Here is a 72089-nt window from a genome sequence, read left to right on the forward strand (position 1 = left end):
GTGAGCCCAGTCACCACGTCAAGCTGATCTCTGTAAACCGGGAACATAACTTGAAATGCCTCTATCTGGGTTAAAAACCTACGTGTTTTGTCAGAACACTTTTGGCCATGACTGTATGGTGTTCAAATGTATACATTCATAGCATAGTGTGTAGAATTTTTACATTTATGCAGTGATTGGTGCCTTTTTGTTATAGGGAATCCCACATATGCTGCTAAGCCACGCCAATTTGTTACTTTTTGTGTATTACTGGAAATTGTTATGTACACGTCTTTTTAATGATTTGTTTTCTAAAAAGTTTACTTTTTTAATTATTTTTATTCATGATTTTAGTCCTGACACATATTTATTTTCAGTTGTTTCTGTTTAAGTATTGCCTTTTGAGAAGTCTAAAGGCCACTTTACACACAGAGATAAATCTTTGGCAGATCTGTGGTTGCAGTGAAATCATGGACATATTGTTCCATTTGTACACAGCCACAAACCTGGCACTGATTGTCCACAATTTCACTGCAACCACAGATCTGCCAAAGATTTATCTTTGTGTGTAAAGTGGCCTTTACTCCCCTCCAGAATCACAAAAATTATAAAGCTCCATAATTATGCATAAAACTAACATTAATAGATAAATATTAGTCAACATACCAAGTAGCAGAATATAATACTGCCTTTTGTCAAAATATTTTTTTTTCTGTTTGCATGCAACTCATGTAAAATGACATAACATTACATGACATAATATTAGCATAACATTATTATAACTTCGGTAACATGGAGGTATTCCTGATATAACAAATCCCACTAGAACCAATAAAGAATACAATAGACTTGATCTTAACAGAGAGGCCATGTGATGTTTGAATTTTTTTTGTAAGACGGTTGCAGGTTTATTTTCAACCATATTACAGGAATGTTGAGCTGAATGGGCCACCTATCCTAGACACAGCAACCCATAATTGACATGACCCTTATCTAGGATGACTTGGATCCTACATTTTGACTAATTGTAAAAAAGGTGTTGGACATATGACTATGACTATACTGGACTATGACCTGATGCAAAGAACCATATTCATCCTCTTACCAACATCATGAAATCTACCACTAATTTTATCTAGATCTTGATGCTACCATGCATCCTTCCTACAGTCCATACCTTGGATGTGCCCCCATCCATCCTTCTTACAGTCCACACCCTGGATGTGCCCCCATCCATCCTTCCTACAGTCAATACCGTGGATGTGGCCCCATCCATCCTGTTACGAATCGGCGGTCCCTGTTGCGCCCAGGCGCCGGCTGCCATTTTTGTCCGTGCCTCGGGTCGTCCACCTGGCAGCTTCTTCCTCCACGTCTAAGTGTGGAGAGGCGGCTAGTGCGCATGCACGCCTCGATTTACCCCAGCCAGAATCTAAGTCCAGTGTTTCACCTCGTGAGCATGCTCAGCCTGATAGTGCCATTTCTGAGGCTAAGTCCTTGGTTCAGGCTACTGAGCATGTTCCTACACTTAGTGCAAAAAGCCTCTTTGCACAGGTACTTGGACATCGGGCCGTGTGTAAGTCCTGTGTTGTGCCTACTGAGCATGCTCAGGCAGATAGTCTTATTTCCGAGACTGTTATTCAGGCTACTGAGCATGCTCAGGCACTTAGTGTATCTGAGGCTAGGTCCGGTAAGGACCTCACTGAGCATGTCCGTGAGCTGGAAAGTCCTGATAAGGCAAAGGGTGTTAGGTTTCCTGATGATGTACCACTCGCAGAGACCCGCCCCTATGATGATCTGGCACCTCACCATTGGTTGTCAGACGAAGACTGGTGAGGTGTTTGGGGCGTGGCTGTCATGAGGTCAGCAATGACATGGCAGTTCCGGATAGGCAGCTGGTGACGTCACTGATGACATGTCCCTCTGCTATTGGACCTTGGTGGTTCCATCCTGGGTTTGGGGCGGACCCAGGTTATAAAAGGGGCTGGAGACAACATGGAGGCGTGCAGTCTTCACTAGAGATGAGCGAACCGGTCGTGGTTCGGCTCGAGTTCGGTTCGTCGAACGGAGGTCCCGTTCGAGTTCGGTTCGTCGAACGTTCGACGAACCGAACTCGAACCGCATAGGAAACAATGGCAGGCATTCACAAACACATAAAAACACCTAGAAAACACTCTCAAAGGTGTCCAAAAGATGACAAACAACTCACAACACAACACAAACACATGGGAAAGTGACAAGGACATATACTAATGCAAAAACAAAAGAGCTGGACAAGGAAAAAGAGGAGGACACACAGATATATGAGTATATACAAGGAAACGTCGATGCCATTATTGTGCAACTTGAGCCCTGCTCATTTTAGGCTTCCAATCTGGATAAATTGCCTGAGCTTGCCACGTACGCCTTGGGGATCTTGTTGTGTCCTGCAACCAGCGTTCCCTCGGAACCTGTCTTCAGTGCTGATGGGGGTCTGCTGGCATATAAGCACACGTGTCTGTCCACTGACAATATGGACATGGCTCTCAGAGGACTTTTCTTCCCCTGGGTCACCCAGGGGAGGCAAAAGGCACGCGTATTTTTGAGAGTGCTTCATGCAAAGCATCTGTTTCATTTTGAACAGGGGGATCAAGTGATGCCAGTCAAGTGGGGTGTGTGTGGCCCAATTAGTGGAAACGAGGGAGACTGTGGTTGGAGTCCCCTCGCTTTTGAAAAAAGAACCAAGATGAACAAGTCATGGCTCTCAGAGGACTTTTCTTCCCCTGGGTCAGCCAGGGGAGGCAAAAGGCACGCGTATTTTTGAGAGTGCTTCATGCAAAGCATCTGTTTCATTTTGAAAAGGGGGATCAAGTGATGCCAGTCAAGTGGGGTGTGTGTGGCCCAATTACTGGAAACGAGGGAGACTGGTTGGAGTCCCCTCGCTTTTGAAAAAAGAACCAAGATGAACAAGTCCTGGCTCTCAGAGGACTTTTCTTCCCCTGGCTCAGCCAGGGGAGGCGAAAGGCACGCGTATTTTTGAGAGTGCCTCATGCAAAGCATCTGTTTCATTTTGAAAAGGGGGATCAAGTGATGCCAGTCAAGTGGGGTGTGTGTGGCCCAATTAGAGGAAACGAGGGAGACTGTGGTTGGAGTTCCCTCGCTGTGATTTATATGATTTTTGAAGGCCATGACATGCCTAAGAGGTTGAGTTTCATCATCTTCAACTTGTTGGCAACAGAAAGGCTGCCTTTACACCCTTTTAAGACCGAGGATTTTCGAGACCTTATGCCCATTGCAGTGCCCCAAGAGCCGATGGCCAGTCGTCACTCCATTTCATAGAAAGGCGTGCCCGCGCTACCACAGTAGGTCGCACACAACCTCACCGATTCCTTGAGAAACTTTGTTTGTGACAGGGTGCATTTCACCACAGATACTTGGACTAGTAAGCATGGACAGGGGAGTTACATGTTGCTGACTGGGCACTGGGTAACTATGGTGAGAGATGGAGAAGGGTTTGCTGTACAAGTCTTGCCGTCCCCACGACTTGTGTGTCAATCCTTCCTCTGTAAGTACAAGTTCCTCCACTGCTTCTGCCTCTTCAACCTCGTGTGGGTCCTCCACCTCGGCCCAAACCCTGTGTGGTCAGTCCACCCTTCCTTGTAACTGAGCCCAAGGAATCCCACACACCTCCTTACTATGCTGGCAGAAGAGCTCAAGGCCATCAGGCAGTCAATGTTTACTTTGAAATGTAGGGGAAATGTGAGACACCGCTGAGGAATTGTGGACGGTTAGCTCTGGAGAGTGAGACCGAGTTTCATCAATGGTTGTCTCCACTCAACCAGCAGCCAGGGAAAGTTGGGTGCGACAAAGATGCAAACCAGTCTGCGACCCTTCTTCAGGGCAATGTGACACACGTGCCTTGTATGGCTCACGTGTTGAACCTGGTTGTCCAGCAATTTTTAAAACACTATCCCGGCCTACATGGCCTTCTGACCAGGGCACGGTGTAATGCCTGCCTGGATCAACACACTCAGATGGGTTGTAAAGGATAGGCTAGAGGGAAGCCACTCACCAAGCTGGACACCCAGAACCCTGAAACCCTTTAACCCCTATACAGTGATTTGGAATTACACAGGGCCCAAGTTGATCAATACCTGTGGAAGGCTGCAGTTCCAGAGAATAGTAGTCAGGCAGGGTCAAAACATTAATTGAGGAAGAGGAACAGAATGGGATGGCCAGGACTTAATCAGAAAACAAGCAGAGGTGAAATGCGGATCGGCCAACGAGGTACATAAACAGCAAGCAGGAAAAGTAGTCACAGGTAACAAGCACACAAAATCATAAAACTGAACTGGGGTAACAGTAACAAGAGGTTCATAGCTTTGTCTGGCAGTGGTCTGCAGACAGGAGGGGCCTAAAAAAGGGTGTGGTGTCTTCCCATTGGTTGTAGCTGAATGATGGTACTTCATCTGTGAGATACCCACCACCTACATTCAGCCTGTGGTTCTGCATCTGTCAAGGTAACGCAGCCCAGTGGGTGAGCATAACCTGCGTCCACCTGCGCCGCTGGCATCGACTCCTTTCCCATCATCAGCACTATGCACAAAAGGAACACGTTGTCACCTGGCGACCGGAGTACAAATTTATTGAGTGGACTCCGTTGGTGACTTAACAGCCGTGTGCGACAATGATGCAAACCTGTCTGCGGCCCTTCGTCAGGGCAATGTGACACACGTGACTTGTATGGCTCACGTGTTGAATCTGATTCTCCAGCAATTTTTAAAATACCATCCTGGCCTACATGGCCTTGTGCAGCGGGCACGCTGCTATGTGCTCACTTTCATCCTTCGCACCCAGCAGCTCAACAACTTTCATCGCTCCTGAAGTCTTAGGGTCTGGCGGTTAAACGCCTGAAATGTGATGTTCCGACACGCAGGAATTTGAATCTGCACATGTTTCAGCGTCTGTGGCAGCACCGTAGAGCCCTGCTGAAATACGGTATGACGTATACCCTGGGCTAAGTTGATCCAGAGGTGGTGCAGATCACGCTGCTGGAGTGGTGTCAGATCAAGGACCTATGACCCTTCTACACAGTTTAAAAATATCGACGAAGATCTTTAGCACTGGCGATGCCATTCTCAGCGTGACAATTCTGGTCATCTACAAGATGGAGCACACTGTATGCATTATTCGGAGTCAGGTGTTGGTCCAAGAGGAAGGGGAGGAAGTACAGGAGGAGTCATATGCAGAAGGGATAATAAGATCTACAAGGTCCAGATGGTGAGCGGCACCTAGGCGGAAGTCAAGGGATGGTTGGGGAGAGGGATTAACAAGGGCGCATAGTATCAGCAAAAATTGTTGAGGAAGGTGCAGGAGCCCATGAAGAAATGGAGGACGAACTGGCGATGGGCATGGAAGACTCAGCAGATGAGTGAGAGCTTGCTCACATTTCGGTTGTGCGAGGTTGGGGGGAGAGGGCAGAGGAAGGAGGCACGATTCTCACCTCTCTGCCAACAACACACCAAGGACTTGGTCCTCCTGGATGCACAAGACACATGAGCTACTTCTTGCTGCACTACCTACAACATGACATTCTTATTGTACGAATTCGAAGTAATGCTAACTACTGGGTTGCCACACTGTTAGATCCTCGGTACAAGACAAAATTTGGCGAAATAATTCCTGCCATAGAAAGGGACACACGTATACAGGAGTATCTCCAGAAGGTGGTACGGATTCTTAGATCTGCTTTTCCAGTAAACACCAGTGCTGCACAGAGGGAATCTCAACGCTTTGTCATGGATAACAGGAAATGGGCTTTTACTTGTCCACATCTGAGGGACCGAGGGCTGGCTGCTGTGCTGAGATGGCATTGAGTACGGTGTCCCTGCAGAGTTGCACTTTTGGTCATATACCAAATGAGTTGAAAAAGGACAAATGCTGGTGGAAAGGGGAACAGGTGTGTTGAAAAGGGGAAAAAAGTTTTTGTCCGTGGGTTTGGTGGTTAAGCAAAAGTAACATTTGATGAAGAAACACCATCTGTTACAGTGGGACTGGCAGATTTGGATAAGGTGGTATATACTATGTTACCGCTATATAACGAAAATTAATAAGAAAAGAAAGAGAAAGGTATATATCCCCATCAGCAGTCAATGTCCACCGTGCTCCCAGATGGAAAAGGAGAGGTTGGCAACTGGAAGGTTAGGTGGAGGATACAGATCTGTGTGGCTATGAAACTAATAGTTGCCTGAACCGAGTTAGACGCCACTCGGATCTTGAGACTGGGAGCCCTGTTAGCGTCACAGGGTCCATACGCCCACCCAGCCCAGGAACTCCCTGTTAACATCACAGGGGCCATTCAGTACACTGACCGTGTGCATTGGGGCCACACCTGTGGACAGCAGGCGCATCAGCAGCAGCAGGCCTGTTAATGCCACTGGGCTGCACAAGCAGGACTTGTAAGACAGGAGCTGGTCTTAACCGTTCTGCGTTACCAACTGTGGTGGCGGCCTGCATCGACGCCCTATCCCTGCCTACCTCTGGCCTAAAGCCGCAATGGGTTCAACACATGGAGGTGTGCTCTTTCGGAGCATAATAGAAGACTGCGCACCTCCTTGTTGGCTCCAGCCCGTTTTATAACCTGGGTCCGCCCCAAACCAGGGTGGACCACAATGCACCTCCTGGAGACAAAAGCAGAGTGACACGTCATGAGTGGCATAACTAGCGTCCTATTTGGAACCGCAACTTCAATAATGACCTCATGGCTGCCACGACACAAACACCTCACCAGTCATCATCTGACCATCAATAATGAGGTGACAAGTCATAGGGGTGGGCCTCTGCAAGCCATTTGGGAGTGGCCTGGCCACATCGTCAGGACACCTGATGCCCTGTGGTCTATATGGGCCCCCCACATCAGGGGCAGGGCCAAAGAGTTCATTACCGGACCTAGTCTCTGATGCAGTAAGTGCCTGAGCATGGTCAGTTGCATGAAATAGAGTCTCTAAAAAAAGACTATCAGCTTTAGCATGGTGTCTCGGCACAAAACAGGATTTAGACCCGGCACGGAATGCAAGCACCTGTGCAAAGAGGCTTTTCACACTTAGTGTGGGAGCATGCGCTGTATCCCGAAATGAAGACTTAGCCTCAGGAATGGCACAGTCAGGCTGAGCATACTCACTAGGTGAAACACTGTAGTTAGGCTGCAGCTGGGGTAAATCGGCACACACATGTGCACTAGCTGCCTCTCCACACTTACACGTGGAGGAGAAATTGCTCTTCGGGTGTGGACTTGGAGATGCTGTCTATGAACCTAAGGAAAAGCTAAAGGAAGCCTCACTTTCTATCCCTCCGAATTATCAAATGCAGCAATGAATTCCCTGAGTTTGCTATAACATTATCGTAGCAAAATGTGCATGAGGGTGTCATGCAGAGGTGCTAGAAATAGCTTGGCACCAGTGGGGCAATAATGAAATACAACATCCAGTTCTATGATGCCACTAAATGGCAGTATTTTTTGCTATCATTATAGATTATTAAAAACAGAGCAGGAGAAGTCATGCAGAGGTGCTGCACATAGATTTGCACCAGTGGGGCACTAATGGAATACAACAGCCACTTCTTGTATGCCACTAAGTTTACTCAATTTTTGGTATTATAATGTCTTAGTAAGCAACAATGAGTTTGAGTGTGCAATGCAGGCAGACGTGCTGCAAATACCTTTGCACTAGTGGGACGATACAGAAGTCCAACAGCCACGTTTAGGATGTCACTAAGTTCACTCAGTGTTTGCTAGTATAATGGCTTAGTAACAATGAGTTTGAGTGTGCAATGCAGCCAGACGTGCTGCAAATATCTTTGCACTAGTGGGACGATACAGAAGTCCAACAGCCACTTTTATGATGCCACTAAGTTCACTCAGTGTTTGCTAGTATAATGGCTTAGTAACAATGAGTTGGAGTGTGCAAAGGGCAGGAGTGTACAGTGGCAGGGTTGTGGGTCTCTGGGTAGAGGAAAGGAAGCCTGCCTTTCTATCCCTTCTAATGGGGAAATGCAGTGAGGAAATCCTTGACCTTAGCTACACAGACGCTGTCATCTTCTGTAGCTGTTAAACTCTGTTTTCACGGACCTGTCACCTATGGCTCTGACCCTGCCGGTATGAGCCCTTAAAAGGACTGATAGAAAGTGCTATCCCTAAGCTGTCCAGCGCTGTGTATAGAGCGAACACAGCAGTATCGGCGATAGGAGCTGCGCCAGTGATGACTAACACCAAGTACGCAGAAGGCACATAATGGCGTGCTGGAGGAAAATGTCCGGTTTTATAATGCAGGGACATGTGACATGGGCATCCTATCACACATGCCGTTGCTTCTCTGGCTAAAAGTCCACTTAGCTGTGTGTGTGTCTGGGATTGGCTGACATGCTGTCCCGCCCCACTGCATGCGCGCGCTTAGGGAAGGAAGACAAGGAAAAAAAAAAAAAAGGACGATCGCCATTATCCATACAGCAGTGATCTGAATGCGCTGTTCCCGCACACTATACACTGAAATTTCATAATAGTGTGAGTCACAGAGTGACTTACACTAGTACAGCGGAAAGCCAGCTAATAATTAGCTGGTCTTTTTGCTACTAGAACCGTTCTCAAACGTATCTAGAACTATCGAGCTTTAGCAAAAAGCTCGAGTTCTAGTTCTATCTAGAACAGCCCCCAAAATCACTCGAGCCGCGAACTGGAGAACCTCGAACCACAAACCGCGCTCAACTCTAGTCTTCACTTAGAGTTCATGGTGGCATAAGACTTGTTGGAAGCGGTAGGTAGGGCTAGGCGAACGATGCCTGTCACGCCAAGATTTGTGGCTCAGCACATCAGGGTCAAGCACCGTGCTTCCTTGCTGCCGTTCCAGTAATGCTATAGCAGTCCAGTAGCGTTAACTGGACTGCGGCTGCTGCGTTACTTGTCCGTTAGTGCCTCCTACGCACACGGACAGCATGCCTGCTGCGCCACCGGTAAGGTTGTGCCCACTACGCGCATGAACAGCGTATTCCAGAACCCCTGTGGAGTTAACAGGGTGTTCCTGGATTGGGTGTGTGAACCCTATTTCTCTCCTTGGCTTCCCAGTCAAATGCTACTGGTTTGACTACCTGGTCTGACGTGTCCTTCACGCACGTGACCAGTCGAGTGGTGATCAGAAACGCTAATCGGAGGACCGTTCGGCATGACGTGTCTTTCACACGTGGCCGACAGGGCACTGTCACAGCGGTCTTCTCGGTCAACGCTACCTGGTCACCACCCGGCCTGACGTGTTCCCTTCACACGTGGTCGGAGTAGCGCCCGCTCCACCGAAACGCTAACTGGGTTATCATCCGGTCTGACGTGTCCTTACACACGTGACCGGTTCCCAGGTCTCCTGGGTTATCTCTGAGTCATCAGCTCTTTAGTCTCCACCTAACCCACAGGGTGCCAGCAGCTCCATTACCATCTGGAGCACGGTGGGCCCCATCTGTCGAATTGGGATATATACCCCTGGTTCTAATCTGCCGGTCCCCCTGTAACACATCCTTCCTACAGTCCCTACCCTGGATGTGCCCCATCCATCCTTCTTACAGTCCCCACCATGGATATGCCCCCATCCATCCTTCCTACAGTCCCCACCCTCAATGTGCCCCATCCATCCTTCTTACAGTCCCCATCCTTGATGTGTCCCCATCCATCCTTCCTACAGTCTCCACCCTGGATGTGCCCCCATCAATCCTTCCTACAGTCAATACCCTGGATGTGGCCCAATCCATCCTTACTACAGTCCACAACCTGGATGTGCCCCATTCCCCCTTTCTATAGTCCCCACCGTGGATGTGCCCCATTCATCCTTCCTATAGTCCCTACCCTTGATGTGCCCCCAGCCATTTTCCCACAGTCCCTACACTGGATGTGCCCCCATCCATCCTTCTTACAGTCCCCACTCTGGATATGTCCTTCCTTCCTACAGTCCCCACCCTAGATGTGCCCCATCCATCCTTCTTACAGTACCCACCCTGGATGTGCCCCCATCCATGCTTCCTACAGTCCCTACCCTGGGTGTGCCCCATTCAGCCTTCCTACAGCCCCTACTCATCATCCCCACAGTCCCAGTCCCTAGTGTACACTTGCTTTGGCAAAACTAATGTGTATTTTGTCCTTCCAGCAAAGCTTATTTGATTTGATCTATTCAACACGTTACTTAGGATTTTATAATGAAGTTCATTTTTTTTAAAGTGTTATACTCTAATGTATATTCTTCCCAGGATACTGTAGAAAAGTGTGCACATGTATTGCCTTTGACCACTCTACTATATTCTAGGTGTAAAAGAAGGAAAAAAAATGAATAGCAGAAATCCAAAACCGGTCTCCTGCTCCTGAGTGATGGGACTGTAGTGGTATAAAAATGTATAAATTTTAGTTTTTATCACATGCTGTAGTCCACCTATTTTACTTTAATACAACATGTTTAATGAAACTGCTATCTATAATATTCAGCAGCTGCACGTTAAAGTATTTTCATTTCTCGGAGACATGTAATATATATATATCTTGTGTTCCCATAGCTCTGTTTTGCATGTCTTCCCTATCCAGTTCAGTGCATGCTTTACTGTAATGTGCTGCATGTCTGTCTGCTGATAAATATAATGAGATACAGAACCATCCAGGAGAACTTCATTCTTATGCCGCTCAGCTAACAACCTATAGACACTTACCTATCAATTACGTCTGAAGTTTTTGCATTAAATTCTGCTCAACATCCTACTCTTTTTCATGAAATGGTCTATGTGGGATGTCTCAAAGGTGTTATATCATTCCTCTAGTTAATACTGGGAGATGTTATCCTTATAGAAAGGCTGAAATACCATTTGCATTGAAATGAGGATTTGGACTGCAGTCAAGCGACTACCCATTATTTTTAGATCTGGAAGCACCTTAAGTCTGTAGCGACATTATTTCGGATTTGCATAGTCATATTTTAGAACAAGTCTCCAATGACAAATTATTACTGATCAGCATTTCAGGACAAAGGAAGGACATCAAAATAGCTTAGCAGTTTAAGCATTTGTTTTTTAGAGTTCTATGACAGTAAGTAAAGTGACATTTCCAAGCATTCATAATACAGTATGTAGACATTTATATATATATATATATATATATATATATATATATATATATATATATATAGAGAGAGAGAGAGAGAGAGAGAGAGAGAGAGAGAGAGAGAGAACAACAGTTAAGGTTATGATGGGGCTGCACCCATGAGGCTAAGTTAAGTAGATATGTAGCAAAATGCCTAACTATTATTAAGTTTTCAAGTCTTGCACTGTCTGGTATAACAGAAAATGTCATTTAAAGTTGAGTTGGCCTTGTACAATATTCAGTATTCATGTTTAAGATGTATCAGTCATAGTCGTCTTTCCCTTGTGAGACCATATGTCAAAAAAGAATTTGGATTTGAGCAATAATGGACTACAGTTCAGCTCTCAGATTTAGCTGCATACTTCTTTCTGCATCCTCTTTTGGCTTTCTCTACTCTTGATGAAAGTCCTAAGAATATGCAGAATTGGAGATGAGTGGATTGATTAGCAAAGGATTAAAGAGGTAGTTCACCCCTTTTCATTACTGTCCACATTGATATTATGTTGAGAAACAAGGTTTCTCTCAAATACCTTGTGTTGCCAATAGTGCCTGTAAGTGGCGCTATTGCAGACCGTTCATCCCTTTCGCATGACCCCCTGTGCTCCATGACATCTGATGCCCGGTGATGACACGTAAACATTCTATTGACCTGACATCACTGCGGCCGGCTCCAGTCTCCATGAGTGACTGGGCTGTGGGCAGCGTTTCACCGCTCATCACAGTCCAGCATCTCTCTGCTTGCGGCGCTCTGCAGTGAAAGAGAGAGCAGAAAGATGCTGTGCTGTGATGCTGGGCTATGACGAGCGGTAAAACACCGCCCACAGCCCAGTCCCTCCGTAAAGGGCCGTTTACACTCTGCAACATCGCTAACGATATATCGTCGGGGTCACGGTGTTTGTGACGCACATCAGGCATTGTTAGCGATATCGCAGCATGTAACACCTATGAGCAACCTTAAATGATCGCAAAAGAGGCAAAAATCATTGGTCTGTGACACGTCGTTCATTTACCAAAAATCATTGTCTGGTCAGTAGCGAGGTTCTTGGTCGTTCCTGCGGCATCACACATCGCTATGTGTGACACCACAGGAGCTACGAGCATCTCCTTACCTGCGTCCACCGGCAATGAGGAAGGAAGGAGGTGGGCGGCATGTTCCGGCCGCTCATCTCCGCCCCTCCTCTGCTATTGGGCGGCCACTTAGTGACGCCGCAGTGACATCGCTAGGACACCGAACGCACATCCTCCTTGAAGGAGGGATTGTTCGGCGGTCACAGCGACGTCACTAAAAAGGTATGTGCATGTGACGCTGCTGTAGCGATAATGTTTGCTACGGCAGTGATCACCAAATGTCACACGAACAACGGGGGCGAGTGCTATCGCGCACGACATCACTAGCTATCGCTAGCGATGTCGCAGTGTGTAAAGCACCCTTAAGACTGCGGCCCGCCTCAGTTGACATGACATCACCGGGCCAAAATTTTGAATACTAACCTAAAGTGCCCAGAAAGGGAGAGTACTGGCCCTGATTTTGATTCTCCCTCCTGTGTACTATCTAACAGCGGTGGTCGCACACTAATGACGATTTGGCACCCTCACTCACCGTAGGCTGTTCCTACCTGACCCTGAATTCCTTGATAGAAAAAGTGCAATGCCTGGATAAAGTTCAAAGTTCTAGCAAAACATAATAGGCAGGTACAGGGTGGTGTGACCAAGATCACTTATCTTGCTAGATGGTTTTGGCCATGCCCGATGTCTCTTAGGCCATGCCCAGTGCCTCAAGGCACTTGCACCTCAGGGTCAGACAGGGACAGCCTAAGGTGAGGGGGGCACCAAATCGACATTAGGGTGCCGACCCTCGCTGTTAGGTAGTACACAGAAGAGAGAATCAAAATCCAGGCCAGTACTCTCTCTTTCTGTGGACTTTTGGTTAGTATTCACACGTTGGTGTTATTTTAAATTTATTAATAAAATTGTGTTTGTAAGGATACATTCTTATGCTTTATAGGTTTTCCACTATCCATATTCATTATAAATCCCATAGTTCATGTGCATTACAAAATAACCTGGCCACAACCAACAGCCATAATCAAGTGGCATGTTCAGGAAAACTCTTGGACCATTAGAAAATGAAATTTACAGCAAAATAAATATCTTATTACATCCATATGGGAGGTGTCAAAAGGGATTACATGTTAAACAATGACACAATGGCAACTGACGCTCTCAATCTTTTATCATGATAGTATAATATTTCTGAAACATTATTTCTTAGAACTGTATAAAAATGTCCTACTAGAAAATTATGAATAAATGGACAACTGGCAGGTCCTGGTTGTCACGGTCATCTCCCTGCTCTTTTGAGATTAGTGACAGCCTTAGCACTTGAGCCTCACATCTCCATCTTGACTCCTCATTTAAATTAGGATTCCTTTCCTTTGGCATCTCATGAATTATTTTCAGTTTTGTTGCCCGCAGCTGAGCAGTGCAGGTCAGCTGTTGTTGCTTTGGGCCCTCACCCATGTAGGTTAAATGCTGGAGCTTTACCAATAGAGCCTGCTGCTGTTAAAATCATTTCAATTTGGCCAGCCTGGTGGAAGGAACTGCTGAGGTTTTTTTCCTGTGCCAAACCACCTGCTACTTTTGAGTCTGTCTTCTATGGTGAAGTTTGGTGTTTTGAATCCTTCTGTTTATTTCCCCTGTTTGTCTTTTCATTCCCTCCATGTTTATTAGTGTAGTGGCAAGTTTAGTGTACTCATCGGCCTACTCACTAGACTGGGTGCCTTTCGGGCCAGCTGAGGGACCCAGGTATCCTGATCACCGACGGGTTAATAGAACCTGTATAGGGATCCTGGGGAGCTCAGGAGTCAGCTTGAGGTGAGTGCAGGAGCTGCCCCCTCACCCCTTTCTCTAGCGGCAGGGACCTCCGTTATATCATGACCCCGGTGTTTCCCCCTTTTTATGGTGTTTTTGGTAGAGTGTCAGACGCCCCTTGGTCTGATCGCGTGTGTTGCACGTTATATACTGACATATTCTACTCCATTCGTGATACTGGTTCCGAGTGTGTCCATTCAGTCTGACAATGTCAGTAGTCATTTTTGAATATCACTCTATTATCTCCTTACACCCAGTTGCCAGTTTAAATATTGTGTAAGATGTTAAGTAGGAATAACAGATAAGCAGATAACAATAAATATTTCTAACATAATGTGCTACAAATTTCTTATTTCCTGAAGAATAAAAGTATTTATTAAACCACATGAGGAGAGCTGACAGGTCCACTTTAAATCTTTTATACTAGATCCTAATATAGCATAAAATGATGTGTTGGAGAATTACACCATAGCTGAACACTTTACCTATTGCAGACCCCTACTTGCTATGCAAATGTTTTTAAAAGTAAATATAGTTGTCATGGTTACTGCCGTGTCCTGTTCTATTTCTGTTACATCTGTGAATCGTCTACTACCAACTAAAGTTCTGTTTTTTCTTAGTTTCTGTTAGTTTTCTACATGAAAGCTGCAAAAATAAATGAAAATAAATAAAATGAAAATAAAAAGCATAACATTTTTTTAGCAATTTTCCCATTACTGAAAAATCAGTGAAAAATGTTTGAATATGAATTTGAGCTAAACTGATATTTATAGGTAGAATAATTTAGTAAAGACTTCCAAATTCAGAATTACTTCTCATTATTATTCGCCAACACATAACCTCCAGTCCTCCAAGATCTCCATCTCTCCTCCGCTCTCATTCATTTCTCATGCAACCGCCTCCAGGACGTCTCTTGAACATCCCCTGTTTTCTGGAATTAACTGCCTCAACACATCAGATTATTTGCTAGACTTGGAAGCTTAAAACGGAACTTGAAAACTCATCTGTTCAGAAATGCCTATAATCTCCAATGACCACACTGCCTCACCACCACCACAGCTACTGCCTCACCACCACCATCACAGCTACCGTCTCATCACCACCACAGCTACTGCCTCACTACCGTGCGGCGCTGCCACCTCACCACTGTGCAGGAGCTGCCGCCTCACCACCGTGCCGGTACTGCCGCTTCACCACCGTGCTGGAACTGCCACCCAACTTAAACCCTACTGTCTCTTTACTTACTATACTTTATATGCTACCCCCTATACCCTCTTTTTGCTGTTTAAGCTTACTATGTACACCATGTGGCCTACATAGCCAGAACTTGAAAATAATAATTTTAGGCTAGGGTCACATAACCATATTTTGGTCCGAGTGCAATCCGACAAAACGGATAGCAATAATATTATTCTATGGGGCTGAGCATATGTCCAATATTTTCCTGGTCCGAGGAAAAATTTGCAGCAGGCGTAGACTGCCAGGACCCAACCACCACCTTTTCCCCCCTAGAAAGACACCACACCGTTCTTTATAAGTTAAATTGCTTTTATTTTCACTTATTCACTTTTGGAGAGGCATAGGGAAAAACACTCTCATCTTTTACTTTGGCATAAATTTTTGGTCGCAGCTTTCAAATTAGGCATTACCAGCCAACACAACGGGGTTTTGGGAAATTTTCCGCCACCGGCCGTCCGGTGCGGGTATTTCACCACCATTTTTCCTACCCCTTCCGCTGCTGCGACTTAACCAGAAACACTGCACAAAACTCATAAAACCAAGGGGAGGGAGGGTGGGAAACAGGTCCGGGTCCAGGAACAGAGAGACCGGAAGCTGGGCAGCGCCGTGACATATATCTGGGAGGTGGGGCAAGAGCAGGTCATACCACAGGAGCGGGGGTATCTGGTGAGTGTCTTTTTAGGGGGAGAACCTCCTAAAAATTAGCATAGAGGGCCTGCAGTCAGGTGGCAGCATCTCAAATTTTGGCTGCAGAGCCCCTCAATTTGCATCCATATATCAGATCAGTGTTTTCTGATTTTCACAAAGTGGCAGATTGTGGAAGATAGAGATTTTTTTTTCTCTCACAGAGCTGTAGCTTCTTCTTTAAGAGACTCCTCTGTCCTCCACTCATCTTTAGTAATGGCACCTGTTTGAACTTGTTATTAGTATAAAAGACACCTGTCAACAACCTCAAACAGTCACACTCCAAACTCCACTATGGTGAAGACCAAAGAGCTGTCAAAGGACACCAGAAACAAAATTGTAGCCCTGCGTCAGGCTGTGAAGACTGAATATGTGATAGGCAAGCAGCTTGTGATGAAATCAACTGTGGGAGCAATAATAAGAAAATGAAAGACATACAAGACCACTACTAACCGCCCTCAATCTGGGGCTCCACGCAAGATCTCACCCTATGGGGTCAAAGTGATCACAAGAACGGTGAACAAAAATCCCAGAACCACAAGGGGGGACCTAGTGAATGACCTACATAGATAGAGCTGGGACCACCATAACAATGGCTACCATCAGTAACACACTACGCCACCAGGGTGTCAGGGATGCCCTGGTTACGTACTGTTTGGCTACCCCACCCTTAACTTTGCCCTCAGCCAAGATGGTGGAGCATGCTTCCAATAAGCTCCTCCCTCACCAGCCATTTGTCTTTAATATCCATCCTGGTTAAAGACTCATTGCTTGAGTATTCTGTAAAGCTCCTGCTTGCAGTTCTCTTGCTGGAACCGTCTCCTTCCGGATCGTTACTTCCTCCTATTCTATATCCCGCACGCCTGTCAGCAACCTGATTATCATCTGCACCTGCTGTGGAACTACAAGTTCCCGAGTGTACCTGAGTTCACTCTTGTCAGTGTACTTGCCGCATCCAGCTTTCTCCCTGTTTCCCGCTATTGGACTCCAGCTATTACCACAAGTAACATCAGCAAGACAAAACAATCACTGATCTCGGGGAGACTAGCCTGAGAAAACATTGCCAGCAGCCAGCAAAGGCGCTCAACACAGTGAAATCCTAGGTGCATTGCCCCCTGGGAAGTATGCAAATCAAAAAAAGTCTGTAGAGCCTCTGTTAGGAGTCTCGACACAGAAAATAGCCTTCCTCTCCTTCCTCTGGGAAGGACCTAGCCAAGGAGTGGCTCTTTTTACGAGACCACCATAACCACCATATTAAGTGGCCCTTTAATTCAATATCCAACTCTTTCACAAGTTTAAAGATATGACAAGGGAAATACCAAAGCTAGGTATCCATCTACAGACAGCTGTTTCGGGGTATTGCCCCTCACCAGTGTGGAATAGGATTCTGGCTAGGTGGGAGCAATACCTAGTAAAAAGAAGACCCTGCTTATGACTCGCCCACCCCAGAGCCTTAGGTGACTCCTTGTCGGGCCGGACTAGTCCGGGGTAGACAGCGGTGGCGGGGCCTGATTCCGTGACCATGGTGGAGTTAATTAAAGATGTGGCGGTATTGGGGAGATGATGATAAAGTTTATACGAATATTCGTGATGCCACCTGTGGTAATTTGCGGCTATGGCGCCGCAGTTGCTGGGAGGGACCTCCGGGGCTGGTGTTATGGCAGCTGAGGTGTTTCTTGCTCTCCACAGGTAGAACGGATACCCAGGGGCAACCTTTGGGTGCTTGGTAAAGTCTATGGTGTTTGTTAACGAGGTGTAGGATAAACCAGACAACACACAGCTTGCAGTCAAGATGTTTACTCACTGTTCAGTTCAATGCAGTAGCTACCCGGTTACCCACGGAATGCCAGGATCTGCTGTCAGGGGCCGCCGCTGATCCCGGATAGGTCAAGGGTCAGTCCTGGTGTACCCCTTTTTTGTGTGTGCCCTTTTATCACTGGCTTCTTAGCCTTCAACTCTTTTAGATGGTCTTGGCCTCCACCACAGGGCCTGTATAAAGGGGGCTGACCGCAGTCGTATCTTACCCTCTTCACCGGGGGTCTGTGGCGGGATGTTTCTCTGGGCGCTTGCAACGATCTCCCAGGCCTTCAGTTTTACTTTTAAGAAATTGTCTTTCTTCCCTCTGTCTAGGGACTGTCCCTGAATGCAGCCAAATTCCTCCACCCGAAGTTAGCAGTGAAACAGGTCACGGGAGAAACGCCCTTCCATGCCCTGGAATCTTTTCTTTCTTTGGGTGTCACCTGGGCCTAACTAGACCCCAGGATCTTCACCAGGAACCTCCTTCTGTCTCTGTCTTTTCTTTCTGCTGTCTCCTCCTGACAGCCCACCTCCTCACTCTTCTACTCCTTCACTGCCTGACAGGCTGACTAGACTGCCCAGACTCACTGACTTTGAACTTCCTAGTTCCTTTTGTCTACTCTCACTTTCTGACTCCTCCCACAGACCCACTGACTAGGCCCCACCCACACTATTGGGACCAGAAATGGGACTTACGGTCCCAAGAAAATATCTATGGGGGTTGGTGCCACTATCCCTGACCCAGTGTATGCCTACCAATTAGTGTGTGCACATTTTGACTGTACACCGGTAGTTGACCCCATTCTTACCCGGGATGGGATACCACACCTCTGGCTGAGGTGCAATATCTCTGTGGCGATGGTAGCCTCAGGGGCACCATACTTATTCATATGTACATAGAATATATACATGCACACAAAATCCTCATTTTGCTTCATGGCAGATGCAGCCTTGGGCATGGTCGGATGCAGTCTTGAAATCCAACAGTTTGGTGCCTTTGGGATTTTAACATTACCTATTAAACATTTATTTGACTTTGCAGTGAAAATAGAGGTTTCACCTGCAAAACCAAAAAGTTGACTGTTATGTCTAGTAATTTGTTAGTGAACCACTCCCTCTACAAAATTAATGTTTAAAACTCAGTTTTAGAACCAAACAACATCTTGCTTCTGAACATATGGGCTGTTTTCTGTCTGGAATACAATTTAATGACATAAATGCCATGTCTACCTGTACCCTAATTACTGTGAAATGTTAATTTAGTAAATTTGCTTTGCTCTGATGCCATCATGGAGGTGATGACCCGGTATTGAAGGCCATGCATATGCATGTACATAACAGGACTATGCTGTGCCTATAAAAAAACAGAGCGAAGCATGCATGTGCAAGACTGTGCTTCAACTGCTTAGACATCAAGATTTGCAGTGCTAGGTGGATGACATAGGAGCCATCATCCACGTCTATCCAGACAGGAGAGCCGGTGATTTTAGGGAGAAATAACATGCCAATCACAGAACTGCAACAGTTATTGGACTATACCGTTCTCTTTAACATTCAGCATGAGAGACTTATAAACGGTATTTTCACAAATTTGTGGAGGATTATAGGGGATTATTCACAGAATGCTGGAGTTATGTGTAAGAGCTCTTAAAGAGGGGGCTTTTAGTTTATATGTGGACAACATGGTGACTTGTTCCTATTAAGAGTAAATGGCTTTACTCAAATTTGATTTATTTATTATGCATTGTAATATAGAAAACTTACAAATGGATAAAAAAATCCCAAAAGTGTATCCAATCCCTTCACTGGCTTCCCATTGCCCAAACACTCCAGTTCAAAACATTATCCATGATATAGAAAGCCATCTGTCTCCTCCATACATCTGTGACCTAGTCTACCGGTACCTACTTGAACGCAAGTAGAGAAGATCCTCACAAGATCTCCTTCTTTACTCACTTATCTCCTCTTCCCACAATCACATACAATATTTCTCCTGCACTTCCCCCATTTTCTGGAACACTCTACCCCAGCTTATCAGACTCTCCCCTACCATGGAAAGCTTCAAAAGTAACCTGAAGACCCACCTCTTCCAACAAGCCTACAACCTACAATAATCCTCAGTCCAGTACACCATTGCGCAACCAGCTCTGTCCTCACCTACTGTATCCTCACCCATCCCCTGTAGACTGTGTGCCCTCACAGGCTGGGTCCTCTATCCTCCTGTACCAGTCCTGTTTTCTTATGTTCATGATTGTTGTACTTGTTTTTGTGTATGCCCCTTTTCACTTGTAAAGAGCCATTGAATAAATGGTGCTATAATAATAAATAATAATAATAATTTGAATTATAACTGTGCATGTATAAACTGTGCACTCATTGCATTGTAGACAGTAAAGGGTACTTTACATGCTGCGATATCGTTAGTGAATTATCGCAGTGTGTGACAAGTATGAGCAACCTTAAACGATCGCAAAAGCAGTCAAAATTGTTTGCCGCGGAGAGGTCGTCCTGAAACCAAAAATCGTTCTCTGCTTATTAGCGATGTTGTGCCTTGTTCCTGCAGCACCACACATCATTGTGTGTGACACCGCAGGAGCGACGAACATCTCCTTACCTGCCTCCTCCGGATATGTGGAAAGAAGGAGGAGGGCGGGATGTTACGTCCCGCTCATCTCCGCCCCTTCGCTTCTATTGGACGCCTGTTGTGTGATGTCGCTGAGACACCACACAAACCGCCCCCTTAGAAAGGAGGTGGTTTGCCGGTCAGAGCGACGTCGCAGGCAAGGTAAGTCTATGTTATGGGTGTAAGCAAGGTTGTGCGCAACGGGCAGCGATTTGCCCGTGTCGCACAACCGACGGGTGCGGGTACGCTCGCTAGCGATCTCGCTAGCGAGATTACAGTGTGTAAAGAACCCTTATGTCCTCAGAGATGTCTATCCATTAGTTTTTTTTCAGCCCTCCATATTGGATTGCAAAAAACTCCTAGGGGCACAAGGTAAGTTAAGTAGTGCTGTATTGAAAAATCCCTCCATGCTGCATGTATGCGAGCTCGAAACTAGGGTTATTTGCTAAATTAACTAAAATTGATTTGCTCACAAAGTGTCACACAACTCATATTATTGGTCTAATTAACATAACAATTATCAGTTTTCACATAACAACAAATCACTTTTTCCTTCATCCCTGTTATCTAGAACTAGACTGTGGTTTATGCAACACCATTGCTTCTTTGTAATAGGTTTTACAAATCATTTTCTATTGAGTTGACTGGCCACAAAATTTGATTAATGGGCCGTGAAAATATTGATTCTGTTATCTCACAGACTAACCACCGCACAGTATTGTACTCCTTTATTTTATTTTTATTCTATTCTATTTGCCTTTTTGGAAATGGATGAACACCATTTAAGCATTAAATAAAAAAAAAATAATATAAACAATATGGACTTGGTAAAAAAAATGCAGTGAGTCAATTCTGCAGATTTTATTTTACTGCTTTTATGAAAAAAAAAAATAGTTAACATGCGTGTGACACAAGCAGATTTTCCGAGAGATTCTTCAGAATGGCAGTGGATCAAGTGAAGAGCGGACTTAACAGTAAGCATTTTGAATTCAATTTAAACACTGAACTTTACTTAACACTGAATCAATTTAGACATGTCTGTAAATGCTGTGCTAACCGAGAAGCTGTGCAGGTAGCATTTTGGTCTGAACAAGAAAATGTGTTGTGCTATAAGGGATTAGCATTTAAATAATGTATTAGGCAAATAAACAAGAATAGTCATGAAAAAGGGAATTCTTTTCGAGTTTCTAAGCAAAAAAAAATATCAAGAATGTGTTTTTTTTCCATAACTGTCATCTTTGGTTTGCTGCTGAAAGGAAAGAATGTTCTATAACTATTAGGGAAAAAAGCAGATATTATGGCTACAATGCTAAACTTTACAATAGAAGCAATGGGACATGACAAGTTTGCTGCAAGGACATAGAGAATGCTTCACTAGATTCATTTATGAAAAATCTTATGTTTGCTACATTCTTTTGGTAGCTAATAGCAAATGGTAAATACATTAAATTGAAGCTTTAGACCCAGAAATTGTATTCTTGACCTATTACTTATTACTATTTTTATATACATTTTTATCTCAAATTGTCTTCTTTTCGTCTCATTTTTTCCCTCAGGGATATATCGTATTTTTTGGATTATAAGACACACTTTTACTCACAAAAAAATTGTGATGAAAGTGAGGGTGCATCTTATAATCTGAATATAGCTTACTGGGGTTGGTGGAGAGACGTCACAGGAGGCCGGAGGAATGCTGCGGTAGCAGTGCAAAGGCTGCAATGGCTGGGCTGGTCCTGCGGTGCCTGTGCAGGGCATGGGGTAACTGTGCGGGGTCTGCGGTGGCTGTGCAGCGTCTGCAGCGACTGTGCTGGGTTGTGGCAGCTGGGGACTTCAAAATATGGTGCTTGGAGTTGGCGTGGCTCTGGGCTCAAGATCTCATCTGCGCACGTGCCGCATCTGGCCCACTGATCTCCCAGCAGCGGACTTAAGGAAAATGACAGGCGGAGGTGGCACTTGCGCATATGAGATCTCTGCTTGTCATTGAGCTCAATCTGCGCATGCGCTGACTCCAGGCACCATTTCTTCGAAGCCCTCACCACCTGCAGTCGCCGCTGCTCGTGCCCCAGCACCAGCACTGCTACCCCAGCACCAGCACAGCTGACAGTTTCTGGGACAGCACCTGGGACACCCACTGCCCATGTCTCTTGTGACCCCGCTACACCACCGTTGCAGCTCCTTCTGATAAGATAGAATCAGGTTATTAGACAGACCCTTTTTTTTCACCCTTTTTTGCTCTGAATTTGGGGTGCGTCTTATAAGCCAAAAAATATGGTCAGTCACTAACAATAGTGTATTGCAGGAGTTTACTCTTCTCTGCCCATTTATTGCACTTTAGGTAGTGCGGTACAAGCTTTTGTTTGGCTGGGTAGGGATAAAAGCCATTGAGTGTCTTTCAGCCCCCATAGGTTCTCATGGTGTGTAGAAGTATTGCATGATTTATTTTTAATAAATACCATTGTATGGAATAATATATTATTCTATTGCATACCTCTATTTCAATAATTTGTCCCAACAGAAGCCCAAATGACATTCTTTCCCTGTCTGTCAGGTCACCTGAGCCCTATGGATTTGGTTAGCATGCAGGTCAAGATTATTTTCCCATTGTAAATGCTAATTGGACATAAAAAATATGATTGTAACCTAAGAGCACATTCAACTACAGGAAACATTATTATACTCATTATTTCACATTTTTCACATGATTATACTCATTATTTAATTGCAAAATTACATCAATAACAATACACTCAAAAGAGAAAAAGATTTGCGAGAGAATTCTATCCTCATTTAGTGTCTGAATTCACTGATGTGCTGCCTCTTGAACATGGAGGGTACACGAATTGAGTTATAACTTTTAGTGTAAATTTTTTTGATGAGTAGAGATAAGCAAATTCATGGGATACAATTCTAAAAGAAAGGTTTGCAAATATTCCTTCTGTTGGTGGCTGTTCACATTCAGCCACCTCGCCCCTTTTCCACATGCATTGTTATTTAAGCACCATACTTTGTTTCTGGTCCGCCTTTATTTTTAGTTGCTTGTCTGGCACTGTAAGGCTATGTGCGCACATTGCGTAATTTCATGCGTTTACACTGCATATTGCACTGCAACGTAAACGCATGCGTCCTGCATCCCCAGCATAATCTATGAAGATTGTGCATAATCCATCTGCACGTTGCATTTGAGAGCGCAGTGATTTTCATGCTGAAATTTTGATCTAAATCGCTGTGCTCAAAAAAGAAACATGTCACTTATTTTGTGCGCTTTGGATGCTGCTTCCACTTGGTCTATGGGAGAGGCTGCATCCAGAGCGCATGAAATCCGGCATCTATTCTGCAGACACATCTATTTCTGCAGCGATTTGAAGCGCATATGCACTGCCAAATCGCTGCAGATTTTTCATCATGGACACTACGCAACGTGCGCACATAGTCTGAAGGTCAGTTCTGACATTGTCCTGGTGTGTGTGGCGTCTGCTGCAAATGCTGGGACCTGGGCTGCCCCTATCCGCAGTTGCCTCTTTTGTGACATGAAGACGGTTATAAAAGGTCACAGGTATGTGTACTTCAATATGGTTCTGCTTTTAATGTATCTAGGAGGCCGCATGGCACAATGAAATATAAAATATAGAGTAGGACCCCCTGTTGAGATTTGCTGTGACATGGCAGGGTTTTCTTAAAAAATTGATTCATTTTTTGCCAAAAATCAAATTTTTTATTTTAACACAGTTGGAATATATCCGTGAATTTACACTTTTGCTTGGTGCATGCCACTCTCAGGTCATGCTGGCTTTCCCCTCTTGTTTCAACAATTCTAAAAGATGTCAAACCTAAAGAAATGTACTGGCCCTGGTTGTGAGGAGATCAGAAATACATAGCTATCTAGCACCCACCATTAAATGTTTGCATGATAATGTACTAAGATTCTGTTTACAAAGGCAAAAGACCTGTGGAAAAGAAAGCGCATAGGGTCTTACCCTGATAACCAGGGGGTATAAAAGAGAGTAATCCTACTCACCGATCAGGGTTGTGACAGGCACAACTCCTGTAACCGCATGTATGTGGATCAACGGCAGCAGTACCCCAAGCGGCAGATAACAGAGAGAGGTAGTGGAAAGGGGCTTTTAGAAACCGCGCCAAAGATCCCAGATGTAATCTTGAATTAATGTATTTTTATTTCGGCATAGGTCTACGCGTTTCAGGAGGCTCAGCTCCCTTCCTCAGGACCAGCAAGCACAAGATACATCAAATCTTTGAGATTTGATGTATCTTGTGCTTGCTGGTCCTGAGGAAGGGAGCTGAGCCTCCTGAAACGCGTAGACCTATGCCGAAATAAAAATACATTAATTCAAGATTACATCTGGGATCTTTGGCGCGGTTTCTAAAAGCCCCTTTCCACTACCTCTCTGTGTTAAGATTCTGTTTACAGCTGCTGGTCTATTTCCATTACAATGAACACAGCATTACACTGCAGGGACATTGAGAACACTGTAGTCCTTAGTACTAAACACCATCAATTGGGGGCCATTATTTCCCCTGTTACTCCTCTATGTAAATAAAAACTTTGTTCTGTTGGTTTGAACTTGGTAATTAAATGTTTCAAGTCCAAACCAAAGCATGTATCAGTGCATTGGCAATACTATTTTCCTTTCTGCTATCAAGTTCTGATCCAGAATGGAAAACAGTATTGTGGACGCACTGTCCTGGGTCCTAATGGGGCCATCTGTTGGGAGAATCAACAATGATCCAGAGAACACTAAAGAGTGCTTTAAATGGTGTGACATCGCTAGCATCGGCTAGCGATGTTGAGCGCGATAGCATCCGCCCCCGTCGTACATGCGATATCGTGTGATCACTGCTGTAGTGAACATTATCGCTATGGCAGTGACACACGCACATACCTGCTCTATAACGTCGCTGTGACCGGCGAACGGCCTCCTTTCTAAGGGGGCGGTTCGTTCAGCGTCGTCACAACAGCGTCACTGAACCGCCGGCCAATAGAAAAGGAGGGGAGGAGATGAGCGGCCGGAACATCCCACCCACCTCCTTCCTTCCTCCTTTTCCGGTAGAGGCAGGTAAGGAGATGTTTGTCGCTCCAGTGGTGTCACATACAGCGATGTGTGCTGCCACAGGAATGACAAAAAACATTGTATCTGTTGCTGCAGCGATATTAACGAAATGAGCAATGTGTCAACGAGCAACGGTTTTTCACGTTTTTGTGCTCGTTGATCGTCGCTGATTTGTGTTACACCCTGCGATGTCGGTAATGGCGCCCGATGTGCGTTACTACCGGCGTGACCCTGATGATATATTGTTACCGATATCGCAGCGTGCAAAGCACCCTTTAGACTTTCAATCTCAGTCTATTGAAGTCTGGGAAAACTTCACATAGAATGAGAGTGGGCCAAGAATGAAAGTGAAAACTTGAGTAATCTGAAATGCTGAGTTGAGACCAAAACTTCAACCTAACCTGAGGAGCGGGAAAGTGTACCCAGGAGGAACAGAAGCTCAGTGTGATACAGGGCCTTTTGTGTTGTGAGGTTTACCTACAGTCAGAATTGCAGTAATAACAACAGATTGTAATTCCCATGGTGTTGTGACTAATAGCCGTCCGAAAGGCCTATGAGAGAGGGGCCCAAGTTGGATGGGAGATTGCTTTTAATTGCCTACAAAGAATCATGGACAGCCCTGATTTGGGTATATGGTAAATGAGGCATGTCAAAAATGCTGAGCATGTCGGTTGAGCAAGAGTGTAGGACAGCGGGCCTCCATTCAAACCATCAAGATGTTCTCACCACTGGAAATAGTCATGATAGATTTAGGGCACTCCATTTCAGGAAACTCTTACTTATTTGTGATGACTGATCACTTGACCAAATATACTGCTGTGGTCCCTACCTGGTACTAGGGACCAATCCATGGAATTGGCCCCAGAAGCAGTATGCTGCCATTCAGATATTTGGGTGCCCACAGGAGATCCATTTTGATCAAGGGCTTTTAGGGCACTTTAATGGAAGAACGCTGTTGTTTTTAAGTTACCGAGCTGTCAATACAACACCCTCCAGCAAGCCAGCAGTGGAACCACGCATTGGTTGGAGACTTGCCACCCCCTGCTTAAACAGTTATCTGCTGGGTAGATGCAACTCTGCAGCATTATAGCGACTACAACTAGATTGGTAAATCCTGAGCTTAAGCTCACCGTAGGAATCATTGTGGAAGTGTGCACACACATACAGTAAAGGGTGGTTTACACGCTGCGACATCGCTAGCGATTGCTAGCGATGTCGTGAGCGTTAACACCCGCCCCCATCGTTGGTGCAATATGTGGTGATCGCTACCGTAGAGAACATTATCGCTACAGCAGCGTCACATGCAAATACCTGTTCTGCGACATTGCTGTGCCCGCCGAACAATCCCTCCTTCAAGGGGGAGGTGCGTTCGGCGTCACAGCGACGTCACAAAACGGCCGTTCAATAGCAGAGGAGGGGCGGAGATGAGCGGCTGGAACATTCTGCCCACCTCCTTCCTTCCTCATTGCCGGTAGACGGAGGTAAGGAGATGATCGTCACTCCTGCGGTGTCACACATAGCGATGTGTGATGTCGCAGGAACGACTAACAACCTCGCTACGTACGAGACACTGATTTTTGGTAAATGAATGACCTCTCATATACCAACAATTTTTGTCTCTTTTGCGATCGTTTAAGCTCGCTCCTGCCTGTAACATGCTGTGATGTCGCTAACGGTGCCGGCTGTGCGTCACAAACACCGTGACCCCAACGATATATCGTTAGCGATGTTGCAGCGTGTAAATGGCCCTTTAGTTTGTCCCAAAGTCAGATAGGCAGTAACAGGCGCTTTATAGTATCTGAGTGCAGAAGACTCATCTCTGAGCTGCTAGTGCCTTATCGAGACTACAGCAGTAAAGCGGAATCATCTGGGGCACACAGTGGTATTCTTTGGAGAAGCTCCCACCTTGCTCACATGGTCCTTAAAGTTAATGCTATGATATTTTGTTACATCTTAGTGAGAAGTTACACATGAGGTGGGGAGAAGTTTATTTGGGTAATTTTCTTAAGTTTGTGAGCTGCTGTGCTGCGCCACCAATCGGCCATCTCTTGCACTCTTGATTGTTTCAGAATTCTAGGTAAATGTTTGGTGACCAAACTAGGTGGGTGTGTGGATGGGTAAATTATAGCATCATAGGGGTCAATTCTTGGCATACTGCATTGTGCAGAACAGTGGTCCTGGTCAGTTTAGACTGGGTGTTTGTGTGTGAACTTGGTTTACTTTCTTTTTATGAGTGGATACACAAACCAAATTCTTCAGTTAAAGTTTATCTAGCAAATTTGGTGTTGGCTACTTTCCACCGTCACAGTTTTGATCTTTCCTAGGTCAGAAAGTTGAAATAACCTCAAATACAGTTGCATGAGCTTCACCATATTGCCTTACAGCTATCACATTGCATAGCATAGCAATTCAGGAGGGATGATCAAAGCTTGTATAAAAGCTGAGGCAGGGAATGCAGCATTCATTTTAGAGTGATATAGGATAGCGAGAGGATGCCAGTGCTCATAAATTTTCAATAAAGATAGGAGAGAAAACTATAAAACAATGATCAAATTCTACAGATATTGTGTGATGATACAGCAGATAAGAACAGTTACTATTTACCCATAGGTATATACAGTATGTGTTGTGATCACTTTAGCATTGCTAAGACTGTGTGTGTCATAGAAGTTTATAAAGGTTTGATACAGTCCATGGAGACCTCAGAGTAATGTTCACACATTTTCCGGTCAAATTGGCGTTTGGAGATTTGTGATGAATTGATTTGCTGCTCCTCAATTTTCGTGAAAAATGTGATGCTGGCCAATTCAGATTTTAAAGATTCAGTCATATCTATCTGCTGAAATTTGTATTCTGCATTTATCTTGAATTTGGACAAAAAAATCTATTGGCATCAAATGTTTCCATTCAAAATCAAAACTACATTATTTTACTAAGTGGTATCTCTAGACTCCAGAGCATCATAAACGAGAGAAAAAAAGAGAAAAAAACAAATCATGCACAAGATTCTCAACAGTGCCACCATATAACCCCATTACGTAATTGTCTTATCAATCTAGTAAATGGTGCAGGAAATCTAAAAAGTGCCATGTACCAGAAGATTCCTAAGATAACCTACCAAAGAATGAACTAGACCAATTCAAATGAGGACCACGAGAGTATTACTTTTTAATTTTTATAACCCCTTCCTGGCCATTTTGAATTCAGTTAAATATTTGTCACAATTCCTCCACTCTGTGTTCAGGGTGTGCTGAGTAGAGATGAGCGAACTGGTCCCGGTTCGGCTCGAGGCCGGTTCGCCGAACGGGGGTCCCGTTCGAGTTCGGTTCGTCGAACGTTCGACGAACCGAACTCGAACGTATAGGCTATAATGGGAGGCAATCACAAACACATAAAAATGCATTGTAAATGTACACAAACAGTTAATAAACATTGCCATAACACTTACCGGTCCTCGCGATCCCTTCTGCACTCTGTCTCCTGCCGCTATTCCATCCGATGATCGCTGAATCCTCCCGGTGACCTGCACTGCCAGCAGAGATGCAGGACCTATCGTGACGTCAAAATTAGCCATGTGACCAGTCACGTGGCTATTATCTCATTGGCTACAGACTGGTCACATGACTATGACACGTCATGTAGGACCTGCGAGTGCATCTCTCCGGTACACGGTGCACATATGTGTATCGCCGTGTACCGGCGACATGCTCTAGCACACGGTCGACTCCCCGTTCCGTTAGGGACCGGCTGACACAGCCGGTCATTAACGGACATCACCGTTGCCATAGCAACGCAGTTAGCGGTGACGTCACCGCTAACCGCGGCTCCGAGAGCACCGTTGCTATGGTAACGCGTCTGTCAGCGTTACCGCTAGCAGTCGGCACTGATCACTCACGGAGTGAAGGCTGCATGCTGCTTCCCGATTGTAGTGATGATTGTAGTGAGGATGGAGGTTCCCCAGCCCCAAGTGATGAGCTGGTGAATCTCATCCTCACTACAATCGTCACTACTACTACACTAGAAAGAAAGAAGACAGAAGAGCAGGATCGTGGAGGGCTGACAGGGGGTAATAAAGATGGAGTCTCTAATGTGTCTGTGTATTTATTTCTATTAAAGTATTTTTTCTCTGTGTGGTGTCTTTTTTTTAACCCTTTATTGGAGATTCTTAATGGCCGGGTCAAACGTGCCTGACATTAAGAATCTCTGGCTTAATACTGGCTGGTAAAACAAAGCCAGTATTAACTCATGATTACTCAACAAGCCACCCGGCTCCAGGGCTGTTGGAAGAGTTGGATACAGCGCCAGATGATGGCGCTTCTATGAGAGCGCCATTTTCTGGGACGGCTGCGGACTGAAATCCGCAGCAGAGGCGCCCACAAACCTCGGGCTAACCTGTGCTGCGGATTCCAATCCCCAGCTGCCTAGTTGTACCCGGCTGGACACAAAAATAGGGCGAAGCCCACGTCATTTGTTTTTTAATTATTTCATGAAATAAGTGAAATAATTAAAAAAAACGGGCTTCCCTATATTTTTGGTTCCCAGCCGGGTACAAATAGGCAACTGGGGGTTGGAGGCAGCCCGTGGCTGCCAGCTGTACCTGCCTAGCATACAAAAATATGGCGAAGCCCACGTCATTTTTTTGGTGGGCAAAAAAATTCTGCATACAGTCCTGGATGGAGTATGCTGAGCCTTGTAGTTCTGCAGCTGCTGTCTGCTCTTCTCCATACAGACAGACAGCAGCTGCAGAACTACAAGGCTCAGCATACTCCATCCAGGACTGTATGTAGAAGTTTTTTGCCCCCTGAAAAAATTATGTGGGCTTCGCCATATTTTTGTATGCTAGCCAGGTACAGCAGGCAGGTACGGCTGCCCCCAACCCCCAGTTGCCTATTTGTACCCGGCTGGGAACCAAAAATAAAGGGAAGCCCTTTTTTTATTATTTCATGAATTTCATGAAATAATTAAAAAACAAATGACGTAGGCTTTGCCCCATTTTTGTGTCCAGCCAGGTACAACTAGGCAGCTGGGGATTGGAATCCGCACCACAGGTTGGCCTGAGCTTTCTGGGCCCCACTGCTGCGAATTGCAGTCTGCAGCCGCCTCAGAAAATGGCATTTTCATAGAAGCGCCATCTTCTGGCGCTGTATCCAACTCTTCCAGCACCTGCCTGCTATACCTGGCTAGCATACAAAAATATGGCGAAGCTCACGTCCTTTTTTTGTAGTTTTTTGGCAAAAAAAATAAAAAATGCTTCCCTGGATTTTCCATTGCCAGTGAAGGTAACACCAAGCAGAGGGGGTTAGCAGCCAGTAGCTGCTTGGATTACCCTTAGCTAGCAATACAAAAAATGCAGCGGGAGCCCATATATATTTTTTTTAATTATTTATTTAAATAACTAAAAATAAAATGGGCTTCCCTGTATTTTGATTGCTGGACATCACAGTGCTGTAAAAATAAATCTTTAAAAAAAAGACGTAGCGCTCCGCGGTATTTTTGATTCTCAGCGCAGATAAAGCAGACAGCTATGGGTTGCCACCCCCATCTGCCTGCCGTTACCTTGGTTGGCAATCAAAATACAGGGAAGTCCATTAATTTTTTCTATTTAAAAAATAGTTGAAAAAAAAAAATTACGTTGGGTCCCCCCAGTTTTGATAGTCAGCTAGGGTAAAGCAGATGGCTGTAGCCTGAAAACCACAGCTGGCAGCTTTACCGTGGTTGGGGATCCAATGTGGAGGTCCCCTCAGGCTCTTTTTTATAATTATTTTATAAATATTAATAATTACACAATAAAAGTAGGGTCCCCCCCAAATTGGATCACCAGCCAAGGTAAAGCGGACAGCTGTGGTCTGGTATTCTCAGGGTGGGAAGGTCCATAGTTATTGGGCCTTCACAGCCTAAAAATAGCAGGCCGCAGGCACCCTAGACGTGGCGCATCCACTAGATGCGCCAATCCTGGCGCTTCACCCCAGCTCCTCCTGTGCCCTGGTGCAGTGGCAAACGGGATAATAAATCGGGTTGATACTAGCTGTAAAGTCACCTGAGATCAAGCCCAGCAGTTTGTGATGTCATGGCATCTTTTAGATACCCAACATCATAAACTGTCAGTACTAACAAAAACAAAAAATCGACAAAAGAAATTTATTTGAAAAAACAGTCCCCAAAACATTTCTTCTTTCACCAATTTATTGTAAGAAAAAAAATAAAGGGCTCCCACGACGACTCTGGACCGTCTAGAATATGGGGGGGAGACACTCAGGGAATGTATCTCCCATTTTCTAGGAGTGCGGACCCTTCATGTGAGGAGTGTGGGTGCAATGAATCTGCACTCACTCTCCCCGGGTCCACAGCAGCAGAGTCCATGTCGTAATGGTTGCTACCAAAGCTGCAATGCCCTGCTCATGAGGTAAGGGCATGCCTAATCAGGAGAACTACTGTAGAGGAAGCTCTGCTCACTGGTATATAGGTGCTCAGAGGTAATAATAGATAAAATTAGTGAGTAACCTCGGCACTCTATATCTCCCAGACTAAGTCAGTAAGTCACAATGGATAGTAATGCAAAATCACTCTTTATTGGTCCGTATTAAGAAATTTTTTTTTTCATAAGCATATATGTTTTTGTCCAAAACAAGTTACAAATGACGTTTCGGCCTGAGCCTTCGTCAGATTGGACTTATCTGCATGTAATCATGAAAAATGACAATAATCAGTATCACATAAGAGTGAGAGAACAATAACATAAACTCGAACAATGTAGAGGTACAATTGGGATGCAGCAAAAAAATTGCAACACAGCAAGAAATGAAACACATGATACAAATGTCATAATACAGTACAAGGACAATACAGTAATGACAAATATGGGGTCAGAGTAGGCTTAGACAGCTCTGGTACGAAAGAGATGTCAATCATAAAGTAACATGTGCAGTAGGTGTAGAGCTACAGTATGCATGGCAGAGCTAATGGGCAGACCGACCATAGAAAAAGAACGGAGAAAAAGTGGAGAAAAAGTGGAGAAAAAGTGGAGAAAAAAATGGAGAAAAAGTGGAGAAAAAGTGGAGAATAAATGGAGAAAAAGTGGAGAAAAAAATGGAGAAAAAGTGGAGAAAAAGTGGAGAAAAAGTGGAGAAAAAGTGGAGAAAAAAATGGAGAAAAAGTGGAGAAAAAGTGGAGAAAAAGTGGAGAAAAAGTGGAGAAAAAAATGGAGAAAAAGTGGAGAAAAAGTGGAGAATAAATGGAGAAAAAGTGGAGAAAAAGTGGAGAAAAAGTGGAGAAAAAAATGGAGAAAAAGTGGAGAAAAAGTGGAGAATAAATGGAGAAAAAGTGGAGAAAAAAATGGAGAAAAAGTGGAGAAAAAGTGGAGAAAAAGTGGAGAAAAAAATGGAGAAAAAGTGGAGAAAAAGTGGAGAATAAATGGAGAAAAAGTGGAGAAAAAGTGGAGAAAAAGTGGAGAAAAAGTGGAGAAAAAAATGGAGAAAAAGTGGAGAAAAAGTGGAGAATAAATGGAGAAAAAGTGGAGAAAAAGTGGAGAAAAAAATGGAGAATAAATGGAGAAAAAGTGGAGAAAAAGTGGAGAAAAAGTGGAGAAAAAGTGGAGAAAAAGTGGAGCACCCTTTGGTGCCTTTCATGTGGCACTAAGGGGTGCTTAGCTTTGTATTTTGCCAAAAAAATGAAAAAAAAAATGACGTAGGGTTCCCCCTAGTTTTGTAGCCAGCTAGGGTAAAGCAGACGGCTGCAGCCTGCAGACCACAGCTGGCAACCTCACCTTGGCTGGTAATCCAAAACTGAGGGCACCCCACGCTGTTATTTTAAATTAAATAAATAATTTAAAAAAAAAACACGTAGGGGTCCCCCAAAATTGGATCACCAGCCAAGGTAAAGCAGACAGCTGGGGCCTGATATTCTCAGACTAGGGAGGTCCATGGTTATTGGACTCTCCCAAGCCTAAAAATAGCAGGCCGCAGCCGCCCCAGAAGTGGCGCATCCATTAGATGCGCCAATCCTGGTGCTTCGCCCCAGCTCATCCCGCGTCCTGGTGCGGTGGCAAACGGGGTAATATATGGGGTTAATACCAGATGTGTAATGTCACCTGGCATCAAGCCCTGGGGTTGGTGAGGTCAGGCGTCTATCAGATACCCGACATCACCAACCCAGTCAGTAATAAAAAAAATAGACGACAAACACATTTTTATTTGAAAAAACACTCCCCAATACATTCCCTCTTTAACCAATTTATTAGAATGAAAAACAAATCCAGGTCTGCTGTAATCCAAGGGGTTGCCATGACGATCCACACTGTCCCAGTCAATGAAGAGCAGGATGTTCCCCATTGGCTGGGAGAGCAGTGCAGTGACCTGAGCTAACATCAATGGGTCAGCCCAGGTCACTGCAGGGGATGACAAGTGCTGCTGTCAGCGAGGTACATTACCTGCGCTGATCTCCAGCACTGCCGACAGCCCCTGTCACTGAGTTCAGTGACCGGTGCCTTCACAGCCAAATATCGCGAGAGGTCCGTGACATCACCACTAGTCAGTCTCGGGTCGGAAGCGAGAGGTGATGTGACAAGCGGCGGCCATGGAGGACAGTGACAGCGCTGAGGTCGGGATGGCGGGACTTCATCACCGCAGGTAAGCCGAGGGGGGGGGGATGTGTGTTTGTGTGTATGTATGTGTACGTGTGTGTGTGTATATGTGTACATGCCGCGGGCAGGAGGGGGCGGAGTGAGCTGAGCAGGGAAGTGTGGGCTTCCTGCACGTAACTAAGATAAACATCGGGTTACTAACCAAAGCGCTTTGCTTGGATACCCGATGTTTATCTTGGTTACCAGCTTGTGGCAGGCTGCCAGCGATGGCTCCTGCACACTGTAGCTGTAAAAAGCCCTGCTTTTTGCTGCTAGAACCGTTCTCGAACGTATCTAGAACTATCGAGCTTTTGCAAAAAGCTCGAGTTCTAGTTCGATCTCGAACAGTCCCAAAAATCACTCGAGCTTAGAACTGGAGAACCTCGAACCACGAACCGCGCTCAACTCTAGTGCTGAGCCATCAGTTGGGTGAGTGAAAGCTTACTCATCTAACCTGATGCTGGGGCATGATGAGCTGTCAGTGATTTGAGTCACAACTTAGTCATTTAATCTCATTCTAGGAAATACTGGTTATTTGAATTTGTTCCAAGTTTCCTGTAATTTCCCAGCCTTTTTTTTAAGCAGTTTTTCCCAGAGCACTGTTCGTCTAAGCGGGCTTTTCACGTTACGATATATCTAACGAGATGTCAGCGGGGTCACGTCGTAAGTGACGCACATCCGGCATCATTAGTAATATCGTAGCGTAAGACAGCTATGAACGAGCAGAAATACTCACCTTCTCGTTCATCGCTGACACGTCGCTCATTTTCTAAAAATCGCACGTCCTGTTGCTCATCGTACCCAGGGCAGCACACATCGCTCCGTGTGACACCCCGGGAACGATAAACTGCATCTTACCTGCGGCCGCCGGCAATGCTGAAGGAAGGAGGTGGGCGGGATGTTTACGTCCCTCTCATCTCCGCCCCTCCGCTTCTATTGGCCGGCCGCTGTGTGACGTCGCTGTAACGCCGAACGTCCCTCCACCTTCAGGAAGTGGATGTTCGCCGCCCACAGCAAGGTCATTTGGAAGGTAAGTATGTGTGATGGTGGGTTACATCATTGTGCGACACGGGCAAGAAATTGCCCGTGCCGCACAAACCATGGGAGCGGGTGCGATCACAAGTGCGATCGCACGATACATTGTAACGTGTAAAGCAGGCTTTAGTCTGCTGCTCAGTTGTGATAGTTGACCTCTGTATTTACTCTTGGAATTGATCTTTTTTGCCTCACCTTGACCTTATTTGACCATTCTTTTGCCTTGTTCCTCTATCCTGATCTGCTACATTTCAGGTATTCTAACTCCAGAGTGTGACCTGACTATGCCTCTACCTAGCCCATTAATCTTGACGTACCTTTCTTTTATCTTACCCAGAAATAGGATCCTACTTCACAACTTGTTCGTGTAGTGACTGGCCTCAAAAATTTCATGAATTCCAAACGATCAAATAGCAAAAAACTTTGTATTTGAGGTAAATTTGATCCAGCTAAAAGGGATTTATTCCTCCATAGCAAATACAGTATGTATCAATAAAGTTGTAATAGCTCAATTCTGGGAAGAGATAAAAGCAGAATCTGGAAACACAAAAAGGCGCATATAAGGTCTTATCCAGGTGGGACTGGATAAGTAGAAGACAAAAAATTTCTCACCTTGAGTAGTTGTGAACAGTCACAACCACTATGCAAGGCATGAGGAGGTTTGATGCAAATGGCTGCTGCAGTCCCCGTGGATAAAGCTAAGTGTAGAAAAGAAAGAACGGGGTAAATCTTGAGCTACAATATTAAATGAAGGCTGGAGTGAATTAAATAGTTTTACTCTCTACGTGTTTCACAACTCCCTTTCTTTCTCCTCTATACATGGCTCATCCAATAACTTCTTGCTCCATGGTCAGTTCCTCTCTGCTGAGCCATTGTACTTTTCCTCTTGGTCCTAATGCTAATGGTTACTATTACCTTTGTTTTACTTTCTGGGTTTATCCTCTTCTTCAGATGTTTTTCAATGTCCTTTTTTGTTTTGTCCTATCACAGCCTGGGTGGAGATATATACGTTCTCCCTTCACTGGGTTTCCTTGCTAGCTTTATTTGTATATGAACTTGTTCCTGCAATTTCCAGCTCTTAATCTTAGGGGTTAACCTTGGAAAAAAAAAACACCAGTTGAGTTTCTGGGGTTTGTCTGTATGTTTTCCTTTCAATTTCACATTATTTCACATTATTTCTACCTTTTTCAGTTTATCTCACACTGTTTATTTGCTTTTTCTGCATGCCTTCTTCTCCCTTCATAGACAGTGTGTGGTAGCCTCCCACCTGGACCTTCAGGAGGCACAAGAAGCCCGTCGATGGCCTTTCAGGGAGGTAAAGTCATGCTGCTCAGATAAAGTAACAAAATCCTACTAACATATTCCCTTTAGGTCAAACCACAGGACCGCTTCTCAGATATGTATATACTAACACTACTCTCGAAGCATAAAATCATTCTGCCATCATTTTTCTTTTGACACTAGAGACCCTTTCATAAAAACATATTCCACTTCTGACACCCTCCATTGGGTTAATATCAAGCCTTAATCAAGCCTTAACTGCTTTCATTCAGTTATTATACAGGTTGTTCTAAATATTGTTATATGAATTGATAATTTGTTTAGATTGTATTTCCTAGTTTAGTGTTAATCCTATATATATATATATATATATATATATATATATATATATTTTGCATGAAATTGAATATAGGATTTCAGGTTACAATGGACCTAGAAATGTCATTTATCTCAGACTGGGTGGTTGGCTGCACACAGAGATCTTTAATTCCCACACATTATGTGAGTGAAGTGGGGTCACAGTAGCTTTCACATCTAATGTGCTTGCTGTCCATGAGAAATATTTATAAATTTGACGTGTGCTTTGCTCTGTTGAACAGATAGCATTTAGATTAAAATCTGGCAAAGTTTATATGGTATTTCTATATTAAAGTATATATTAAATGCGATAGTGGAACACATTTATTTTTAATGCAGCGTGTTCTTTACTCTAGGTGTGGTTTTTTTTCATTTATTTCACTATAGGGTTCCCAGGATAAGCTTTTGGTGAATTTTTGGAGCTGTGCATTTTTGCTGGACTTAAAAAATACCCTGCGTCTTACAGTTCCAGGAAAAAGTGAATGGGATTTATAGACATGCTCATTGTGTTTTTTTTCTTTTATGTTGAGTAAATTGACCACTTTTTCAATCTTTAACACGTCATGTTCTTTTGCGGTACATTGATTTTTATCTGCAATTTTTGGCCTTAAATTGCCTTTGACGTAGGAAATCCGCAGGTAAAAGGAGCAAATGTATTTTTAGTGCATTTCCGCTTTGGAAGCACACTAAAAACATATGGAAACCTGACTGCATAAACACAGTTTTGATAATGACAAATACCATGAAGTTCTACTCAAAGCAGCTTTATTTTAAACAAATAAATGTATTAGTGACTTAAGACTCAGTCGCACACAACGACTTACCAGCGATCCCGAAAACGATGCGACCTGATAGGGATCGCTGGTAAGTCGCTGGGAGGTCGCTGGTGAGATGTCACACAGTCAGACCTTACCAACGATGCAGGAACGATACACATCACAGTAGCGACCTGTATAATGATCTCAGCAGTCACTGTGACCCTGTCACACAGTGTCAAACACAGCGATGTGTCCAGCCCAGCAGAACATCGCCTTTGAGGAAAATGGCCTGGACCATTATGCAACGACTAGAGATCTTACAGCAGGGTCCTGATCGCTGGTAGATGTCACACATAATGAGATTGCTAACGGGATCGCTACTGCATCACAGAAACCGTGACTCAGCAGCGATCTCTTTATGTGTGACGGTACCTTTAGAAGCCCAGAAGTGGTGGGAGCTCCCGTGTCACTGTCTTGATATATGATAAGTTCAGGGGACTGGAGATGTGGCTGAAACACTGGCTCCTTTGTTGTCTTCAGCAGAAAAAAGTGTTACCTAAGGCAATGAAAGGTGTTATCTTTGCTGTTGCATCTGTATATGCACTTATGAAAATTAGAGAGAGGCTGCACTACAATGCTAAAAAATACTCCACTCCAACACCATCTGCAATTCCTGGTATAGGCAAGGGGATGCACAGATTAGAGTCAAGCTGGTCACCAGAAGAAGCAATCCAAAAAAAATCCAAGAAAAATCCAGCAATCCCAACTCATAAAATATTCCAAGACTTTATTTCACATTTTAAAACTCCATGGTTTACACTCAATTAAAAGAGAAACGGATGCCGCGTTTCGGATCCAACAGATTCTTACTCATATATCATTTGTTGGATCTGAAATGCATCATCTGTTTCTCTTTCAATGGAGTGTAAACCATGGAATTTTAAAATGTGAAATAAAATCTTGGAATTTTTAATTGTTTGCGACTGCTGGATTTTTCTTGTATTCTTTTAAAGTACTGTGCTATCAGAGAGAGTGTTGCTATAGTACAAAAAAATTTGGGATGTAGAATTGGAATAGCAAGGTGAAAGAACAGCTATATTATGGGTGAAGACCCTCTTTAGGTCTCAACGAGAAGTTGAAAGGGATTATAAAGTAAATCCTGCGAAAGTCATTCAACGCAAAGTTCAAAACCCACAGAACTATAGAAGCGACTGCAGATGATTGAACTACCTTTAATCATTCCTGGTTAGTGGGTTACACTGTAATAATAAAAGGGTTTGGTAATTATATGCCTTTAATACCTCCGGGTGATACAACAATTATAAATATAAATAAATGTACCCTATGCATCTACTAGTAATTGTATAGATATAAAATATAAGTCCATAAAGAGCAGGTAAAAGGCAGAATTTGGCACTGGTATTTAGTACATTGTGCTACAGTCATAAAGGGTTAAATGTCCAATAATACACTGATGCAGCTTGAGTACTGTGTACAATATAAACACCAGGTACTCATTTAATTAACTAGTGTAGTTGCTGTCCATATTTTGCTTTTCTGGGATGTCTCCATGACTAGTATGAATGGGAAGGATGATGCACTGGGCTAGGTAAGTCATTGCCGTGGTGTCCCCCTGTGAACTTCAGATAACAGTTGTTGTGGGTATCACGATCCTCTGGTCAGCAGTATGAAACAGGAGTCTGCCCATCAGTGAGAATGTGTAAGCTGATGTGTGATGTCCCAAGGCTACTAAGTCCGCAAATGGCCAAAAACCCCTCCACTAGTTATTAGAGCACCAGAGGTTTTTTTATACTTATCATAATTGATTTACGCTTTTAACCTCTGCTAGAAGCTATGGCATGTGCCAATTATGAATTGGAGCAGCGCTGCAAAATTATTATTACTATTTACTTAATAGCCTTCAGCTCAATCTGGAGCCATGGCAACTTGATGGATGAACACTCTGTAGGAATATTGTTCTTGTGCAAGCCTAGATACGTTCATATATTCCAAGTTCCGAATTTTATGATATCTCTGCAACTTTTGATCTTCCTTTTCGAAAATGTGATATCCGCAACAGTTTCACCATTGACTCTTCCCTAGTAGCTTGTTGAGTGCCTTCGGACCTAAGGGTGCATCTTCCAGAACTATATCAAATTCCTTTAGCTGTACTCTCCATCAAGTGTTCTTGGCATAATACAGAATACGATTGCCATATCTTTCTTCTGTGCAGTAATGTGGCTCCCGTAAAGGAGCCCCACAGAATCAGAGTTATATGTTGTCATTGCAAGCAGCCTCATTGCCCTGCTGCTGACTCTGGCACTGGGCAGTAAACATAATTTGGCACCTCAGTTGAAACCTGTCTGTCAGGGGTATCTCTGATGTTGAAATACATTGCCAACAGCATTGCTTTCTGCGTGATTGGAAACAGAGCAAGGGGAGCCAGCACGATCTGAAAGTTGCATGCATCATGTAAAAAGTACAAATTCACAGATTTATTCCAACTGTACTATAATACAAAATGAGATTTTTAGCAAATAATTGATCAATTTTTTGAGCCACCCCTGCCACGTCACGGCAAATTTCAATAGGGTGGGTCTTAAATGTTTGGAAACGTCAAATAATGATACATAGTACAGACACGTTTATGAGATTATCTCAGCATAGAAACATTTTTTAACACATCCAATTGTGAAATGTATAGCACCTCTATGCAACAATTCAAAAATTGTTTGAAAAGTAAGACATGATTTTTATATACTTTGGATTACTGAACTCAGTTGAAATATCAAAAAATGCCATCAGGTACGTTTTTTTCAAAATCATTGACTCCAAAAGTTTTCAAAACAATAGATTCCATATGGTTCCAAAAGAATTCCTTCCATACTTTTCTCTTTTTGGATAATTGGGACAACCGGGTTAGAAATCATCACTGGAGCCAAAAATGGGCCTACAAGATCATCTTTGTAATCTGGACTCAAGAACATAGTTGCAGAAAGTTTAGTTGATTCCAATACAGTTCTCCTGCCACTTTTGCATGAAAGCATGCACTAATGAACCAGTTTGCGAAAGATCTATCAAAAGAAGGAGAAACCTTTAAGCAGCGGCGTACTAACTTTCAGACACTGTCCGAAGTAAAACTGAAGGAACATATTTTTGTGGGTCCAGATATTTGGAAACTCATGAAGGATGATGTGTTAGAAATGAAAATAAAAGTTGTTGAGAATTGGGCTTGGGATTCCTTTAAACAAGTTGTGAAGAAATGTCCATGTACCAAAAAAGATCCAAAATGTACATTATAAGGGAGAACATGTTGAAACGTTTCAAAGCCTTGGGTTGTCTGATGAATTTGAAGTGACGTTTTTTATAGTTAGACTACTTTCCTAAAAACCTTGGTGCTGTTAATGAAGCGCAAGGAAAAAACTTATATATCAGGATATCAAGGAGAAGGAATGATGATAGTAAAATAGTTAGTGTCATACTCACAGCTGGGGATGAGGCGGTGAGCAGGGATTGTAGACCTACTTAACTACAGGGGGAACCCAGGCTTACCTTTTAGTACGAGGGGCTGAACTAAGCACCCGTCATGATACAGAATGGCAGGTGCCATTCCCAGGGTAGTGACCGAGACTGTGGGAGCTGAGTGGTACAGGGTGATAGCAGAACAGGGAGAGCATCAGCAAACATGGCAGCACAAGGGACATCAGGCACAGGTTATCAGGTGCAGCAGGCATGATCTATAGCAGAATGGTGCAGGATAACAGGTGTGGACCACAGCAGGGTGGTGCAGGCACAACAGGAGTTGACTTTAGGTTCAAAATTCAAACAGGACTTTATTCACAGAACACAGCAGGACTTCATATATAGAACACAGCAGGGTTTTGGCTACTGAACACACAAAGAAGGCTGGAGTCATGGGACATGCCGGTAACTAGATACGTCGGTCCCTGGATATGCAGGTACCTGAATACGTCGGGTGCAGAGTTAGCTAGACTTAGACAGGATACCAGACTCAGGCAGATGACCAGACTCAGGCAGAACACTGGGCTTAAGCAGCAATAGTGGACTTCAGCAGGACGGACAGGACGGGTCCGGGGAAACAAACAGGAAACCAGTAGAGTAGAATTGTGACAAGCAGGACTTGTGCTGAAGGCTTGTAGACTAGAGCACATGGACAGGACCAATACATATGTACTAGGCAAGAAACCAAATGAGAGGCTCTGGACCTTCCCATCAGGAGAAGAGCCTTAAGTAGCTGGGGATTGGGGATACCATGGCAGGGTGAGCACAACTCCGTATAAAGGCTCAGGAAGTGCACATATGCACCATCTAGGCTGGATGCTAGGAAACCCCACACAACATGTGCAAGGCCTGCGGGCTAGGGAGGAGCAGGAGTCAACACTCATGTGGACAACACTACACATGGACAGCAGGGAAGAGGGGAGAGCAGGGACACTGCACAAGGACGAAGAGGAGCGCCGGCATACTAGGGGAGCTAGCGCTAAAGTTGGACCGTGAACAAGATGGGGATGACTGCTGGATGCTTTACAGAGGAGATCTGCAGACTTCTATAAGAGAAAGGGATCAAGAGAAGCTTTCAAGAGAAAATGAAAAGGCGCAATAATTAATTTCCAATGAAGTTACAAAATAAATGTTCAATAAATGTATACATATAATATTGTGTAATTTTTGGCTACAATAAAGATTTTTATTCTTCGTCTCACTTGAACATTATGTTTTGTGAAAAATCCATACATAATAATTAAATATAAAAGTGTTTTTTTTTAAATTAGGGCATAAGAAAACATAAGAATCAGTTTTTGAATTTGAAACAATTTTCATATACCCAAATTTTGAATACCTGCAATATTATTCTAAGATCTAATAGTTAAAATGTATTTTATTGGACAACCTCTTTATATTTTATAGTAATATTTTATAGTAAAACAAATAGTCATATTTTATTTTCACAATTCACAATAAATGTAAACTTAATATTCAAATCAAATTTTATACATTTAATGCTACTTTTTATGCTGCAGAAATGTAGGAATATGAAAAATTTTATTCATATGCAACTATGAACTTGATGTAATATTTCTCGCTTTTTAACAGCCTTGCTGGCATTGTCTTGCTTGTGTGTTGCCATGGAGATGCATGAGAAGAGAAGGTTGAAAAGGAAAAACTGAATACGTAAGTTGTAAATCATAAAACAATGCTAATCTTCATTGTCAAACTCTTTAACAAAAAGGGTATTTTTAGTTTTAAAAGGCCACTGTTATCGAAATGTCGTTCATTTATTCCACTGTTTATGTTACTTGTGTTTCAGATAACTTTCAGTTATTTCTATTATTAGCAAATTATTATTATTATTAGAATTATTAGTATTATTATTTATTTTCTTTGCAGATATTCAGAATGCATTCAATAGAAATAGGTAAATATATTTGAATACAATTTAATTATTTTTGAATCTTACATAAATGTATGTAAGATTCACTGCACCTGAAATTTTTTTTAACTGTTTTCCAGTACAATATATGGTAAAATGAATTTTGTTTTTCAAAAGTGCAACTCAACCTGCAAAAAACAAGCCATGATATGTCTATATCGATAGAAAAGTAAAAAAACTTTATGTAGTTTGCATTTTTCCTATGTGTTTTTTAGGTTTTCTCCTGACTGAGACTTTCCAACAGGCTAGATGTGATCGGTTCATGGAAAGGAGGTTCCAGTTCAAGTAAAATCTCCAAAAGTTTTTGGTTCCTTGCAGACCAAAACATTTTGTGATTTGATTAAAAAAAAAAAATTTAAAATAAGAAAAATATAAAAAAGCACAAAGGTTCAAATGACCACTTTTTGCCCCATTCAGAAAAGAACAATTAATACAAGATAGATATATCTGGTATCTCTGCATTCAGAAATGTCTGATTTATCAAAATATAAAATAAATGATTATTATTGGCAACGAGTGTAATGAAAAAAAAAATCAAAACACTTGAATAGGATTTTGATAATAACATAAAAAAATAACAACAGGCTATAAAAACATCATATATCTACCCAAAATAATGTCAATAAAAAAGGAGCTTGGGACACAAAAAAATAAACTCTCACACAGCCCCAGAGCCCAAATAGTGAAAAATTGTAAACGTTACTTTTCTCAGAATGTTGTGACACAAGCAAGATTTTGTTTTTCAAAATTTCTGATTTTTTTTTTACCACATAAATTAAAAAAAACTACATGTTTTGTATCTATGTAATACTGCTAACTCAGTTTTATGCAAAATGAAAGTTATAAATGAAATCCCCAAAGCATAATTGAAGAATTTTCCTTTTTTCCCTATTTCGCCAAACTTGGAATTTTTTTTCCAGCTTATCATTACATCATATAATAAAAAGAATGAGTGAAAAGTCCAACTGATCCAGCAAAAAGAAGCACTTAAATCACTAAATCAATGGTAAAAATAAAAAAGCTGTGGTCTTGGAATGGGGAGAGGAAAAATCGGAAGTGCAAAGACATGAAATTAACTAATCCTTTTGGGGTGAAATGATTCCAACATGTATTTTTCAGATTATGCTTAGGCTACAATGTTTAGGAATTCCTTCATTAAACAGGAGCCTTTTTGAAATATTCACTTTAAAATACAGTGGATCCTTGGTTTACGAGTAACTTTGTGTGCGAGTATTTCGCTATACAAGCAAAGCTTGCTGTGAATTTGTGACTAAGTTTATGAGCAAGCTTTGCTGTACGAGCAAATACTCACCGCACACACTTCCGGATCTGTACTTTTACCGCGCTCTGACTCACTCTTGAAGTCCGCACAAGCACGCATAAACACACACAAACATGCACAAACACACACAAACACGCACACACATATTATGCTCACCTTACCTTCCGTTTCCTCGCCGGCCTCCTGGTTCTTGTAGTTTGCCGGTACAGGATGTGTATCAGGTAACCATCGCAACAATGGAGGACCTTCCGCTGTCAGCCGCTTCTTAAAGGCAGTGCGCTGACCAATCAGAGGCAAGCGGCTCATGACATTAACGTCAACGCTCTGGCAGCAGACGTTCCAGCATTAGTCGCGATGGTTACCCGATCCACATCATGTACCGGCGAACTACAAGAACTAGGAGGCTGGTGATAGAACAGAAGGTAAGGTGAGCATAATATGTGTGTGTGCATGTGTGTTTGTGTGTTTTTGTGCATGTGTATAATGGCACAATAGGGGACCAGAATGAGACATTGAACAAGTTGTGAAACGAATTGTCTGAGTTTGTACTATTTACTATGGGAAATCTTGCTTTGCTAGACGAGTAACTTTGTTTCCAAGCACACTCCCAGAACAAATTGTTCTTGTAAACCAAGGTTCCACTGTACTCTTTATTGAAGACAAGGCTGAAGTAATTACCCAAGGTCAGGTCACTAGAATCGTGGACAAAATTATTATGACTGCTAATGAAATAATAGGTTGTGATAGGTAGAAAAGAAGTAATAAAAATTTGGTAAGGTTGTTCTCTGAAAAAGGCCACATAACTAGGGATGAGTGTAACTGAACTGTACAGTTTGGGCTTTGTACCAGAAACCAGATGTCCAAGGTTTGAACTTGAGCACTGACTTTAAAAAAAAATTCTATTCGATTTCAGAATTCGATGTTTGCACCCTTTTTGTATGCAAATAAAGTTTGTTGAAAGGCTGCAGCACAGCCATTTTTTTCCTCTGTGTTTGTTAACTGTACACTTGCTGTGCTAGTATTTGTGGTGTCTGTTAGAAGACTATCCATTACTAACCCCTGGGCTTGTTTCCAGCTGTCAATTCACTGTCAACATCAAACTCAAAAGTATAACCCCAATTGTCACCGCACCAAGGCAATTGGGAAGAGACAGTCAAAGCTCCAGAATTGGCTTATCTAATGGATGTGCCACATCTGGGCTGACTGCGGGCTGCTATTTTTTTTGGCTTGGAAGGGCCAAATAAATACCAACCAACAGCTGTCTGCTGGCTGGTTATCACAAATAGTGAAGACCCCATGCTGTTTTTGTAAATTATTTATATAAATAATAAAAAGCTGTATGGGATCCCCTCTATTTTTGATAACCAGTCAAAGAAAAGCTGACACCTGGGAATCCACAACAATTTTTTTTATTCCCTACCCACATTTGTTTGCAGGTCAATTGTCCTGCTTTTACCCCCATTCTTCTTTCTTTTCCAACTCCCCAGTAATTACTATTCCCCTTTTAAAGGCATTTTACAGCACCAAAGTTTGAGTCCCCATTGACTTATATGGGATTTAGGTTGTGGGTTCAAGTTTTGGTCAAGTCCAGGTCTCGAACCAAACTTTTAAATAAAGTCTGGATGTACCTGTTGAACCAAAACTTCCACGGGTCCACTCATCTCTACACATTTTGTTACACACATAAGAAACCCTGCTGTCATATGAGTTTACAAAACATGTCCATGCACTATATTTTACAAAAGTGGGATTGTTCTGTGAATAGTTTCCACATTATTTTTTTCGTATTTTTTTCATGGTTACCTAAAGTTGAATTGTAGGTTCAATTAGCATATAATTAATCAACTAGTTGTTCAAAAGACTTTTCTTCAAACCTTACACCACAACCCACTAAACCTCAATTTGCATACAGCCTGTCCATGATGAGACATAGGCTTCCCTCATGAGAGTAGAAACAAAACTTTATATTTGGAACACTAAAAATATAGTTGCAAAATTTACACAGCCTTAACCAACATCATAAGAAGAACCTAAAGCAAAACCTTGAGCAACATACTAATCCCACAAAAAAATTATCCACCAGGAAGTGAAATCAAAGTTTTGCCTGAGAATCAAATAGTTTCTCGTTCACAAAAAAAATATCCAGTTCAAAGAATTTTAAAATAAATGTTACTTTTATTTTTAAAGCCTTATGGAAAATGTAAGGATTTGTTAAAAGATTCAGTCACTTGCTACATCTATATTACGTTAGCTAATTTTAGAAGCACACAGGCAGCAGTGTGTCCTCCTGTTTGTTGAATATCTTGGGTAAAAATAGTCACAAAAAATACCAAAAACAAGGTTTTAAGTGGTATATTTAATATTGAAACAGAGTACCAAAGAACATTTTGTGAAGATCAAACACCACTGTATAATATTGTGTGCTAAAATCAGCAACTTATTGAAATTTAAAAGTTTCTACAAGGTAGCTATGGAAACTATGACTTTTAAACCAGATTGAAATTGCCAAAATAATGCAAATTATCAGCCTCAGAAAATCAGACATGCCTATTTCAAACACGACACTTTTTTGAATTTTCCTCTGAATGGAATACATTTCCCATTTTCTAAGTATAATTGATTTGTTTTCCATAATTTTCCATAATTCTTATACATCTATATATTCGTATGAGGTATGAGAAATTTAGTTTTAAATCATGATTTTACCATGTATATTATGACCTGTAATCGTGATATCATTTTATACACCCTGTAGTATTAAAGTACATCAATCACCAGGATTTTCCAATATAACCTAAAGCTGGTGCTATACTGGCACTATCATGATGATTCTATACATACCTTTAGTTGTCAGCTAGGATGTATAGGTTTTGAAATACAAGAAAGTTAAGTTTGTAAAATAAGCAGCTTTTTGTGCTGATCAGCTGATAGCAAGGGTGGGTATTCATAGTGATTCCCGCCCCCCTGCCTGTCCTGCCCCCATGGTATTTATGCTAATCTATTATACAATCATTTTACTAAGTGACTAGAAGGACCTGTGCTGATGTCCCATATGACCTGAAGGGGCGGGGCCTCAGCCAACATAGCTGATACCAATAAGCAACATTATTTTTCTGTTGGCTGATGCCCCACCCATTCTGGTGACATGAGTATGACATCAGCACAGGTCCTTCTAGCCACTTAGTAAAATAATATTATAATAGAATTAGCATAAATAACAGATAGGGGAGGACAGACAAACAGGGGAGCGGGAATCACGAACAAAACCCACCCCAGCTATCAGCTGATTGGCAGCTGCTGCCGTTCAAATAGCTGCTAATTTCACAAACTTTACTTGCTTGTATTTCAAAACCTATACATCCTAGCAGAAAATTAAAGGTATGTATGGAATCAGCCTGATAGCACCAGAATAGCACTGGATTTAGGTTATATAGAAAAATCCTGGTGATTAGTGCGCTTTAAACTGTCAGGGAGAAATAATTATTACAAAGAAACAATCTAAAATTGACTGACAAATCATCTTCTCCCTGTTCATTATACAGTAGGTGTCACAATCACCAAATAAATATTTGCTCCACCATGAACGCAAAACAAATTGGATTGCTCTTCCTGGTGTGATGGCTTGGTTTTTAGCTGTTGTTGGTCCATTTGTTCATGCTTTGTATTCTCGTGGTCATCAATTTTTCAGACAACATACTGCAAACATTTGAAAAAAGGCACTAATAAATAGATAAAACACAAAGGAAAAAAGAACAGGTAATATGGGCTTGTCATCCAGTAGCAATGGTTTTGCATTTGTTCTGGAGTTCCTTTCTAAGAAATACCATGTATACTCAAGTATAAGCCGAGTATTTCAGCCCATTTTTTTATGCTGAAAACACCAACCCCCTTGGCTTATACTTAATGAGGTTCCCATAAAATATTATTCTCACTTGTCCTCTGCTCCAGCAGGGTCCTCTTACCTGCTCCTTGCAGTCTGCAAGCACATAGACCACTCGATGAGCCCGTCCGGTGCACAGAGCCGCCACTGCAGGCAGCCATCATGACTTTACTTCAGTTGAATGATTTGCGCTGCAAAGTATTCACCTACAATAAAAGTGCTGAGAGCAGCAGTGGCCCCGTGTATAGGTCGCAAACATGGAGGGGTATATGTGCCTGCGGTCTGCAAGAAGCACCCCTTGATATTCACGTCCAGTGCATGGGGCTGCCATTGCCGTCATGGCTTTACTGCAGTTGAATACTTTACGGCACCGCAAAGCATTCAACTGAAGTAAAGCCATAGTGCCAGCCTGCAGCAGCGGCTCCGTGTCCGGACGTTATCATGAAGGGGTATATGTGCCTTCAGACTGCAAGTAGAAGGTAAGAGAACACCGTGGGAATGGGGGACAGGTAAGAATATTTTTTTGTGTGTAAACAATGGCATAAAAGGGAACAAGAAGGGGACCGAAATGAGGACATTACTAAATGATGGGAACACTACTTCAGGGCACATTGCTAAATGATGGGCACATTAGTATAGGGCAGAAATATGGACACATAACATTTTATTGGTATATATTTTAATTTTTGAAATTTTCCAGTAGCCGCTACATTTACTATCCTAGGCTTATACTTGCGACAAGAAAGTTTCACAGTTTTTTTGTGGTAAAATTAGGGGTTTTAGCTTATACTTGGGTTGGCTTATACTGGAGTATATACAATAAGAAAATAAAATTAATAAAATAAATAAAGAAATTAATTGACTCAATTTTTTTAAACTTTAGATTAAGGAATGAATTGACTCACAGTTTTTAAACTTTAGTCTTGACTGAAAGTAAAATATCACAATCTTTGGCGATTGCTCATATTATTTTGTAACAGCAATGTTTACAATACAAAATTCCCATACTGCAACATTTTAGTATCTCATGCATAATAAACCACTAGGCACTAAGCAATGTGATAGAATCGGGATTTGTATGCACATTCGTAAATGGAAATGTTATATGTAGCCCATAAAATAGCCACACTGATAAACCTACCTTTCAAATAAACATTTTTTAGAAATATATGTATGGTTCATGTCTAAGCTATAATGAGTTCCATTTAAGGAATAGGTATTAGATGGTTAAAGTCCTAGATATTCCCAGCAATCGCTCTGAAAATAGATTCGATTTCTATGCAGGCTAAAAGTCAAACTGAAGAATAAAAAAGAATTAAAGTGTGAATAGTCAATTGAAGGAAATTAAACTACAAGAGGAGATGTTTGCATAGCGTAATTCATTAACGCAACAATCTACGACAACCATTTCTTCTGCATAATAAAGGTGAGGAGGGTAATAAAATTAAAAGCAGATTTTTTTTCTTCAAATATCACACAGCCTGAATCATTACCTCGGAAATAGCATTCGGTACAGCAAATGGCTACACTATACAGTAGGAATTTCATTAGGATGCATTTGACTTATAAAAGAGCCACAATTCTAGAAAGGGTAATTCCACTAATAAGATGAATACAAATATGTTGAACACTATTGCAAGTCTGAAAAGAAATACCGCTATAATTAAGGTATAGTCATACATAGCAGAATTATTGCAGAAGGTTCTGCCACCGAAAATCAGTTCTATTCATCTAAATACTTTTACTTAGCAGAAGGCGCAGGAAATTCTGTAAACCAAACTCAAATGCTTGAGACAGTCAGATAAATTTGGGCAACAAATCTGCTGCATATGAATAAAATGAAACAAAGTTCGGTGCTGGAGTGAAGAAGTGAGGTTAATGCCACGCTACCGTCAATAAGAAGAATTGTTGATTAATAATAATAATAATAATAAATTCCTTTACTCCATAGGTCAGGTCTATATGTGTTTCAGGGTTCCAGTCCCCTTCTTCAGGACCAAGAAAATCAACTTGTTGATTTTGTTGCTCCTGAAGAAGGGGACTGGATCCCTGAAACGCATAAAGACCTGACTTATGGAATAAAGGAATATATTATTATTGATCAACAATTTTCATTATTGGCGGTAGCACGGTATTAACCCCGCTTCTTTACTCCAGCACGGAACATTAACCAACGTGGGACTGCGGAAGCCGCCATTATCCTTAATACCTTCATAGGGTTTGTGACTTTCCACAACCCTGCCAGGTGAGTGTTATCCTATATACATCACAATTTTTTAATCTGGTAAGACCCTATTGCGCTCTCTTCTCCCTAGTTTCTAAAATGACATAAACAATACAGATATCTACATTTCCTTTATAAACATCTATTTTTACAACTTAAAAATTATTTTCTCATTTCATATGTTGTAAAATTCCCTACACTTCTCCATGTCCAGCTTAATCCCTAAATTACTTTTTACTTTACTTCTAATGATTTGTGGGTAGTCTCGAATGGGATGTCGCTTCCCTCCAGCCGAAATTACCACACCTGGATGTTGTCAGGGGAAGCGATTCATTCACTTACTACAGTTTCTGTCATCTCCTCTCTGATTCCATGAAACAAAAAAGTTTTCTCAGCAGAGAGAAACATGGAAAAAGGTACATAGCAGCAAAATGTCATAAAACCCAAATTTATTTAAAAAAAAAATCCATAAAATCACATGGTGACAGATAAAATCATATCAAGGAATAAATGTCCACTGGGTCTAGGACAAACATATTTCGTATATTAATCCGTATTCCTTGTGTCTAACTAGCCATGACCATTTTCTAGAAGTCCATCTCGTCAACCATGGGTAATTCAATGGAGCCCGCAGTAAGATCAATAGCAACCACTGCCAAATTACTCTGTCCTGTGACCCTCCTGAGTCGCTCCACTGCTGTGACATCCCCTCAGCCCTCGAGCAGATCAATGGTGTCCACCACCGCCGTGACACCCCTGAGTCCGCACTATCTCAGACCCTCTTGAGCCAAAACACCCCCTCCTCTGAGCTCATAGCATTGCTGATCCTGCCTTTTGTGACCTTCCTGAGCCGCTCCACCACCGCTCCCCCTAGTGGGTATTAGGACTAAGACACACTAGGATTATAAAACGAACCCTCTTTTTAACATTAAAAATTATTTTTTTCTATTTCTTACCTCTAAATTTGGAGTGCATTTGGTAAAACAAAAAAATACGGTAAGTACATTTATTCAATCTTAATTAAAATAAAAGCTTTAAAAAAAAACTCAGTAGGTACAGATCATGCAGAATAAAAACAAAAGGCAACGCAATTCTGACCGGTGTGGTCCTCAGCCAAGCAATTTTAATATTACTTGGATGACTTTTGTGCCTGTCCTTTTTAACTATTTTTTTTCTATTTAACTTGGAGTCTCTTGACCGAGCACCACACCGGTGAGCTGACTACATTCATTATCTTGTGAAAACGACCCAAGGGAAGCACAGGTCTGTATGCAAGAAGTACTCCAAGCTCAGATCGAAATGGGTACCTTTTACGAAGTATATTTTTCTGCTACACCCATAATAGAAGATCTGTTGTTTATATCCAAAACTATTAAACTATCTAAATCCTTTGAGCCAAGTGAATGGGGCTAACAGGGACTGAACTTACCTTTCTATCCCTAATGTAAATGCCTGGTCTTTTTCGCAAGTTGTTTTCCGTTGGTAGAAGCACTTATATAGAAATTGGCAACTGATTGTGATCATCAATTTCATTTATTTGCAGAGCTTAATCACAGTCATAAATTTTAAATAACTTTTCTTTTTCGAGTTAAAATATTTTCTGCTTGGGTCTTTCCTAGCTAACTTCTTCAAAATTGTTCATGTATTTTGTGAAAAGTAAGCAATTGTCTTTTTTTAATTTGACCACTTTTCAGCCTTTTTTCAAGAAGTCACAAATTCAACAAAATGTTGCAGATTTTTGGGAACAGTTTCTGGCATACAAAATAAAAATTACTCAGGATGGAATGAAGTATATTTGATCAAAATGTTGTAACTGTAAAAAAAAAGTTTCATTTGGCGAATCAATCTAAAAAATCTGGAAAATACAAATGGATGTGAAATTTTAAAAATATAATAAAAAAACAAAATATAACTTTAAAAAAGGCTAAAATCCTTTGATGAATTTGTTGTGAATAAAAGTTGTATTAATATTGGGTTAATAATGTAAACAAAACTGGCTTAAATGCAATAATGAATCAAGGACGTAATTCTGTGTCGTTGGTCTAAAACTAATGGCTCTGCAGCTGTTGAGACCCCAAAACTTAAAGGAACCCTGTCAGGTCCAATATGCACCCAGAACCACGAGCAGTTCTGGGTGCATATTGCTAATTCCTGCCTAAATGTCCATGTAACTAGTAGCATAGATAAAGATATCTTTAGAAAATGTATTTCTAAAGATCTTTTAACATATGCTAATGAGGCCTGCGACTAGTCACAAGGGTGTTACTTCCCTTGGCTAGTCGGCCCCCTTACCATGTAAGCACACCCCTGTGGATGTGCTAACATGCTAATGAATGCGCAGCGTCACCTCTCTACTGCCATTGCATCTGAGTCCCAGACTTTGGCTCAGTGAGCATAATCCTGGAATTTTAATCACTGCATGGGTTTGAAGACAGGCTACGTACACCCGGCTTCATAGTATGCATGACCGAAATTCCAAGATCATGAGCACTGAGCCAAAATCTAGGACTCAGATGGGATGGCAGCTGAGAAGTGAGTGGGACCTTCCTCTGATGCTGTGCATTTATTAGCATATTAACACACCCACAGGGCCGTACTAATGTGCTAAGGGGGCTGACTAGCCAGGGGAAGTAATGCCCTAGTTCCTGGCCTCTTTAGCATATCATATGGGATCTTTAGAAATACTTTTTCTTAAGATCTCTTCATCTATGCTAGTATAGGCTGGGACAGTTATGCAGAAATTAGACATATGCACCCAGAACTGCTCATGGCTCTGGATACATATGGCACCTGACAGGTTCCCTTTAACACTAGAATTCCAGAAATTTCGAGCTCTATGGGTTCCAAAGGTAGAAATGTTAAATGACCCCTCTCTGGGACTTCTAGTGTTAAAGCCTACAGGCCAGGAGTTCCCGTTTTACCAGATTGCAAGCCATTGCTTTTTCCTTTTCACCAGAGTTTATTTTTAAACATCAAAGCTATAAGTTTCTAGTTGGAGAAGTCATAAAGCTCAACACTGTCTAAACATGAATCATTTTTTTGTGTAGAAACCATATGAATACACTGTATGTCTAACAGGAGCCAAATGGAAGGAGTAAAAAAATATTAGGTGTTTATCACATATAGTGCATGGCTCCAACTGGGTATGAATTATTCATTAGATACTTGTATTTATGAAGTAAGAAACTTCCAAGAGTGAAAAGATGCCACTGACAAATGCTATCGGCTTTTCTCACCCAAAGCTGTTCTCCAGGAGAGTAGCAGGGTGGCACATTTGCAGTAAATGTTATAAAGTATTTATATGATGTAAAACTTTCTTGGCAACATGACAAGCAGTTATGTTTCTACATTACAGTATATGCACTGAATATTTGTCCATGGCTACATATTTCTTAGGTATGGCTTTTTCCGAGTTATATTAAAATAATAATTGCAAATATGTACTTTCCTTATGAACTGTGAAGCATGGGGTTTTCCAAAGGAGAAACAGACTTTGTTGATGAAAAATAGAAATTTAATTTAAGCAATCTTTCTCACCAGCAAAAAATGAAGTTGCAAATAAAAATGTGTGTAATTTGCATAAAATAATCCATTTACATCAGATTGTTATACAGTGACAAGCAAAAGGGTAACAATGTTTTGAACTTTTGAATTTCAGGTTCCATATCTCACTTTTCACTGCAGCTTTGAGTATAAAACTACTTTCCTTTTATAGACAATCATCTTGGCTAACACGCATAAACTTGACTTGCAACTATTCAGCATATGATTAGTTATGCAGATTCTTGTCATGTCACTACATTATTAATGTCTTGCTTCTGCAAATCTAAATTTTAATTTTTATTATTTTGTCAGTATTTTGTAAATCCACCTTTGGCTTTCCACACTGCCTGAATCCTTCTCGGCATTCTCTCAACCAGAATGAAGAAAGACTCAAAAATCTGATCCCAGGTCTCTTCTACACGATCCGAATGTTGGTGCATATGTATAAAGATGTTTTTTTAACTCTACACACAAGTGTTAAATTTGGTTGAAGTTTGGGGACTGTGGAGGCCAGTACAGCATCTCTACTTCATTTCCATTGAACCCTTTCTTTGCCAATTTTGACATGTTCCTTAGGTCATTGTCCTGCTGGAACAATGTTGTAGTTTTCCTACGTATAGTACTTGAGTATACAAAGTAACTCATCTTGTAGGATGCTCACACCTTCAGAAATGAGACAACTATCAATCCTGGTGGAGTATCCCATGCTTTTGTCTGCGAAAGAACCCCATATCAACAGGCTTCCTCCACTGAACTTGACAGTTCCTTCAACTGCTTGATCCAGCCTCTTTTTCCCTTTTTCTTCCAGACCTATTTGCATTCATCAAAGCCTAGATTTTTTACTTTCATCTCAACATGTCAAATCATTCATTTCCAATCTTCTATTGTCCACTATTCACACTTTTTTGCAAACATGTACGGACTAATCTTATCATGATATTGAACTTAAGGCTTCTTCACCTTATTTTCTGGTCACCACTCTAGACTTCTGTAATGTCTGACACACGGTGCTTGCATATCACTATTACAAAGAATCCAAGCCCCCTCCATTGCCATGTTTGCAGCACCAGAACTGATATACTCTGTGATAAGCCAACTTATTGACTCCAATATTTTGCATGGATGTCCATCTTTTGGCTTAGAATAGATTAATGGACTTAATTTCTGGTGTTTCTAACTGTGATGGCACACACATGATGCACTTTAGCAATTTTCTTGGCCGCTATCGATGAACTGAATGATGCCGTTTCTGTTTTCTTGGGAAATCTTTTTTCATGGCTGCTCCTTCATTCAAACCAGTGACTTTCTCTTGGGAATAAACCAAATAACACACTGAGCTGTTAGGAAATATGAGAAAATGTTGTAATTTATAGTAAATAGGAAGAAAAATATTTTTTAAATACCAGGAGCAAAACAAAAATAAAAATGGAGTGACATGACTAAGGGGCACTTTGCACACAACGACATCGCAAGCCGATGCTTGCGATGCCAAGCACGATAGTCCCCGCCCCGTCGCAGCAGCGATATGTTGTGATAGCAGCCGTAGCAAACATTATCGCTACGGCAGCTTCACATGGACTCACCTGCCTTGCGACGTCGATCTGGCCGGAGACCCGCCTCCTTATTAAGGGGGCGGGTCGTGCGGCGTCATAGCGACGTCACACGTCAGGCGACCAATAGAAGTGGAGGGGTGGAGATGAGCGGGACGTAAAGATCCCGCCCACCTCTGTCCTTCCGCATAGCCATGTGATTGATGCAGGTAGGAGATGTTCCTCGCTCCTGCGGTTTCACACACAGCGATGTGTGCTGCCGCAGGAACGAGGAACAACATCGTACCTGTCGCAGTCGCGTAATTATGGAATTCCCAGACACTACATCGATGATACGATTACGACGATTTTGCGCTCGTTAATCGTATCATCTAGGATTTACACACTACAATGTCGAGTGCGACACCGGAAGTGCGTCACTTTTGACATGACCCCTCCGACATCGCACCTGCGATGTCGTAGTGTGCAAAGTGCCCCTAAGAATCTGCATAACCAATTGCATGCATGATAGTTGCAAGTTATAAATTTGCATTATGTAGCCAAGATGGTTGTCTATAAAATCAATGTATTCATTTCTCACCTTCAAACTGTAGTGAATTTTGAGATATGGAGCCTGAAAGTGAAATTTTCAAAACATTGTTACCCTTTTGCTCATCAATGTATCAAGAAATGTTATATAGGAAGATACATGTTCAAAAAGACTCTATATTGGTGTGGCTTTGTATGGGTGTTAACGTGGATGAATAAAACAGGTATGCAAAAAAGTTATGGACAGTTAAATGTCAGGATTTTTTAAATGATTTTTTTTACTAATTTTATTTAAATTCTTCTCCCTCAATCCTTCCCAAAAATACAAAACAAGAAATTCTAAGTAGGTGCACATTCAGAAAGTCAAGTTATTGCAACAAGTTTCAATGATAATCCATCATGTGAGTGTAATGCCAGTTTTAAGAATATACAATGAAAAGCCAATAAGTGTATGTATAGGCAAAATATTGGGGTCATCAAGTCAGTTCATCACAAAGTTTACCAGTTCTGGCACAACAAACACAGCAGTGGAGGTGGCTCACATAGTTCATAATAATGAGATCACAGATGTTGCTGCAAGTACCCTGCATCACATGTTAGAAAAGTCTGGAATAGTGGCCCAAAAAAGGTGAAGAAGGCTTGAGTTCAATATCATCATAATAAGCATCAGCTTGAGTTTGCAAAAAAGTAAAAAAAATTGACAGTAGAGGATTGGAAACAGCTGATTTGGAGCGAGGAAACGAAAGTCAATAGACTAGGCTCTGAAGAGTACAAATGAGTCTAGAAGAAACAAGGAAAAAAGTGGTCAACAGGTTAATAAATTGAAGGAACTGTAGGTAGATAAAGCGTGATGATATGGGATTGCTTCACAGCCAAAGGCATCTTGACCAAGATTGATGGTGGTCTAAATATAGTTATATGTGAGCATTCTACAAGTCAAGATACTTTGTATGAAAAGAACAACATAGTGTCCAAGCAGAACAATGACCCAAATAATATGTTGACTTTGGAAAAGAAATGGTTCAATTACAAATAAGTAGAGGTGTTGGATTTGCCTTGACAGTCAACAGACCTCAAACCAAACACACACTTGTGGCTAGAGTTCAAGAAAAATCTGTATACATACCCTAGTGACTCAACCTGTATGCACCAATATTGGGAATATGTGGACAAGACTAGGGATCAGATTTTGGTTCAGACATGCTTAAATCTGATTGAGAGCATGTCCAGAAGGATTCCAGCAGTGTTAAAAGCTAAAGATTAATTTGCAAAATAATAAAAATTTAAATTTAAATTTTTAGCAGCAAAATAGTAACAATGCCTTGATATGACAAGAATCTACATAACTCATCATATACTAAATAGTTTCACGTCAAATTTATGAATGGGATAGCCAAGATGATTGTCTATAAAATGAAGGTAGCATTACATTCAAAACTGTACTGGATGGTGAGATACAGAGATTGAAAGTCAAAAGTTTAAAACATTGTTACCCGTTTGCTCATCAGTCTATATCCTTTTTTTTGGAATGGGTGAGGTAAATGTCTTTAAAGAAAATTGCATTAAAAATAAAGAAGAAAAAAATATGTAAATTATATTCAGACAATGAACTGTGCATGTCTGTTGTTTGCACACATATTTATCTAGTCCAATTTGATACATATAGAAGCCACATTAATAGTGTAGGTTGAAGTTGATATTGTATATCTTTAATGTGTTCATACCTACATATAATTTGTATGTCATCCTTTTAAAAAAATTAATGGGATAATTAGATTGAAAAATATTAAACATAGTGTAGAATATGTAGGTTATAATAAAAAGTGGCAGTGTATTAGTGGGGAGGGAAGAGAGGGCATTACAGACTACATGTCACATGACCCATCTCTGTCACATCTGATAATGCTACCTGTGACAGAGTCTGTCTAAGGGCGGGGCCACACGGGGGACTAATGCAATCTTCGCATGACACTCGGCTCACGCTGGCAGCAAAGCGGGAGACAAGTGTCATGCGAGTGTCACTGCAACTGAGTTCCTCAGCTACGGGGGGCGAGACGACACTGGAGAAGGCAGGGCCGGCACTGAGGAGGGGCAGGCCGGCGCTGAGGAGGGAAGGGAGGGATTTATCTCTTCTCCGTAGCCGGCTATTGCCATTCTTGCCCTGCACACGCGGTACACTGGTGTACTGTGAGTGCAGATCGATTTTTCTCTCACCCCATAGAGTTGAATGCATGCGAGGGAAACCAGGAACGCATTACAGTCGCAGAATGCTGCGATTGTTTTCTTGATCCGATTAGGCTAATAATAGTCCGAGTGTAATGCGATGTTTTATCGCATTCCACTCGCTCCGATTTTCATGCCGTGTGTCTTAGGCCTAAGTCATTGTTCTGTAGTCTTCCTTTTCCATCACTGTAATAGTTGAACTTTTACACTGTAGACTTTCACTTTTATCAATGGAACCTTTATGTTTTCAGCCCCTTATACTCCCCAGCACTCCATGATCTAAGGAAAACATTTCAATTCAACTTCTTACAGTTAAACTATATGAGAGGAACACTTAGCCTTTGTACTTGAATGAAATGTGGCTATATCAGATGAAGAACATAATTTAAACACTTAGATATATTGGTGGTTGTATCAGTTGTGGTAGTAGGAGCACTAGCATGAGAAACCGAGGTGATAGCGGTTCTCTGAGTCAGGGCAAATCTACAGATGGAAAAAAGGTGAGGGAAGAGTGGGGTATGGAGCTCATACTGCACACTGAGTGTTGCACACTGAGGCAACTGCACTACTCACAAAAAATTAAGGACATTCGAATTTCGGGTGAAATTTCAGGATGATCCTAAAATGCCCTCTAACCCTTTCAGGTGAACTTAATGTGACCTGTTAACTTTTGGATGCATATATCCAACTGTTCATTGTTTCAGTACTTTTGCACAACTTGCTGTCCTTAACAAGGAGTTTAATGGCATTTAAAAAAAAACAAATAAAAACACATTCACATAAAGGTTTTTGTATCTTCTAAGATGTGGGGGTTATTTTCTTCTTTAAATAATTTTAAATTATCACTGTAATATACACAATTCAAATAATATACAAATATTTTTAGGGGTGTACTTTTTTTAAAAGTACATATAGCATTGACAATATAGGAATGATGTGACTGGGAATCAAGACTCCTAAACTGGCCCTGAGGTTGGGGGAGTCCCTAACTGTCCCTTATTCAAGAGGCACTCCTTATGGTGGTGAAGTCTGGACCCCAGCGTAATGCTAACTCCTGAGAAGCCCTGGTCTTATACCCACTCATCCCCACCCTGGGAGGGGGCTGGGGCTAGAGTAATAATTCCACACACAAATAAACAGACAGGGAGAAACTAAAACTCTAACTCCCAGCTGTCACTCACGGAGGTAAAGACAATGCGTGCAAAGGGGGTATATCAAGAAATGGAAGGAAATACACAAGGACAAGGGTATCTCCACCTCTTCCGACAAGCCTACAACCTACAATAACCCTCAGACCAGTAAACCACTGCAGAACCAGCTCTACCTTCACCTACTGTATCCTCACCCATCCCCTTTAGACTGTGTGCCCTCACAGGCTGGGTCCTCTATCCTCCTGTACCAGTCTATTTTTGTAATCTTCATGATTGTTGTACTTGTTTTCTGGTATACTCTTTTCACTTGTAAAGCGCCATGGAATAAATGGCGCTATAATATTACATAATAATAATATTCTCCACAAGACACCAAGATAGCATACAGCAGTGCTCCAGAAGCTGAATCACCATGCACCAAGATCAGTATCACTTCCTCTATATTCAGCATAGGAGAATAGGATCCACTATCTTTTAAAGGGCGGAGGCCGCTATGATAGCTCTTCAGTAGAGATGAGCGAACCGGTCCCGGTTCGGCTCGAGGTCGGTTCGCCGAACGGAGGTCCCTTTCGAGTTCGGCTCGTCGAACGTTCGACGAACCGAACTCGAACTGCATAGGAAACAATGGCAAGCAATCACAAACACATAAAAACACCTAGAAAACACCCTGAAAGGTGTCCAAAAGGTGACAAACAACTCACAACACAACACAAACACATGGGAAAGTGACAAGGAAATATACTCATGCGAAAACAAAACAGCTGGACAAGGAAAAAGAGGAGGACACACAGATATATGAGTATATGCAAGGAAACGTCGATGCCATTACTGTGCAACTTGAGCCCTGCTCATTTTAGGCTTCCAATCTGGATAAATTGCCTGAGCTTGCCACGTATGCCTTGGGGATCTTGTCGTGTCCTGCAGCCTGCGTTCTCTCGGAACCTGTCTTCAGTGCTGCTGGGGGTCTGCTGGCAGATAAGCACACGCGTCTGTCCACTGACAATATGGACATGGCTCTCAGAGGACTTTTCTTCCCCTGGCTCAGCCAGGGGACGGCAAAGGCACGCGTATGTTTGAGAGCGCTTCATGCAAAGCATCTTTTTCATCTTGAAAATGGGGGTCAACTGATGCCAGTCAAGTGGGGTGTGTGTGGCCCAATTAGTGGAAACGAAGGAGACTGTGGTTGGAGTCCCCTCGCTGTGTTTCTAAAAGAACCAAGATGAACAAGTCATGGCTCTCAGAGGACTTTTCTTCCCCTGGCTCAGCCAGGGGACGGCAAAGGCACGCGTATTTTTGAGAGTGCTTCATGCAAAGCATCTTTTTCATCTTGAAAATGGGGGTCAAATGATGCCAGTCAAATGGGGTGTGTGTGGCCCAATTAGTGGAAACGAGGGAGACTGTGGTTGGAGTCCCCTCGCTTTTGAAAAAAGATCCAAGATGAATAAGTCATGGCTTTCAGAGGACTTTTCTTCCCCTGGGTCAGCCAGGGGACGGCAAAGGCACGCGTATTTTTGAGAGTGCTTCATGCAAAGCATCTTTTTCATCTTGAAAATGGGGGTCAACTGATGCCAGTCAAGTGGGGTGTGTGTGGCCCAATTAGTGGAAACGAGGGAGACTGTGGTTGGAGTCCCCTCGCTGTGTTTCTAAAAGAACCAAGATGAACAAGTCATGGCTCTCAGAGGACTTTTCTTCCCCTGGCTCAGCCAGGGGACGGCAAAGGCACGCGTATGTTTGAGAGCGCTTCATGCAAAGCATCTTTTTCATCTTGAAAATGGGGGTCAACTGATGCCAGTCAAGTGGGGTGTGTGTGGCCCAATTAGTGGAAACGAAGGAGACTGTGGTTGGAGTCCCCTCGCTGTGTTTCTAAAAGAACCAAGATGAACAAGTCATGGCTCTCAGAGGACTTTTCTTCCCCTGGCTCAGCCAGGGGACGGCAAAGGCACGCGTATTTTTGAGAGTGCTTCATGCAAAGCATCTTTTTCATCTTGAAAATGGGGGTCAAATGATGCCAGTCAAATGGGGTGTGTGTGGCCCAATTAGTGGAAACGAGGGAGACTGTGGTTGGAGTCCCCTCGCTTTTGAAAAAAGATCCAAGATGAATAAGTCATGGCTTTCAGAGGACTTTTCTTCCCCTGGGTCAGCCAGGGGACGGCAAAGGCACGCGTATTTTTGAGAGTGCTTCATGCAAAGCATCTTTTTCATCTTGAAAATGGGGGTCAACTGATGCCAGTCAAGTGGGGTGTGTGTGGCCCAATTAGTGGAAACGAGGGAGACTGTGGTTGGAGTCCCCTCGCTGTGTTTCTAAAAGAACCAAGATGAACAAGTCATGGCTCTCAGAGGACTTTTCTTCCCCTGGCTCAGCCAGGGGACGGCAAAGGCACGCGTATTTTTGAGAGTGCTTCATGCAAAGCATCTTTTTCATCTTGAAAATCGGGGTCAAATGATGCCAGTCAAATGGGGTGTGTGTGGCCCAATTAGTGGAAACGAGGGAGACTGTGGTTGGAGTCCCCTCGCTGTGTTTCTAAAAGAACCAAGATGAACAAGTCATGGCTCTCAGAGGACTTTTCTTCCCCTGGCTCAGCCAGGGGACGGCAAAGGCACGCGTATTTTTGAGAGTGCTTCATGCAAAGCATCTTTTTCATCTTGAAAATGGGGGTCAACTGATGCCAGTCAAGTGGGGTGTGTGTGGCCCAATTAGTGGCAACGAGGGAGACTGTGGTTGGAGTCCCCTCGCTTTTGAAAAAAGATCCAAGATGAACAAGTCATGGCTTTCAGAGGACTTTTCTTCCCCTGGGTCAGCCAGGGGACGGCAAAGGCACGCGTATTTTTGAGAGTGCTTCATGCAAAGCATCTTTTTCATCTTGAAAATGGGGGTCAACTGATGCCAGTCAAGTGGGGTGTGTGTGGCCCAATTAGTGGAAACGAGGGAGACTGTGGTTGGAGTCCCTTCGCTATGTTTTACATGATTTTCGAAGGGCATGACATGCCTAAGAGGTTGAGTTTCATCATCTGCAACTTGTTGGCAACAGAAAGGCTGCCTTTACACCCTTTAGAGACCGAGGATTTTCGAGACCTTATGCCCATTGCAGTGCCCCAAGAGCCGATGGCCAGTCATCACTCCTTCTCCAAGAAAGGCGTGCCCGCGCTACCACAGTAGGTCCCACACAACCTCACCGATTCCTTGAGAAACTCTGTGTGTGACAGGGTGCATTTCAACACAGATACTTGGACCAGTAAGCATGGACAGGGGAGTTACATGTTGCTGACTGGGCACTGGGTAACTATGGTGAGAGATGGAGAAGGGTTTGCTGTACAAGTTTTGCCGTCCCCACGACTTGTGTGTCAATCCTTCCTCTGTATGTACAAGTTCCTCCACTGCTTCTGCCTCCTCAACCTCGTGTGGGTCCTCCACCTCGGCCCAAACCCTGTGTGGTCAGGCCACCCTTCCTTGTAACTGCGCCCAAGGAATCCCACACACCTCCTTACTATGCTGGCAGCAGAGCTCAAGGCCATCATGCGGTCAAATGTTTACTTTGAAATGTAAAGGAAATGTGAGACACCGCTGAGGAATTGTGGACGGTTAGCTCTGGAGAGTGAGACCGAGTTTCATCAATGGTTGTCTACAGTCAACCAGCAGTCAGGGAAGGTCGGGTGCGACAATGATGCAAACCAGTCTGCGACCCTTCTTCAGGGCAATGTGACACACGTGCCTTGTATGGCTCACGTGTTGAACCTGGTTGTCCAGCAATTTTTAAAACACTATCCCTGCCTACATGGCCTTCTGCAGAGGGCACGGTGTAACGCCTGCCTGGATCGACACACTCAGATGGGCTGTAAAGGATAGGCTAGAGGCAAGCCACTCACCAAGCTGGACACCCAGAACCCTGAAACCCTTTAACCCCTATACAGTGATTTGGAATTACACAGGGCCCACGTTGATCAATACCTGTGGAAGGCTGCAGTTCCAGAGAATAGTAGTCATGCAGGTTCAAAAACATTAATTGAGGAAGAGGAACAGAATGGGATGGCCAGGACTTAATCAGAAAACAAGCAGAGGTGAAATGCGGATCGGCCAACGAGGTACATAAACAGCAAGCAGGAAACGTAGTCAGGTAACAAGCACACAAACTCAAAACTGAACTGGGGGTAACAGTAACAAGAGGTTCATAGCTTTGTCTGGCAGTGGTCTGCAGACAGGAGGGGCCTAAAAAAGGGTGTGGTGTCTTCCCATTGGGACCAGAGTACAAATTGATTGAGTGGACTACGTTGGTGACTTAAAAGCCGTGTGCGGCAATGATGCAAACCTGTCTGCGGCTCTTCGTCAGGGCAATGTGACACACGGGCCTTGTATGGCTCACGTGTTGAATCAGATTCTCCAGCAATTTTTAAAATACCATCCCGGCCTACATGGCCTTGTGCAGCGGGCACGCTGCTATGTGGTCACTTTCATCCTTCGCACCCAGCAGCTCAACAACTTTCATCGCTCCGGAAGTCTTAGGGTCTGGCAGTTAAACGCCGGAAATGCGATGTTCCGACATGCAGGAATTGGAATCTGCACATGTTGCAGCGTGTGTGGCAGCACCGCAGAGCCCTGCTGAAATACGGTATGACGTATACCCTGGGCTAACTTGATCCAGAGGTGGTGCAGATCACGCTGCTGGAGTGGTGTCAGATCAAGGACCTATGCACCCTTCTACACAGTTTCCAAATGTCGACGAAGATGTTTAGCACTGGCAATGCCATTCTCAGCGTGACAATTCTGGTCACCTACATGATGGAGCACACTGTAAGCATTATTCGGAGTCAGGTATTGGTCCAAGAGGAAGGTGAGGAAGTACAGGAGGAGTCATATGCAGAAGGGATAATAAGATCTACAAGGTCCATACGGTAAGCGGCACCTAGGCAGCAGTTATGGTGGGGGATAGGGATTAACAAGGGCGCATAGTATCAGCAAAAATTGTTGAGGAAGGTGCAGGAGCCATGAAGAAATGGAGGACGAACTTGCGATGGGCATGGAAGACTCAGCAGATGAGTGAGAGCTTGCTCACATTTCGGTTGTGCGAGGTTGGGGGGAGAGGGCAGAGGAAAGAGGCACGATTCTCACCTCTCTGCCACCAACACACCAAGGACTTGGTCCTCCTGGATGCACAAGACACATGAGCGTCTTCTTGCTGCACTACCTACAACATGACCCTCGGATTGTAGGAATTCGAAGTAATGCTAACTACTGGGTTGCCACACTGTTAGATCCCCGGTACAAGACAAAATTTGGCGAAATAATTCCTGCCATATAAAGGGACGCACGTGTACAGGAGTATCTTCAGAAGGTGTTACGCAATCTTCGATCTGCTTTTCCACTAAACACCAGTGCTGCACAGAGTGAATCTCAACGGTTTGTCATGGATAGGAGGAAATGGTCTTTTACTTGTCCACATCTGAGGGACCGAGGGGTGGCTGTTGTGCTGAGATGCCATTGAGTACGGTGTCCCTGCAGAGTTGCACTTTTGGTCATATACAAAATGAGTTGAAAAAGGACAGATGCGGGTGAAAAGGGGAACAGGTGTGTTGGAAAGGGGAAAAAAGTTTTGGTCCGTGGGTTTGGTGGTTAAGCAAAAGTAACATTTGATGAAGAAACACCATCTGTTACGGTGGGACTGGCAGATTTTGATAAGGTGGTATATACTATGTTACCGCTATATAACGAAAATTAATAAGAAAAGAAAGATAAAGGTATATATCCCCATCAGCAGTCAGTGTCCACCGTGCTCCCAGATGGAAAAGGAGAGGTTGGCAACTGGAAGGTTCGGTGGAGGATACAGAGCTGTGTGGCTATGAAACTAATAGTAGCTTGAACCAAGTTAGACGCCACTCTGATCTTGAGACTGGGAGCCCTGTTAGCGTCACAGGGTCCACACGCCCACCCAGCCCAGGAACTCCCTGTTAACATCACAGGGGCCATTCAGTACGCTGACCGTGTGCATTGGGGCCACACCTGTGAACAGCAGGCGCATTAGCAGCAGCAGGCCTGTTAATGCCACTGGGCTGCACAAGCAGGACTTGTAGGACAGGAGCTGGTCTTAACCGTTCTGCGTTACCAACTGTGGTGGCGGCCTGCATCAACGCCCTATCCCTGCCTACCTCTGGCCTAAAGCCACAATGGGTTCAACACATGGAGGTGTGCTCTTTCGGAGCATAATAGAAGACTGTGCACCTCCTTGTTGTCTCCAGCACCTTCTATAACCTGGGTCCGCCCCAAACCAGGGTGGACCACAATGCACCTCCTGGAGACAAAAGCAGAGTGACACATCATGAGTGGCATAACTAGCGTCCTATTTGGAACCGCAACTTCAATGATGACCTCATGGCTGTCATGACCCAAACACCTCACCAGTCATCGTCTGACCATCAATAATGAGGTGACAAGTCATAGGGGCGGGCCTCTGCAAGCCATTTGGGAGTGGCCTGGCCACATCGTCAGGACACCTGATGCCCTGTGGTCTAAATGGGCCCCCCACATCACGGGCAGGGCCAAAGAGTTCATTACCGGACCTAGTTTCTGATGCAGTAAGTGCCTGACCATAGTCAGTTGCATGAAATACAGTCTCTGAAAAAAGACTATCAGCTTTAGCATGGTGTCTATGCACAACACAGGACTTAGACCCGTCACGGAGTGCAAGTACCTGTGCAAAGAGGCTTTTCGCACTAAGTGTGGGAGCATGCGCTGTAGCCCGAAATGAAGACTTAGCCTCAGGAATGGCACAGTCAGGCTGAGCATACTCACTAGGCGAAACACTGTAGTTAGGCTGCGGCTGGGGTAAATCGGCACACGCATGCGCACTAGCTGCCTCTCCACACTTAGACGTGGAGGAGAAAGCAGCCAGCTGGACAACCCAAGGCCCAGCCCTAAATGGCAGCTGACGCCTGGGCACAAATGAAACCGTAGCAGGCTGCTTGCGTTTAAGGTGTCACCGTTTTGTAACAACAAATAACATCCAAAAGAACAGGTGTACTTCTTCCCATGGATAATCTGATATGATCCCTTTTTTCATGGACACGACCATCGCTAACAAATGTAGATGAGGCCAAATCAGCAGCTGCTTCAATAGATCTGAATTGCTCCATAAAGTGGCCTCTCCTCCACCCCAATTTCAAGATCCCAAATACTCCATTCCTCTGTGGTGTCAATCCAATCGCACTTGCTTCCTAACAGCTCTCAAGTTTCCACCAGCCCTGCTGAGTATGGGGTGACAGAGATGGTTGAGTTTGCATAGCTGTTCAGTCACACTATAGCCTGGGAATCAGAGGTCTGCTCCAAAGCTGCAATGAGTACAGACAAGGAAGTTATTATTATTTTTATCATTATTGATTTATAGAGCACCATTGATTCCATGGTGCTGTACATGAGAAGGGGGTTACATACAGAAAACATATACAAGTAACTATAGACAGACTGGTACAGAGGGAAGAGGGCCCTGCCCTTGCGGGATTACATTCTAAAGGATTTTTGGGAGGAGACAGTAGGAGTTGTTTAGGTTGAGCGTCAAGTACGTATGGTGGTGGTGTCATTGAAGGTTATAGTCCTTTCTGAACAGATGAGTTTTCAGATTCAGTTTGAAGCTTGCGTGTGTAGCAGATAATCTAGCGTGTTGAGGTAGCGAGTTCCATGAGACAGGGGAAATGATCTGCGCAGATAGCCTGAAGCTTTGTGACTGGGATACAGGCCCCGATGAAGAAGGTGCTGAGCCTAATCTACACCCTCATTTCCAAATAGTAAATCCTCCTGGTGGAGACAATGGGGAACATGATGAGGAGCACAGATACCTGATTGGAAGGACAACTTTACTATTCGGTCAGGACAGGAAGAGGTTGTCTCGGAGGACTCAGGACGAGGGGAATGAAAACACACAGGGTTATTGATGAGGTTGGAGACAACACTTACTGTCAAACCAAAGTCAGCCAGTCGATGAGGTCAGCAGAGGAGATGGAGGAGGATGCTACTGACGACGAGGTTACGTTGCGTCTTCCTGGCCAGAGACAAAGTACTGGAAGCACGTCAACAACTGAATCCTGGACCACAACTTTGACTCTGAGCAGAAGTCGTGTTGGCTATGCAGGTCGCATGGGCTGTAAGCCTTTCCTAGCCTGTGAATTTTTGGACATCGCAAAGGATCACCCAAGTCATGGAATCTGTAAGATTTGTCAACAATCTGTAAGTAGAAGGCAAAAACTCACACTTTTGAGTACTTCCTCCATGAAGTATCACATGGATATGAATTGACAGCGTGAAGGTGTATTGCTCAGCTTTAGCAACTGTCAACGCAATATGCTTATTTGCCGTTCATTGCATGCATTGTTGCAGACTACACACAAGGGGCTGCTGTTTTTTTGGATCTGCCTTTGGTCACTATAGCAATAGAAAATTGCTCTTCGGGGGTGGACTTGGAGATGCTGTCTATGAACAGAATGAAAAGCTAAAGGTGTGTGTTACACCAAGGAGCCACCGCGGAAACACTTTGTTCAATTGTGAGGGGAGTTGTGTTGTACTTTGATGATGAGCACTGTAACGTCAGTGAGCAGCATCCTGTGCCACAGACCAACATTCTTACAGTGCTGTCTATACTGTTTACCGTGAGAGGAGCGTAAAGTCTGTATTTCTGGCAACTGGACATCACAGTACCCGGGTACGGTAGGCTGTGCCCAGACAATAATGCGGGCACAAAACACTTTGTTTTATTAGCAAAACACATATCTGTTCTGGGTAGGCTGACTATAGAGACAATAAGACTTGCTGCCTCTGCACTGTCAAATTGTCACGTACAGTTTAAATCATAGAGGGACAGCAACACATGTTTGCATTGACTGTTGCTTTTCAAGATTTCCATGACTGTGTTGCAGAGCTGTGTGGTTTGCATTCACACTGTTATCATCTGCAATATCTGTGAGGCTTCAGCTAACAAGGGTATTCAGGAGGTGTCATGTGTTTTGTCTATGTTTAGGTAGATAACTTGGAAGCTCTTGTGATGCGCCACTGGTAAGTCGTGTTCGCACACACACACACACACACACACACACGCACAAACACACAATTACTGCTACACAGAGGGATTAGCAGGTAGTAGGCAACAGAATAGATTGTTCAATTATTTTAATTGTATGCATGGTTCTTATTGTTTGTTTTGGTAAAGTTAAACAATCATTTATCAACCCAACTGGCTAGAGTCCTTTTCCTTTTGCCTGGTTTTGCTGCATACTGGGGAGCCCACCCTGTACACGACTTAAAATGAAGCATAAGTCGCAATGTGAATTTCACTGTGCTACAATGCGGCCTAGCGTGCCTGTGCAACCACCGCCTGCCCCATCAAGTGCATCTGCGTGCTCTTCATCCTCTGTGACTGTGGGGACAGCAGTCACACATGGTTTTTCACACTGAACTTCCACTCCTTAACCCGCAACAGGGAGTGTGATTGGCAGGTCATCACTTGTTTTGGAAGTGGAAACAGAAGGTATTGTTGAGCTGTCAGACATCGAGAGAACCATCATTGGATGCAGGCTACATTATATCCACGCCTGCACCTTCGTCACAGATTGCCTGGACTACCTGCAGTTAAAAATTGCATTCCAGAAATGGAAAGGAGTGTAGAATGCACATGTGTTGTACCTTGCTTGGCAGCAAAGGAACACTAACTTAGTATTCCAGACAATTTTAGGAAGGCAGAAAAAGAGTCAGCTCTTTGTGCAAATTAAATAGTGTGGCAAAAGTGGACAGATGGGTACAGTGGCCGTGTTCTGTGGGTACCAGGACAGTAAAAGAAGCTTCACTTTCTATCCCTCGTAATGATCAAATGCATCAAGGAATTCCCTGAGTTTGCTATAAAATTAGCATAGCAAAATGGGCATGAGTGTAGAATGCAGAGGTGCTTGAGATTGCTTGGCACCAGTGGCACAATAAAGGAGTCCTACAGGCATTTTTTGTATACCACTAAGTGGCAGTATTTTTTGCTATAATTATAGCTTATTAAAAACAGAGCAGGAGGGTGTCATGCAGAGGTGCTAGAAATAGCTTGGCACCAGTGGGGCACTAATGGAATACAACAGCCAGTTCTATGATGCCACTAAATTGCAGTATTTTTTGCTATCATTATAGCTTATTAAAAACAGAGCAGGAGGGTATCATGCAGAGGTGCTGCACATAGATTTGCACCAGTGGGGCATTAATGGAGTACAACAGCCACTTCTTGTATGCCACTAAGTTTACTCAATTTTTGGTATTATAATGTATTAGTAACAATGAGTTTGAGTGTGCAATGCAGGCAGACGTGCTGCAAATATCTTTCCACTAGTGTGACTACACAAAGGTCCAATAGCCACGTTTGGAATGCCACTAGGTACACTGACTGTTTGCTAGTATAATGGCTTAGTTAAAAAGAGTTTGAGTGTGCAATGCAGGCAGACGTGCTGCAAATATCTTTCCACTAGTGTGACTACACAAAAGTCCAATAGCCACGTTTAGGATGCCACTAGGTACACTGACTGTTTGCTAGTTTAATGGCTTAGTTAAAAAGAGTTTGAGTGTGCAATGCAGGCAGACGTGCTGCAAATATCTTTCCACTAGTCTGACTACACAAAAGTCCAATAGCCACGTTTAGGATGCCACTAGGTACACTGACTGTTTGCTAGTATAATGGCTTAGTTAAAAAGAGTTTGAGTGTGCAATGCAGGCAGACGTGCTGCAAATAACTTTCTACTAGTGTGACTACACAAAAGTCCAATAGCCACGTTTAGGATGCCACTAGGTACACTGACTGTTTGCTAGTATAATGGCTTAGTTATAATGAGTTGGAGTGTGCAGAGGACAGGAGGGTACAGTGCCAGGATTGTGGGGCTCTGGGTAGAGGAATGGAAGCCTGCCTTTCTATTCCCTCCTAATGGGGAAATGCAGCGACGAAATCCCTGACCTACTCTGTTTTCAGGACCTGTCACCTATGGCTCTGACCCTGCCGGTACGAGCCCTTAAAAGGACTTATAGAAAGTTCTCTCCCTAAGCTGTCCAGCGCTGTGTATACAGCAGTATCGGCGATAGGACTCAGGACGGAGCTGCGCCAGTGATGTCTGACACCAAGGATGCAGAAGGCAGATAATGGCGTGCTGGAGGAAAATGTCCGGTTTTATAATGCAGGGACATGTGACATGGACATCCTATCACACATTCCGTTGCTTCTCTGGCTAAAAGTCCACTTAGCTGTGTGTGTGTCTGGGATTGGCTGACATGCTGGCCCGCCCCACAAGACGCGCGTGCTTAGGGAAGGAAGACAAGGAAAAAAAAAAAAAATGGCGATCGCCATTATACAAACAGCAGTGATCTGAAGGCGCTGTTCTCGAACGTTTCTAGAACTATCGAGCTTTTGCAAAAAGCTCGAGTTCTAGTTCGATCTAGAACAGGCCCCAAAATCACTCGAGCCTAGAACTGGAGAACCTCGAACCGCCAACCGCGCTCAACTCTAGTCTTCAGTAACCTGTGACTCCAACAGCAACTCACAGGCTAGCAGGAATTAACTCCTGCCAGACCAATCATCAGAAATCACAAAACTAGTTGACGCCCGGCTCTGACTAAGCAACACAGAAGAACCAGGTGGTTTGTCAGACTCTGCAGTGTGAACAGAATCCGAAGTCCCCACGACACCTGGATCATATACAGTAGAGTAGCACACATACGACAAGAATTCTGTCAGGATGTCTTCATTATAGCAAAGCCAAATTAAATTTTAGCAATCATTTACATAATAGATGTCTATGAATAATGTATTATTTATATATGGATTTTGTTTAAGTTATATTCCTGATTTCTGTTTTCAAATGTGCATCTAAACCTGGTGTGAAGGAAGCAATAATAATACCACATGGGAAAATATTGTTTTGAAATATATTATACTGAACAGAACTGGAAAAGATAGATAAGAGTTCTATATAACTAAAGAAAATACAGGAGTGTATCATCTATATATATATAATTGCCTTCTTCTGTCTGTCTTTCTTGCTCCAAAATGACGTCATTACAGTGATAACCGTTGCCACACTATGCGCGCTAAAGAGCCTACGACCACCTGCTCAGCTAACTGAGCAGCCCGAACTACGGGCCGACAGGACGACGCCCGACACTTTTCCCCGCACCCACACAAAGCCCCGACTCCCCGGTGAGTGCTGCACCCCCGGGAGCCCACACCGGCAACCCAGCCAACACATACCCACTGCTCGCCTCCGCCCCGCACACATTACCCCACTTGGCTCCACCCCCCACACTCCGCCTTCCGCATGTATACACTGAACACACACACACGAATAGTCACCTGTCCCCAGCCATGCAGCCCCCAACACTGACGTCCTCAGTGCCATGGCCCCGCTCGGCTCCACCCCCCCGCACTCCACCCCCCACACACATTAACCCGCTTTTCTCTGCCCCCCCACACTCCGCCCTCCGCATGTATACACTGAACACACACACACATGCACCTGGATAGTGACCTGTCCCAAGCCATGCAGTCCCCGGCACTAACATCCTCAGTGCCATGGCTCCGCTCGGCTCCACCCCCCCACTCTGTCCCCCGCACACATTACCCCGCAGGATGGGGGCACATGTCAGGATGGTGGCTGCACCACGATGGGGGCACATACCAGCATTGGGCCACATCACAGCATCAGCATTTTTTTACTTAACTTTACACTGTTCATGGCCTTCTTTCATTACAAGCCATGGACATCATTAAACATCAGACTCATCTATTAAAACAGTGTTCCTTCTGTTGTTTGTCATTTTAAAA

Source organism: Anomaloglossus baeobatrachus, chromosome 9, assembly GCF_048569485.1.
Source record: "Anomaloglossus baeobatrachus isolate aAnoBae1 chromosome 9, aAnoBae1.hap1, whole genome shotgun sequence".
Classification (NCBI taxonomy): Eukaryota; Metazoa; Chordata; class Amphibia; order Anura; family Aromobatidae; genus Anomaloglossus; species Anomaloglossus baeobatrachus.